This window comes from Anticarsia gemmatalis, chromosome Z (assembly GCF_050436995.1).
Source record: "Anticarsia gemmatalis isolate Benzon Research Colony breed Stoneville strain chromosome Z, ilAntGemm2 primary, whole genome shotgun sequence".
Lineage (NCBI taxonomy): Eukaryota > Metazoa > Arthropoda > Insecta > Lepidoptera > Erebidae > Anticarsia > Anticarsia gemmatalis.
The window spans coordinates 20,490,203-20,551,150 of NC_134776.1; the positions used below are offsets into that span (position 1 = coordinate 20,490,203).

A 60,948-nucleotide genomic window follows, 5' to 3' on the forward strand; every position below is an offset into this window, starting at 1 on the left:
GGAATTACAGGGTAAAATCCGTGAATTCATTGAAAGAGATTGGTCTTTATTCAATCAAATTTCATCACATTATGACGCAGTGAATTCTGAAAGTCATATTTCATTGACGGAGCAATGGGAAAAAAGACTTTTTTTAATTCTGGAGTCTTAGTGACAAATCGACAGGATCAAAACAAGACAAAACCGTTGAATTCATTGAGTAGTAATTGGTCTTTATTCAATCAATTATCATCACATTATGACGCAGTGAATTCTGAAAGTCATACTTCATTGACGGAGCAATGGGAAAATACCAATTGATGATGATTCTACAATTTTAGTTTTGTATAATATTGTCTGGAGTACAAAACAACTATCAATCAGAACGAATTAAGTGTTTTCATGATGTGGAAATTGGTCTTTATTTAATCAAATATCATCACAGTATGACGCAGTAAATTCTGAAAATCATATTTCATTGACGGAGCAATGGGAAAAAAGATTTTTTTATTCTAGAGTTCTGGTGACAAATCACCCGGATAACAAGACAAAATACTTGGATTAATTGAGTAGCAATTGGTCTTTATTCAATCAAATATCATCACATTATGACGCAGTGAATTCTGAAAGTCATATTTCATTGACGGAGCAATGGGAAAAAAGCAATGCTTTTATTCTGGAGTTGTGGTGACAAATCACCCAGACAACAAGATATCACCTCAGGAATAACAGGGTGAAATCCTTGAATTCATTGAGAAAATTGGTCTTTATTCAATCAAATTTCATCACATTATGACGCAGTGAATTCTGAAAGTCATATTTCATTGACGGAGCAATGGGAAAAAAGCAATATTTTTATTTTGAAGTTCGTTTTGCAAACCCGACCGTGTTATAAGGTAATATTATTGCATTCATTGAGTGAGATTGGTCTTTACTTAATCAAATATCATCACATTATGACGCAGTGAATTCTGAAAGTCATATTTCATTGACGGAGCAATGGGAAAAAAGCATTTTTTTTATTCTGGAGTTCTGGTGATAAAACACCGGGACTGCAAGAAATCATATCAGGAATAACAGGGTAAAATCCGTGAATTCATTGAAAGAGATTGGTCTTTATTCAATCAAATATCATCACGGTATGACGCAGTGAATTCTGAAAGTCATATTTCATTGACGGAGCAATGGGAAAAAAGCATATTTTTATTCTGGAGTTCCAACTACAATTGAGTGATCGAGATACCACAGTTAAAATCATTGCATTCATTGAGAGAGATCGGTCTTTATTCAATCAATTATCATGACATTATGACGCAGTGAATTCTGAAAGTCATATTTCATTGACGGAGCAATGGGAAAAAAGTTTTTTTTTTATTCTGGAGTTCTAGTGACAGATCACCCGGATCAAAACAAGACAAAACCGTTGAATTCATTGACTAGTAATTGGTCTTTATTCAATCAATTATCATCAAATTATGACGCAGTGAATTCTGAAAGTCATATTTCATTGACGGAGCAATGGGAAAAAAGATTTTTTTTAATTCTGGAGTTCTAGTGACTAACCACCCGGATCAAAACAAGACAAAACCGTTGAATTCATTGAGAAAATTGGTCTTTATTCAATCAAATTTCATCACATTATGACGCAGTGAATTCTGAAAGTCATATTTCATTGACGGAGCAATGGGAAAAAAGCAATATTTTTATTTTGAAGTTCGTTTTGCAAACCCGACCGTGTTATAAGGTAATATTATTGCATTCATTGAGTGAGATTGGTCTTTACTTAATCAAATATCATCACATTATGACGCAGTGAATTCTGAAAGTCATATTTCATTGACGGAGCAATGGGGAAAAAAGCAATATTTTTAGTTTGAAGTTCGTGTTGCAAACCCGACCGTACTATAAGGTAATATTATTGCATTCATTGAGAGAGATTGGTGTTTATTCAATCAAATATCAACACATTATGACGCAGTGAATTCTGAAAGTCATATTTCATTGACGGAGCAATGGGAAAAAAGCATTTTTTTTATTCTGGAGTTCTGGTGATAAAACACCGGGACTGCAAGAAATCATATCAGGAATAACAGGGTAAAATCCGTGAATTCATTGAAAGAGATTGGTCTTTATTCAATCAAATATCATCACGGTATGACGCAGTGAATTCTGAAAGTCATATTTCATTGACGGAGCAATGGGAAAAAAGCAATATTTTTATTCTGGAGTTCCAACTACAATTGAGTGATCGAGATACCACAGTTAAAATCATTGCATTCATTGAGAGAGATCGGTCTTTATTCAATCAATTATCATGACATTATGACGCAGTGAATTCTGAAAGTCATATTTCATTGACGGAGCAATGGGAAAAAAGTTTTTTTTTTATTCTGGAGTTCTAGTGACAGATCACCCGGATCAAAACAAGACAAAACCGTTGAATTCATTGACTAGTAATTGGTCTTTATTCAATCAATTATCATCACATTATGACGCAGTGAATTCTGAAAGTCATATTTCATTGACGGAGCAATGGGAAAAAAGATATTTTTTTATTCTGGAGTTCTGGTGATAAGACACCGGGACTGCAAGAAATCATATCAGGAATTACAGGGTAAAATCCGTGAATTCATTGAAAGAAATTGGTCTTTATTCAATTAAATTTCATCACATTATGACGCAGTGAATTCTGAAAGTCATATTTCATTGACGGAGCAATGGGAAAAAGCAATATTTTAATTCTGGGGTTCCAACTACAATTGAGTGGCAGGGATACCACAGTTAAAATCATTGCATTCATTGAGAGAAATTGGTCTTTATTCAATCAAATTTCATCACATTATGACGCAGTGAATTCTGAAAATCATATTTCATTGACGGAGCAATGGGAAAATACCAATTGATGATGATTCTACAATTTTATTTTGTATAATCTTGTCCGGAGTACAAAACAACTATCAATCAGAACGAATTAAGTGTTTTCGTGATGTGGAAATTGGTCTTTATTTAATCAAATATCATCACAGTATGACGCAATGAATTCTGAAAGTCATATTTCATTGACGGAGCAATGGGAAAAAAGATTTTTTTATTCTAGAGTTCTGGTGACAAATCACCCGGATAACAAGACAAAATACTTGGATTAATTGAGTAGCAATTGGTCTTTATTCAATCAAATATCATCACATTATGACGCAGTGAATTCTGAAAGTCATATTTCATTGACGGAGCAATGGGAAAAAAGCAATGCTTTTATTCTGGAGTTGTGGTGACAAATCACCCAGACAACAAGATATCACCTCAGGAATAACAGGGTGAAATCCTTGAATTCATTGAGAAAATTGGTCTTTATTCAATCAAATTTCATCACATTATGACGCAGTGAATTCTGAAAGTCATATTTCATTGACGGAGCAATGGGAAAAAAGCATTTTTTTTATTCTGGAGTTCTGGTGATAAAACACCGGGACTGCAAGAAATCATATCAGGAATAACAGGGTAAAATCCGTGAATTCATTGAAAGAGATTGGTCTTTATTCAATCAAATATCATCACATTATGACGCAGTGAATTCTGAAAGTCATATTTCATTGACGGAGCAATGGGAAAAAAGCATTTTTTTTATTCTGGAGTTCTGGTGATAAAACACCGGGACTGCAAGAAATCATATCAGGAATAACAGGGTAAAATCCTTGAATTCATTGAAAGAGATTGGTCTTTATTCAATCAAATATCATCACATTATGACGCAGTGAATTCTGAAAGTCATATTTCATTGACGGAGCAATGGGAAAAAAGCAATATTTTTATTCTGGAGTTCCAACTACAATTGAGTGATCGAGATACCACAGTTAAAATCATTGCATTCATTGAGAGAGATCGGTCTTTATTCAATCAATTATCATGACATTATGACGCAGTGAATTCTGAAAGTCATATTTCATTGACGGAGCAATGGGAAAAAAGTTTTTTTTTTTATTCTGGAGTTCTAGTGACAGATCACCCGGATCAAAACAAGACAAAACCGTTGAATTCATTGACTAGTAATTGGTCTTTATTCAATCAATTATCATCACATTATGACGCAGTGAATTCTGAAAGTCATATTTCATTGACGGAGCAATGGGAAAAAAGATATTTTTTTATTCTGGAGTTCTGGTGATAAAACACCGGGACTGCAAGAAATCATATCAGGAATAACAGGGTAAAATCCGTGAATTCATTGAAAGAAATTGGTCTTTATTCAATCAAATTTCATCACATTATGACGCAGTAAATTCTGAAAGTCATATTTCATTGACGGAGCAATGGGAAAAAAGCAATATTTTAATTCTGGGGTTCCAACTACAATTGAGTGGCAGGGATACCACAGTTAAAATCATTGCATTTATTGAGAGAAATTGGTCTTTATTCAATCAGATTTCATCACATTATGACGCAGTGAATTCTGAAAAAATCATATTTCATTGACGGAGCAATGGGAAAATATCAATTGATGATGATTCTACAATTTTATTTTGTATAATCTTGTCCGGAGTACAAAACAACTATCAATCAGAACGAATTAAGTGTTTTCATTATGTGAAAATTGGTCTTTATTCAATCAAATATCATCACATTATGACGCAGTGAATTCTGAAAGTCATATTTCATTGACGTAGCAATGGGAAAAAAGCATTTTTTTATTCTGGATTTCTGATGACAAATCACCTGGATAACTAGACAAAACCCTCGGATTAATTGAGTAGCAATTGGTCTTTATTCAATCAAATATCATAACATTATGACGCAGTGAATTCTGAAAGTCATATTTCGTTGACGGAGCAATGGGAAATAAGCAATATTTTTATTTTGAAGTTCTGGTTACAAATATGGCCGAGTTATAAGACAATATCATTGCATTCATTGAGAGAGATTGGTCTTTATTTAATCAAATATCATCACGTTATGACGCAGTGAATTCTGAAAGTCATATTTCATTGACGGAGCAATGGGAAAAAAGCATTTTTTTTTATTCTGGAGTTCTGGTGATAAAACACCGGGACTGCAAGAAATCATATCAGGAATTACAGGGTAAAATCCTTGAATTCATTGAAAGAGATTGGTCTTTATTCAATCAAATATCATCACAGTATGACGCAGTGAATTCTGAAAGTCATATTTCATTGACGGAGCAATGGGAAAAAATCAATATTTTTATTTTGAAGTTCTGGTTACAAATATGGCCGAGATATAAGACAATATCATTGCATTCGTTGAGAGAGATTGGTCTTTATTTAATCAAATATCATCACATTATGACGCAGTGAATTCTGAAAGTCATATTTCATTGACGGAGCAATGGGAAAAAAGCAATATTTTTATTTTGAAGTTCGTGTTGCAAACCCGACCGTATTATAAGGTAATATTATTGCATTCATTGAGAGAGATTGGTCTTTATTTAATCAAATATCATCACCTGTGTATGACGCAGTGAATTCTGAAAGTCATATTTAATTGACGGAGCAGTGGGAAAAAAGATTTTTTTTTTTATTCTGGAATTTTAGTGACAAATCACCCGGATAACAAGACAAAACCTTTGAATTCATTGAGTAGTAATTGGTCTTTATTCAATCAAATTTCATCACATTATGACGCAGTGAATTCTGAAAGTCAAATTTCATTGACGGAGCAATGGGAAATAAGCAATATTTTTATATTGAAGTTCTGGTTACAAATATGGCCGAGTTATAAGACAATATAATTGCATTCATTGAGAGAGATTGGTCTTTATTTAACCAAATATCATCACCTGAGTATGACGCAGTGAATTCTGAAAGTCATATTTCATTGACGAAGCAATGGGAAAAAGCAATATTTTTATTTTGAAGTTCTGGTTACAAATATGGCCGAGTTATAAGACAATATAATTGCATTCATTGAGAGAGATTGGTCTTTATTTAACCAAATATCATCAACTGAGTATGACGCAGTGAATTCTGAAAGTCATATTTCATTGACGGAGCAATGGGAAAAAAGCAATATTTTTATTTTGGAGTTCCAACTACAATTGAGTGGCAGGGATACCACAGTTAAAATCATTGCATTAATTGAGAGAAATTGGTCTTTATTCAATCAAATTTCATCACATTATGACGCAGTGAATTCTGAAAGTCATATTTCATTGACGGAGCAATGGGAAATAAGCAATATTTTTATATTGAAGTGCTGGTTACAAATATGGCCGAGTTATAAGACAATATAATTGCATTCATTGAGAGAGATTGGTCTTTATTTAACCAAATATCATCACCTGAGTATGACGCAGTGAATTCTGAAAGTAATATTTCATTGACGGAGCAATGAGAAAATACCAATTGATGATGATTCTAGAATTTAATTTTGTATAATCATGCCGGAGTACAAAACAACTATCAATCAGAACGAATTAAGTGTTTTCATGATGTGGAAATTGGTCTTTATTCAATCAAATATCATCACAGTATGACGCAGTGAATTCTGAAAGTCATATTTCATTGACGGAGCAATGGGAAAAAAGTTTTTTTTTATTCTGGAGTTCTGGTGACAATTCACCCGGATAACAAGACGAAATCCTTGAATTCATTGAGTAGTAATTGGTCTTTATTCAATCAAATTTCATCACATTATGACGCAGTGAATTCTGAAAGTCATATTTCATTGACGGAGCAATGGGAAAATAGCAATATTTTTATTTTGAAGTTCTGGTTACAAATATGGCCGGGTTATAAGGTAATATTATTGCATTCATTGAGAGCGATTGGTCTTTATTTTATCAAATATCATCACCGAGTATGACGCAGTGAATTCTGAAAGTCATATTTCATTGACGGAGCAATGGGAAAAAAGCATTTCTTTTTATTCTGGAGCTCTGGTGATAAAACACCGGGACTGCAAGATATCATCTCAGGAATTACAGGGTAAAATCATTGCATTCATTGAGAGAAATTGGTCTTTATTCAATCAAATATCATCACATTATGACGCAGTGAATTCTGAAAGTCATATTTCATTGACGGAGCAATGGGAAAAAAGCAATATTTTTATTTTTAAGTTCGTGTTGCAAACCCAAGCGTGTTATAAGGTAATATCATTGCATTCATTGCGAGAGATTGGTCTTTATTCAATCAAATATCATCACCGAGTAAGACGCAGTGAATTCTGAAAGTCATATTTCATTGACGGAGCAAAGGGAAAATAGTTTTTTTTTTATTCTTGAGTTCTAGTGACAAATCACCCCGATAACAAGACAAAACCCTTGAATTCATTGAGTAGTAATTGGTCTTTATTCAATCAAATTTCATCACATTATGACGCAGTGAATTCTGAAAGTCATATTTTATTGACGGAGCAATGGGAAAAAAGCATTTTTTTTATTCTGGAGTTCTGGTGATAAAACACCCGGACTGCAAGATATCATATCAGGAATTACAGGGTAAAATCCTTGAATTCATTGAAAGAAATTGGTCTTTATTTGATCAAATATCATCACCTGAGTATGACGCAGTGAATTCTGAAAGTCATATTTCACTGACGTAGCAATGGGAAAAAAGCATTTTTTTTATTCTGGAGTTCTGGTGATAAAACACCGGGACTGCAAGAAATCATATCAGGAATTACAGGGTAAAATCCTTGAATTCATTGAAAGAAATTGGTCTTTATTCAATCAAATATCATCACATTATGACGCAGTGAATTCTGAAAGTCATATTTTATTGACGGAGCAATGGGAAAAAATATTTTTTTTTTATTCTGGAGTTCTAGTGACAAAACACCCTGATAACAAGACAAAACCCTTGAATTCATTGAGTAGTAATTGGTCTTTATTCAATCAAATTTCATCACATTATGACGCAGTGAATTCTGAAAGTCATATTTCGTTGACGGAGCAATGGGAAAATAGAAATATTTTTATTTTGAAGTTCTGGTTACAAATATGGCCGAGTTATAAGACAATATCATTGCATTCATTGAGAGAGATTGGTCTTTATTTAATCAAATATCATCACATTATGACGCAGTGAATTCTGAAAGTCATATTTCATTGACGTAGCAATGAGAAAATACCAATTGATGATGATTCTAGAATTTTAGTTTTGTATAATCTTGTCTGGAGTACAAAACAACTATCAATCAGAACGAATTAAGTGTTTTCATGATGTGGAAATTGGTCTTTATTCAATCAAATATCATCACATTATGACGCAGTGAATTCTGAAAGTCATATTTCATTGACGGAGCAATGGGACAATAGCATTTTTTTTTCTGGAGTTCTGGTGATAAAACACCGGGACTGCAAGATATCATATCAGGAATTACAGGGTAAAATCCTTGAATTCATTGAAAGAAATTGGTCTTTATTCAATCAAATATCATCACATTATGACGCAGTGAATTCTGAAAGTCATATTTCATTGACGGAGCAATGGGAAAAAAGCATTTTTTTTATTCTGGAGTTCTGGTGATAAAACACCGGGACTGCAAGAAATCATATCAGGCAGGGTAAAATCCTTGAATTCATTGAAAGAAATTGGTCTTTATTCAATTAAATATCATCACATTATGACGCAGTGAATTCTGAAAGTCATATTTCATTGACGGAGCAATGGGAAAAAAGCATTTTTTTTATTCTGGAGTTCTGGTGATAAAACACCGGGACTGCAAGAAATCATATCAGGCAGGGTAAAATCCTTGAATTCATTGAAAGAAATTGGTCTTTATTCAATTAAATATCATCACATTATGACGCAGTGAATTCTGAAAGTCATATTTCATTGACGGAGCAATGGGAAAAAAGCATTTTTTTTATTCTGGAGTTCTGGTGATAAAACACCCGGATAACAAGACAAAACCCTTGAATTCATTGAGTAGTAATTGGTCTTTATTCAATCAAATTTCATCACATTATGACGCAGTGAATTCTGAAAGTCATATTTCATTGACGGAGCAATGGGAAAAAAGTTTTTTTTCATTCTGGATTTCTGGTGACAAATCACCTGGATAACAAGACAAAACCCTCGGATTAATTGAGTAGCAATTGGTCTTTATTCAATCAAATATCATCACCGAGTATGACGCAGTGAATTCTGAAAGTCATATTTCATTGACGGAGCAATGGGAAAAAAGCAATGTTTTTATTTTTAAGTTCGTGTTGCAAACCCAACCGTGTTATAAGGTAATATCATTGCATTCATTGAGAGAGATTGGTCTTTATTCAATCAAATATCATCACCGAGTATGACGCAGTGAATTCTGAAAGTCATATTTCATTGACGGAGCAATGGGAAAAAAGCAATGTTTTTATTTTTAAGTTCGTGTTGCAAACCCAACCGTGTTATAAGGTAATATCATTGCATTCATTGAGAGAGATTGGTCTTTATTTAATCAAATATCATCACATTATGATGCAGTGAATTCTGAAAGTCATATTTCATTGACGTAGCAATGAGAAAATACCAATTGATGATGATTCTAGAATTTTAGTTTTGTATAATCTTGTCTGGAGTACAAAACAACTATCAATCAGAACGAATTAAGTGTTTTCATGATGTGGAAATTGGTCTTTATTCAATCAAATATCATCACATTATGACGCAGTGAATTCTGAAAGTCATATTTCATTGACGGAGCAATGGGAAAATAGCATTTTTTTTTCTGGAGTTCTGGTGATAAAACACCGGGACTGCAAGATATCATATCAGGAATTACAGGGTAAAATCCTTGAATTCATTGAAAGAAATTGGTCTTTATTCAATCAAATATCATCACATTATGACGCAGTGAATTCTGAAAGTCATATTTCATTGACGGAGCAATGGGAAAAAAGCATTTTTTTTATTCTGGAGTTCTGGTGATAAAACACCGGGACTGCAAGAAATCATATCAGGCAGGGTAAAATCCTTGAATTCATTGAAAGAAATTGGTCTTTATTCAATTAAATATCATCACATTATGACGCAGTGAATTCTGAAAGTCATATTTCATTGACGGAGCAATGGGAAAAAAGCATTTTTTTTATTCTGGAGTTCTGGTGATAAAACACCGGGACTGCAAGAAATCATATCAGGCAGGGTAAAATCCTTGAATTCATTGAAAGAAATTGGTCTTTATTCAATTAAATATCATCACATTATGACGCAGTGAATTCTGAAAGTCATATTTCATTGACGGAGCAATGGGAAAAAAGCATTTTTTTTATTCTGGAGTTCTGGTGATAAAACACCGGGACTGCAAGAAATCATATCAGGCAGGGTAAAATCCTTGAATTCATTGAAAGAAATTGGTCTTTATTCAATTAAATATCATCACATTATGACGCAGTGAATTCTGAAAGTCATATTTCATTGACGGAGCAATGGGAAAAAAGCATTTTTTTTATTCTGGAGTTCTGGTGATAAAACACCGGGACTGCAAGAAATCATATCAGGCAGGGTAAAATCCTTGAATTCATTGAAAGAAATTGGTCTTTATTCAATTAAATATCATCACATTATGACGCAGTGAATTCTGAAAGTCATATTTCATTGACGGAGCAATGGGAAATAAGCAATATTTTTATTTTGAAGTTCTGGTTACAAATATGGCCGAGTTATAAGACAATATCATTGCATTCATTGAGAGAGATTGGTCTTTATTTAATCAAATATCATCACATTATGACGCAGTGAATTCTGAAAGTCATATTTTATTGACGGAGCAATGGGAAAAAAGATTTTTTTTTATTCTGGAGTTCTAGTGACAAAACACCCGGATAACAAGACAAAACCCTTGAATTCATTGAGTAGTAATTGGTCTTTATTCAATCAAATTTCATCACATTATGACGCAGTGAATTCTGAAAGTCATATTTCATTGACGGAGCAATGGGAAAATAGCAATATTTTTATTTTGAAGTTCATGTTACAAATATGGCCGGGTTATAAGGTAATATTATTGCATTCATTGAGAGCGATTGGTCTTTATTTAATCAAATATCATCACCGAGTATGACGCAGTGAATTCTGAAAGTCATATTTCATTGACGGAGCAATGGGAAAAAAGTTTTTTTTCATTCTGGATTTCTGGTGACAAATCACCTGGATAACAAGACAAAACCCTCGGATTAATTGAGTAGCAATTGGTCTTTATTCAATCAAATATCATCACATTATGACGCAGTGAATTCTGAAAGTCATATTTCATTGACGGAGCAATGGGAAAAAAGCAATATTTTTATTTTTAAGTTCGTGTTGCAAACCCAACCGTGTTATAAGGTAATATCATTGCATTCATTGAGAGAGATTGGTCTTTATTCAATCAAATATCATCACCGAGTATGACGCAGTGAATTCTGAAAGTCATATTTCATTGACGGAGCAATGGGAAAAAAGCAATGTTTTTATTTTTAAGTTCGTGTTGCAAACCCAACCGTGTTATAAGGTAATATCATTGCATTCATTGAGAGAGATTGGTCTTTGTTCAATCAAATATCATCACCGAGTATGACGCAGTGAATTCTGAAAGTCATATTTCATTGACGTAGCAATGAGAAAATACCAATTGATGATGATTCTAGAATTTTAGTTTTGTATAATCTTGTCTGGAGTACAAAACAACTATCAATCAGAACGAATTAAGTGTTTTCATGATGTGGAAATTGGTCTTTATTCAATCAAATATCATCACATTATGACGCAGTGAATTCTGAAAGTCATATTTCATTGACGGAGCAATGGGAAAATAGCATTTTTTTTTTCTGGAGTTCTGGTGATAAAACACCGGGACTGCAAGATATCATATCAGGAATTACAGGGTAAAATCCTTGAATTCATTGAAAGAAATTGGTCTTTATTCAATTAAATATCATCACATTATGACGCAGTGAATTCTGAAAGTCATATTTCATTGACGGAGCAATGGGAAAAAAGCATTTTTTTATTCTGGAGTTCTGGTGATAAAACACCGGGACTGCAAGAAATCATATCAGGCAGGGTAAAATCCTTGAATTCATTGAAAGAAATTGGTCTTTATTCAATTAAATATCATCACATTATGACGCAGTGAATTCTGAAAGTCATATTTCATTGACGGAGCAATGGGAAAAAAGCATTTTTTTTATTCTGGAGTTCTGGTGATAAAACACCCGGATAACAAGACAAAACCCTTGAATTCATTGAGTAGTAATTGGTCTTTATTCAATCAAATTTCATCACATTATGACGCAGTGAATTCTGAAAGTCATATTTCATTGACGGAGCAATGGGAAATAAGCAATATTTTTATTTTGAAGTTCTGGTTACAAATATGGCCGAGTTATAAGACAATATCATTGCATTCATTGAGAGAGATTGGTCTTTATTTAATCAAATATCATCACATTATGACGCAGTGAATTCTGAAAGTCATATTTCATTGACGTAGCAATGAGAAAATACCAATTGATGATGATTCTAGAATTTTAGTTTTGTATAATCTTGTCTGGAGTACAAAACAACTATCAATCAGAACGAATTAAGTGTTTTCATGATGTGGAAATTGGTCTTTATTCAATCAAATATCATCACATTATGACGCAGTGAATTCTGAAAGTCATATTTCATTGACGGAGCAATGGGAAAATAGCATTTTTTTTTTCTGGAGTTCTGGTGATAAAACACCGGGACTGCAAGATATCATATCAGGAATTACAGGGTAAAATCCTTGAATTCATTGAAAGAAATTGGTCTTTATTCAATTAAATATCATCACATTATGACGCAGTGAATTCTGAAAGTCATATTTCATTGACGGAGCAATGGGAAAAAAGCATTTTTTTTATTCTGGAGTTCTGGTGATAAAACACCGGGACTGCAAGAAATCATATCAGGCAGGGTAAAATCCTTGAATTCATTGAAAGAAATTGGTCTTTATTCAATCAAATATCATCACATTATGACGCAGTGAATTCTGAAAGTCATATTTTATTGACGGAGCAATGGGAAAATAGCAAATTTTTTTTCTGGAATTTTTGTTTTCTACTCTTCTACCGACTGGATGATGTCTCATGAGAGCTTTTATTTTAATAAATGATTAGAAATTGGTTTTTGTTCAATCAAAAATCATTACAGAAGCAAACCTCATCACTTCATAAGTTAATAAGCTAGTCTATTATAATAGAAATACGGGAATTAACGCGAACACGCGATTTACATTCAGTGCCTGACGTTTCGGCGCAAGTTACACTGGCCGTGGTGTTTGTAGTATCGTTACAATCTTCGCCTTTACACCCACACTCTATTGCATATATTGGAACAGTTGTATGGGGCTGAGTTTTATTAGAAAAATGTCACTGGTAGCTGTAGTTATATCGTTGCAGGGGCCTGAGTTTAAGCTTGTCCTTGCGCACCCTGAACTACACTCGTCTTAGGCAGTACATGAGAGTCTTGGCGGATAGTACAATAATCACATGGGGGCATAACAGAGCTTTAAATAATATTAAATAATAAATATTTTTGGGAAAACTCACACACGGTCATCTGATTCCAAACTGTTACTAAGCAGTACTTGGTAACCAGATAACTGATAGACATATTTAATACGTTATATAAATACCTACTTATATAGATAAATTGAGAACCAGACCCAGTACAAATACTCGTGCTCATCACACAAAGTCCCATTTGGCATTCGAACCCGCCACACGCGGCGCTACTAGGTGACCACTTTAACCAGTGCGCCAAACGTGCAGTTAATATAATGTCAATATCAATGACTTTATTTATAGTGTCCAAGTGTGCACAATACACAGGTACACTCTCTATTCTTTCACTCCCATAGTCCAGTGGATAACAGATACGGCAGGTGAGAGTTCACTACCTTACCGGGGAATTACCTAAAAATATCTTGACGAAAACTGTACAATACCTTTTATTACTAATCTAATGATTTTTTTTTTGGCCAGTCCCGGGATTTGAACCCGAGACCGCTGCAAGGCAGTCGCATTCACTGCCGACTGCGCCACAGAGCCATAATAAACCTCAAAGGGGTTTATCAAAATATTCGTAGTTTCACTCCTTTACTGTGAATTATGTAAAATGATCAGAAATTACTTTGGTGAGACTGTAGTGTAAAAATTAGGCAGTTTAGTATAACTTCGACTTTTTGGAAACAATTTTACATTCAATGAATTCAGGAGTAAATTTTTTAAAAGATAGTGTGAAGACCCCACCACCATATGGGACGAATAGCCCGGAAGAGAGAGAGGAGCTGATTTTTTACTGAAATATTTCTCTTTATCGTTTAGATGAAACGTTCTACGGTAAACTACATCACCAAGATTGAAATCACCTGGTTTTGGACGAGAATTATAAGATTGACAATTACGTTGATACGAGTCGTTGGTATAGCTGCTTGTATCTTCACAAATATGGAAGATAGGCAGCCTAACGACTCAGCGTAACTATCTCGCGTTTCGTGCACTATATTAGGATCGGTACCGCGATTCTCTACTATCGACTACCAACAAGCGGCTAGCTATCGAAAAGAAATATATGACAATCCGCTCAGCGCCTCTACCGGGCGTTGTACAAACTATTTTGGCAGTACATTTTAAGTTTCGGAAGGCACGTTAAATTGTGGGTCCCGGCTGCCATTTTCGAAGATCTTTGACAGTCGTTAACAGTAGTCAGAAGCTTGAAAGTCTGACAACCGGTCTTACTGAAGGGTATCGTGTTATAACCCAGATATTGTGTTGTGGAGGTCAGATAGGCAGTCGCTCCATGGAAAACAATGGTATCCAGCTGCATCCGGTGAGACTGGAAGCCGACTCCAACATAGTTTGGAACAAAGGCTAAGCCGATATATTTTAAATGTCAAGGTCTCTGTAGAGTAGAGCGAAGTGGAGGAGAAAGACCAGGAAGGCTGACCCCACTACCATATGGGACTCATAGCATGGAAGAGAGAGAGAGAGAGTCAAGGTCTCTGTACTCGGTGGTTCCAATTGTAGAGAATCGTGCTACAGCATCCTTATCAATATAGTGTGAATCACATTATACAATTCACGACTAAATACAAGAAAACTTAGAGAAAAAATAATAGTTTCATTAACTGCACTGTTAATTGCAATTTGATTTTTAGGTTATTAAGTCCCAGACTCGATGATTGGATGATATAAAAAAGTCAAATTGAGAACCACCTCCTTTTACTGAAGACGGTTAAAAAGTGCAAACTACATTATTATGGTTTTGTCATATCTTAAATATTGTTAAAACCATTTGGCGATTACAAAGAGTGGCCTAGAGTTTCTTACCAGCTCTTCTCATTGGCCCTACCTTCCGAACTGGCGGTCAATTCACTCTCTGTATCATTGACTACTATAAGTGTCATTGACCTAAATGAATAAATGATTAGATTTTGATTTTATGCTTAAATAGCGATTTGTCACCAAAAACTGCTGACCAAACCTCTTCCTAGCTATTCTGTGACTAATAGCTTCGTCCACGGATTTTGAGCGTCTTGAACCACTTTGACACCAGGTTAACCACTGACCACACTATAAGAAGAAGTGACTTTATACTTATATCATAACGACATCCATACGGAGGTGGCTGAACCACAATGTACAGAACTTTCATACTTATACAGATGCTTATCAACGTCTCCAATTACATTACTCATATTCCGATGGGAGGCCGATGCAATTGTTAGATAAGGCTTTATTTACTATCCAAGGCACTCAGATCTAGGACCTTAATTTTTGTAGGTCTATCTGAACATACATACAAAAAATCACGCCTTATCTCATAAGAGTAGCCACACACCAAAGAACGCCACTTGGTACGATCTTTACAAACTTCCCTTGCTGCATTCACATCCCTACATCAACATACATACATATGTACAGAATATCACGCCTCTTTCCCATAGGAGGAGACAGAGACCATAGAACGAAAAATAAATGAATTAGCTCCTCTCCCTCTCTTCCCGGCTATTCGTCCCATATGATGGTGGGGTAAGCCGTCCGTAAATTCTCTCTTGAATTCTCTCTCTTCGCCATATCGTTACAAACTTCCCTTGCTTCATTCATATTCATACATCTTTCATCAACCAAAGACAATTTTCCTGACCCGGGAGTCTAACCCGGGACCTCAGTGTAGTCGCATACATTACACATGCGTCACTGAGGCAGTCACAATGACAACGATTTTAAAAATATTTTAAAAGGCTTTTTTATAAAGGCTTTGCTTTATATTTATTTATAACATCAAGTGGGTATACCCAAAGGTACACGTAGTACATTTGTGTAATACGTACGTAACGAAACTCCGAGCTACTATAGAGCTCATTCTAACATAGTAATATATACAAACATACATTTATTCGCGTCCTTTCTCATGTCAGAGACTAAAAATCGCCACTTGGTACAATCCTTACATACCTCCCTTGCTTCGTTTATATCCTTACCAATACATACATTTCAAATGTGTTACAGTTTCAGTCACATTTAACGTAACAAAAACATTTTTTTCACATCTATTTATGTCATCACGCCTTCAGCTACTATTGGGAACATTCGAACCAACATACATTCATACATACATACATACATACATACATACATACATACACACATACGAACATAGTAAAATCACGCCTTTTCCCATAGGGGTAGGCACAGATCAAAGAACGCCACTTGGCACAATCCTTAAAAACTTCACACAAGGGAACACATATACATTTTCTTTCGCCATTGGCCATAGGGGCAGGCAAGGACGAAAAAATACTCGTGGCATAATCCTTACAAACTTCCCTTGCTTCATTCACATCGATACATCTTACATCAAAATTATTTTTCTCTACCCGGGAGTCTAACCCGGGACCTCAATATAGTCGCATACAACACATGCGTCACTGAGGCAGTCACAATGACAACGTTATATAAAGATATTACTTTATATATTTATAACATCACGCATTTAAGACACATAATATGCCGGGCACGTTATGAAACTCCGACTAATATTGAGAAGGTTCGAACATTTATACATACATTCATACATAGATACGAACATACATGAAATTACGCCTTTTTTCCCATAGGAGTCATCATCATTGGCCTGTGTCTATCTATTGCAGCTGATTCAGGTGGCGTCAGAACGAGGAATATTTGTAATGAGGGAACACATATACATTTTCTTTCGCCATTGGCCATAGGGGCAGGCAAGGACCAAAAAATACACTTGGCCCAATCCTCCAAATTTCCCTTGCTTCATTCACATCCATACATCTTACATCAATCAAAATAAATTTTCCGAACCCGGGAGTCTAACCCAGGACCTCAGTGTAGTCGCATGCAACACATGCGTCACTGAGGCAGTCACATTGACAACGTTATATAAAGATATTACTTTATATATTTATAACATCACGCATGTAAGACACATAATATGCCGGGCACGTTATGAAACCCCGACTAATATTGAGAAGGTTCGAACATTTATACATACATTCATACACACATACGAACATACATGAAATTACGCCTTTTTTCCCATAGGGGTCATCATCATTGGCCTGTGTCTATCTTTTGCAGATGATTCAGGTGGCGTCAGAACGAGGGATATTTGTAATGAGGGAACACATATACATTTTCTTTCGCCATTGGCCATAGGGGCAGGCAAGGACCAAAAAATACACTTGGCCCAATCCTCCAAATTTCCCTTGCTTCATTCATATTCATACATCTTACATCAACTAAAATCAATTTTCCCTACCCGGGAGTCTAACCCGGGGCCTCGGTGTAGTCGCATACATAACACATGCGTCACTGAGGCAGTCACATTGACAACGTTATATAAAGATTTTACTTTATATATATTTATAACATCACGCCTCTAGTACCCATATGCAGGACACGTTATAACACTCTGGCTACTATTGAGAAGGTTCGAACATTTATACAAACATACATACATACGAACATATGACATTACGCCTTTTTTCCTATAGGAGTCATCATCATTGGCCTGTGTCTATCTATTGCAGCTGATTCAGGTGGCGTCAGAACGAGGGATATTTGTAATGAGGGAACACATATATATTTTCTTTCGCCATTGGGCATAGGGGTAGGCAAGGACCAAAAAACACACTTGGCACAACCCTTACAAACTTCTTGCTTCATTCACATCCATACATCTTGCATCAAAATTAATTTTCCCTACCCGGGAGTCTAATCCGGGACCTCAGTGTAGTCGCATACATAACATATGCATCACTGAGGCAGTCACATTGACAACGTTATATAAAGATATTACTTTATATTGATTTATAACATAACGTCTGTAGTACCCAAACGTGTGGGCTGAAGTGTATGTTATACACTTGCGAATGTTGGGTACATTTATGTACTTTGTCCGAACCGGGAATTTAACCCGACTCGTCAAAATGCCATTTTAATAACCAACATGCATTCATACATACAGACATACGTACATACATACATTCGTGAAATCATGTCTTTTCCCGGAAGGGTTCCTTGACCCTTTCAGCTATCGACCGCTTAGTCTGGCCTATGTAGGAACTACCGCAGCTGCAGTTGATCTTGTAGACACCTGGTGTCTGTAACGGTAGTACATTCTTTGGTGTGCCCACTATGCTGCTGATTTTAGCCCCGGCGTGAAATAGGTCCTTACAAAGTTCCCTTGCTTCATTCACATCCATACATCTTACATCAGCCAGAATCAACTTTCCTGACCCAGGACCTCGGTGTTGTCGCATACATTACACATGCGTCACTGAGGCAGTCACGTTGACTACGTTATACAAAGATTTTACTTTACATCATGCCTGTATATGTCCCAATAGGCAGGACACGTTACGAAACTCCGGCTTTTATTGAGAACATTCGAACCTTCATACGTACATACATACATACATACATTCATATAAACATACATACATAATGGACACAGAGTAAAATCCGCTAATTGGTACGATCCTTACAAACTTCCATTGCTTCACATTCATACATCAACCAAAATCAATTTTCCCTGAGCGGAAATTAAGTAACATCACGCACGTTGTACCCAAAGGTGTGGGCTGAGGTGTAGGTAATAACACTGGCACTTTGCCATATACCCTGATACGTAATGAAATGGTAGGCTACTTATTGATTAAATTATAGCATTTCCATATAATAGGGGGCAAGTCTATTGCTATAAACCGGACATATTACAAAAATCCGGACTACTATTGAACATATTCCCTAACATACGTACATACACACATACATATGTATGTTGATACATACATAAAATGGCGCCTTTTCCCACAAAGGTAGGCCAGAGACCAAAGAACTTCTCCAGATATGATCTTCACAAACTTCCCTTGCCTCATTCACATCCATACATCTTATATCAAACTAAAATCAATTTTCCCGACCGGGATTTAGTAACATTACACTTGTAGTATCCAAAGGTGAGCTGAGGTGTATGTAGTAACCACTATTTTTGCCATATACCGAAACTCCGTGCTATCATTGAGTACATTCTAGCACTTTCTCCAAGCCGGGAATTTAACCTGACCCGTTAAAATGTCATTCCATGTTATGGAAGTCCGAGCTATTACTGAGAACATACATCCACACATACATACATACATAAATACATCTGTATGTACATGCGTACATAATATCACGCCTTTCCCACAGGGGGAAGCAGAGATCTATAAATTTGGTACAATCTTTACAAACTTCCCTTGCTTCATTCACATCCATACATCTTACTTCAACCAAAATCAATTTTCCCCGACCCGGAATTCAGTAACATTACACTTGTAGTATCAAAAGATGAGCTGAGGTGTATGTAGTGACCCCTGGTTTTACCATATACCGAAACTCCGTGCTTCCATTGAGTACTTTTTAGTACTTTCTCCGAGCCGGGAATTTAACCCTACCCGTTAAAATTACACTCCCATGTAATAGGAGACAAGCCTTTTACCTTATACTGAACATGTTACAAAAGTCCGTGCTACTATTGAGCTCTTTCTGACATACTTACATACACATATACATACATACACACATACACACATACATAAAATAACGCCTTTTCCCAAAAAGGTAGGCACAGACCAAGGACGCCACTTGGTACGATCCTCACAAATTTCTCTTGCTTTATTCACATCCATACATCTTATATCAACCAAAATCAGTTTTTCCTGACCGGGATAGTAACATCACGCTTGTAGTATCCAAAGGTGTGGACTGAGGTGTATGTAATATCCCTTATTTTGCCATATACCGAAACTTTGTCCGAGCCGGGAATTTAACCCGACTCGTCAAAATGACATTTCCATATAATAGGGGGCAAGTCTATTGCCATAAACCGGACATATTACAAAAATCCGGACTACTATTGAGCACATTCTGACGTACATACATACATACATATGTTCATACATACAAAAACAAGACGCTTTTCCCACAGAGGTAGGCAGAGACCAAAGAACTTCCCTTGCTTCATTAAAATCTTACATCAATCAAAATCAATTTTCCCTGACCGGCAATTTATTAACATCACGCATGTTATACCCAAAGGTGTGGGCTGAGGTATATGTAATACACTGGCACTTTGCCATATACCGGATATGAAACGAAACTCCTTGCTTCCTCTGAGTTCTTTGTAGCACTTTCCTCGGGCCGGGAATTTAATTTAACCCAACCCGGCAAAATGTCGTTCCCAACGGAAGGCGAGACTATTGTAATATACCAGACATGTTATAAAAGCCCAGACTACTGTTGAGTGTGAATGTGATCATACATACATATGTACATACATACATGAAATCATGCCTTTTTCCCATGAGGGTGGGCAGAGACTAAAGAACCCCACTTGGTATGTTCCTGACAAACTTCGCTTGCTTCTTTTACATCCATACATCCACATCCATACATATAATATCACGCCTTTTTCCCATAGGGGTAGGCAGAGACCAAAGCACGCTACTTGGTTCGTTGCTAACAAACTTCGATTGCTTCATTTACATCCATACATCCACATCCATACATAATATCACGCGTTTTTCCCAAAGGGGTAGGCAGAGACTAATAAAGGCTACTAGTATGATGCTTACTAACTTTGCTTGCTTTATTTACATCCATACATCCACATACATACATAATATCACGCCTTTTTCCTATAGGGGTAGGCAGAGACCAAAGAACGCTACTTGCTGCGATCCTTACAAATTTCACTTGCTTCATTCACATCCATACATCTACATACATAAATATCACGCCTTTTTCCCATAGAGATAGGTAGAGACCTAAGAACGTCACTTGGGACGTTCCTCACAAACTTTGCTTGCTTCATTCACATTCATACATCCACATACAAACTTGTAGGTATTACATCACGCCTTTTTCCCATAGGCCAGGCGTAAGCAGAGACCAAAGAACGCCACTTGAGACGATCCTTACAAACTTTACTTGTTTCATTCACATCCATACATACATGATATCACGCTTTTTTCCCATAGAAGTAGGCAGAGACCAAAGAACGCTACTTGGTACTATCCATACAAACTTCGCTTGCTTCATTCACTTTCATACATCCACATCCATACATAATATCACGCCTTTTCCCATAGAGATAGGTAGAGACCAAAGAACGCCACTTGGTGGGATCTTTACAAGCTTTGCTTGTTTCATTCACATTCATACATCCACATTCATACATCCATATACATACATCTGCATACATACATAAAATCACGCCTTTTTCCATAGGGATAGGCAGGGACCAAAGTTTACCACTTGGTGCGATCCTTACTAACTTTATTTGCTTCATTCATATCCATACATTTACATACACATCTAATGTCACGGCTTTTTACCATAGTTAGTTAACCAAAGAGCTTTTTGGTACGATCCGGACAAACTATGCTTGCTTTATTCACATCCATACATCTACATACATATGTACATAATATTACGCCCTTTTCCCATAGGGGTAGGCAGAGACCAAAGTACGCCACTTGGTACGATTTTTACAAACTTCACTTGCTTCATTCACATTCATACATCCACATCCATACATCTACATACATACATCCACGTACATGCATAACATCACGCCTTTTTCCCATAGGGGTAGGCAGAGACCAAAGTACATCACTTGGTGCGATCCTTACTAACTTTATTTGCTTCATTCATATCCATACATTTACATACATACATAATATCACGACTTTTTACATTGCCATAGTTGTATTCAAGCAATTTTTGGTGACAAACATCGCATATGAGATTTTGACATGAGAGGATAAGAAAGTGAACATTTGCACTGTTTTTACTTGTACTATCGTACTATCTAAGGCACACAATTTTCAGACCTTAATTTCCTAACTCTGGGCAATGTAAGTATTTCTTGACTGAAAACCTTTTTAGCCCGATCCGGGAGTCTAACCCGGGACCTCAGTGTAGTCGCATACGTTACATATGCGTCATAGAGGCAATCACATCGTCAAAATGACGCAATTTTTATAACATCACGCTTTTAATACCAAAAGGTGTGAACTGTGGTGTATGTAATACACCCGCGTTTTATATATATTGTATATATTGTAACACTTTGTCCGTGCCGGGAATTGAACCCGACACGGTCAAATGTCATTCCCATGTTTACGACGACGACGTTACGATGAAAACGTTTCACGAGCTCTTTAAAGCATTGAAGTACTCTCAACTTCCTAACTGATATTGTTAAATAGAAAACTTAAGGCACGGGATTTGATCCCAAGACATTCGAGAGTGCAGCGGCAGTTATCCATATTATTGCTGATGATGAAATTGTAAGAGATAGAAAACCATTCATATTTGAACTACGACGGTTTTATTTCATCATGGCCAGTTTTACCACCTAAGAGTCAGACAGTCCTGAGATTGTTTTATCGAAAACCTAAGGCACGGGATTTGATCCCAAGACATTATCGATCGAGTACAGCGGCAGTTATCCATTATTAATACCCATATTATTGCTGATGATGAAATTGTAAGACATAGAAAACCGTTCATATATTTCAACTTCGAGGGTTTTATACGGGGTTCAAACCCAAGACATTATCGATCGAGTACAGCGGCAGTTATCCATTATTAATACCCATATTATTGCTGATGATGAAATTGTAAGACATAGAAAACCGTTCATATATTTCAACTTCGAGGGTTTTATACGGGGTTTAAACCCAAGACATTATCGATCGAGTACAGCGGCAGTTATCCATTATTAATACCCATATTGTTGCTGATGATGAAATTGTAAGAGATAGAAAACCGTCCATATTTGAACTAAGAGGGTTTTATTTCACCAGGGCCAGTTTTACCACCTAAGAATTATGCAGTCCTGAGATTGTTTTATCGAAAACCTAAGGCACGGGATTTGATCTCAAGACATTAGAGAGTGCAGCGGCAGTTATCCATTATTAATACCCATATTGTTGCTGATGATGAAATTGTAAGAGATAGAAAACCGTCCATATTTGAACTAAGAGGGTTTTATTTCACCAGGGCCAGTTTTACCACCTAAGAATTATGCAGTCCTGAGATTGTTTTATCGAAAACCTAAGGCACGGGATTTGATCTCAAGACATTAGAGAGTGCAGCGGCAGTGATCCATTATTAATACCCATATTATTGCTGATGATGAAATTGTAAGACATAGAAAACCGTCCATATTTGAACTACGACGGTTTTATTTCATCATGGCCAGTTTTACCACCTAAGAGTTAGGCAGTCCAAGATAACAATGCGTGTTCGCGGTATTTTCCGTATTTTATGATAATATAACTAGCTGACCCACCCAACTTCGCTTCCGTCAAAGAATGGGTCATAATTTTCCCCGAAGGTTCCATGAAGGTATTTTTTTATACAAATACAATGCTGATATTATTTGGTATATTGTATTTGTCCGTGCCGGGAATTGAACCCGACACGATCAAATGTCATTCCCATATTTATGACGACGTTACGATGAAGACGTTTCACGTGCTCTTTAAAGCATTGAAGTACTCTCAATTTCCTAACTGATATTGTTTAATCGAAAACCTAAGGCACGGGATTTGATCCCAAGACATTAGAGAGTGCAGCGGCAGTTATCCATTATTAATACCCATATTATTGCTGATGATGAAATTGTAAGACATAGAAAACCGTCCATATTTGAACTACGACGGTTTTATTTCATCAGGGCCAATTTTACCACCTAAGAGTTAGGCAGTCCTGAGATTGTTTTATCGAAAACCTAAGGCACGAGATTTGAACCCAAGACATTAGAGAGTGCAGCGGCAGTTATCCATTATTAATACCCATATTGTTGCTGATGATGAAATTGTAAGAGATAGAAAACCGTTCATATATTTCAACTTCGAGGGTTTTATACGGGGTTTGAACCCAAGACATTATCGATCGAGTACAGCGGCAGTTATCCATTATTAATACCCATATTATTGCTGATGATTAAATTGTTAGAGATAGAAAATCGTTCATATTTGAACTAAGAGGGTTTTATTTCATCAGGTCCAGTTTTACCACCTAAGAGTCAGACAGTCCAAGGTAATATGCGTGTTCGCGGTAATTCCCATATTTTATTATATTATAATATAACTAGCTGACCCACGCAACTTCGCTTCCGTCAAAGAATGGGTCATAATTTTCCCCGAAGGTTCCCTGAAGGTATTGTTTTCATTACTCTCATAGCCCAGTGGGTGGATAACCGACCAGTGAGATATCAAACGATCTGTGTTGTCGGTAGGTGCGGTCATTCCATAGATGGGTGACCGCATGGTATTTGAACTGCGCGTCTCCGTGCTTCTGAGGGCACGTTAAAAGTCGGTCCCGGTTGTTGTCTATTAAGATAACAATCATTAAGCCATTTCAAAGGTTTTCGGGCGGCTTGAGCGACTTTGACAATGACTACCCATCCGACAAGAAGAAGAAGATGTATGATTAGACCAGGAAACCTCAGGAATTGATGGTAGTCTTTCTTTTGATATGGGATTCGTACCCATGACATCAGAACGGCATTCATCAGCAGATGGCTTCTCCATATTAACTCATTGACGGTAGCTTTTCAATATCTTCGTGGCTCATATTTTGTTTTGATTGTATTAATAAAAAATAATAATGACAATTCACTTGGTTTTTTTCCCTACTTTTTTGTATCCTTATTAATTTCTCACATGCCTAAGTAGTACAATTTATAGACTTGAAATTTATTTTTACTTGTATGATGAAGAGTTGCAATTTTTTTAGTTATGAGGAAATTATATAACTTAATTTTTTAATCATTTTAGGACCAGTGTACTTGGTCGCAATCGGCAATATAATTCAAAGCTCCTTCCGTCATATTTTAAGACTTTTACAGATAATAGTTAAACCTGAAACTACAATTTCAAAGTAAAAGAAAAAACTGGCAAGTCCACAAAACCAGGAATCTCAAAAATATTTACAAGCATTGAAAATTAATAAAAATAAGGCTTTTCTCCAACAATATGAAATAAAAGCCTCGGAAGGCAAAATATGATTTTTACACTGAAAAAGAACCATTTATTGACTAAAAAAGAGTGGCCAAGATTCTCTTGCCAGCTCTTCTCACTTCCTCCACCTTATATTTTCAGTAAGTAGTATAAGTTTCAATAATTTACATTTTTATAACCCATTTCATCCCACTGCGAGGTGCTCCTCCCAAGCAAGAAAAGGTTTAAAATAAATATTGAATGAATTTAACAAATTGTAACGAACCAAGTGAATTGTCATTATTTTATACTTACCTTCTTCTCATACTCTCTTTGTCCAGTAAAACAGCACACGCCACACCGTCGGAGTCACCACAAAAGTCTTTTATTTTTATTATAAAGAGTTGAAGCTAATTTTTGTTTAAAATTTTGTTTTAAAAAGGGACAAAAAGGTTTCATAAATCTATTTAAAATCACTTAAAAGCCAAGCGCGCGCGATCTTGGTGCAAAAAACGTAAGATTTTTTTATTGGACAACCATTAGGTTAAAATAGTAGCCATTGCTACCAATCAGGGCGTTTGAATTGATATCGGGAACTAAAATTCGATGGTTAGAGCCAAAACTGGCGAATTAACTCCATAATGGAAAGCAACAAAGAAATTGCAGCAAAACCTTTGGAAAAGGTTTGAAAATGATGAGAAATAGGCGTTTCCCCAGCAATGGGGTATAAGCCTTAGAAAAAAAATGAATTTGGCAGCGAAACGTGCCGCGCGGTGCGGAGTTCGCCGAAAAACTGAGGGCTGGGAATTAGCGGCGGGTTCTTATAGTCCCGTGTCCCCTCACCCCGCACCTACCCCCTCGACCCGCCCATTATTATTATTACCATGTCCCATGATAATCCTCTGCAATGCACCAAATCAAATCCTTTGTTATAACTATACAGAGTGTTCTCAAATTCATAAAATAATTATTTTTAACAGAAAATTGTTTTTTTTCTGACTCACGTTAATAGTGTCTTTATCATATAGAAAATACGCTTTTGAACAACATGGTGTTGTGTATGAAATACTACAAGTATATAAATACAGTAAATCTATTATTAGTCGTGTTATTAACTATTCATACATTTAGATAAAGGCATAATAAAAAGTACATTTTACAAAATAATTTCTGAACAAATATGATACTGAAAACGTGTGTATTCACGACTGTACTGAAATCCTTTAGGGCGGGGCTAAAGAGGTACCCGCCCCTTTAAAGGACATAGGAAAAGGATATAAGCGACTCTCAGTACATAGAAAATATTTTAATAAAAACAAAAATTAAAAATATTCTTGTACATTAGAAAACAAGCAAAAAATTAAGGAGTATTTTATGTCGTCAACAACTCTCAACTAATTATATAATTAATAATTATTTACAACAAAACAATTAATTTCTTACTTGAAATAAAATTGGATAAATATTTTTTAAACAGGATATCCCCTAATAATAAAACAACCATATTTAAAGCCAGGGTTGCAAGCAAAATTACAACAAATGTAAGAAAACAAAGTGTAAAATTTCATCTAATAAGCTATTTAATACATATCTAGAAAGAACAGTATAGTGCCTATGTATCCTAGAAGAATAAATAAATATTTACGTTATATAAGCATCGGCTTCCGACGGCGGCGAACGGCTTTTATAATTGTGACGTTGTTCTCCCCACTAACCATATGAAAAATGCCTATTATCCCAGATCCGGATAAGTACTGAATAACTTTGCAAGCAGATAATAAGATATTTTTGCATTTGCTTACATTTTATCTCACAGTTAGGTTATCCGTCGCTTATCCATAAGTCGTTAATCTACTAGTTTTTTAACAGTAAGAATAATTATCTTGCTTTGTATGTATAGCAGTCCCTCAAAGATGACTGACTGGCATAGTGATCTACTAACGCACAGCCCAAACCACTGGACGGATCGGGCTGAAAGTTTGTATGAAAATTCTATCATAAGTCGCAAACCATGCGGACGAAGTCACGGGCAAAAGCTAGTTTAAATTAAAGTTAAAAAGGAGAATGGGCACTCCTGGGCGGTCGGCGGCCATTAATGAAAGTAGTGTCAAATTAAAGTAATGATAACTAGGAACAACTTTTACTAAGAACGTTTCGCTGCAATCCTTTCAGGAAACAATATATTGACATGTAAATATAATGGAATTTCATAGAACAAATACAATTATTTCGTGTCTGTAATTCATTTAATGTTGTGTAATAACGTTACATCTTCTTATAACGATTGCAATGCCATCAAAATGAACAATAATCGTAACTCGTATCTATCTATCATATGGTTCACCTAGTTTCAAAGTTGTTCAAGCCGCCCGAATGTTATCTTAGTTGACAACAACCGGGACCGACTTTTTACGTGCCCTCGGAAGCACGGAGAAGCTCAGTTCAAATACCACAATGCGGTCACCCATCTATAGAATGACCGCGCCAACGGTTGCTTAACCAACAGATCGTTTACCGACCAGTGAGCGCAACTGGCTATGAACGCCTCGTTTTTAAGCTGAGCATTCAAGACAGATAAGTCGTCTCAGTGAATATATTATAGAAGAGCAAGATGTTTACTTGTTACGATATTTATATATTTACATGTTATGATTGTTCGAATATTAATAATGTCTACATTTGTATGCAATAATATAAATAGTACTTTTTATTTAATCTCCGAAAATAAGCCAAAAATATGTTTTTATACTATTAAAAGTGCTCAAAAACAAAAATGTATTTTGTTCGTCATATAAGTGCGTCGCGGCAATAAAACTTCTACACGGTAATTATAGGACTAAACTACATTAAAAAAACAAAAAATCAAGTTTGGCCGCGGATCGCCCAGGCTCCATACTATTTTGCCCATTCTCCTTTGTATGTTTGTTTTTAAGCGTCAGGAACTACAGGACCGATTTACAAAATCTTTAGATTATGTAAAACTTATCGCTTCGAAAACGTTTTTGATAGTTTCAAAGGTTTTTAAATTATACTAGGTGGGTCAAAATTTTCCCTGTTTTTGTAACATTTTTTACTGGTAATCTGCTCCTATTAGTCGTAGCGTGATGATATATAGCTTATAGCCTTCCTCGATAAATGGGCTATCTAACACTAAAATATTTTTTCAAATCGGACCAGTAGTTTCTGAGATTAGCGCGTTCAAACAAACAAACAAACTCTACAGCTTTATAATATCAGTATAGATTGCTCTTCATATTATATTACATTGTTATAAATATAATTTTACAAAACAATAATTCGAATTGATTTCGTTGTTTTTCAGTTTTGCGCTTAGCAACATCTCAAATTTATTTTTATATTTTGTCTAGATATCATACATATTTTACATTGCATTTTACGATTTAATATTATTATTTTATACAACACATTTAGTATAGGTTTTACAAAATTTGCATGCTTGCATAATTTTACAAAGAAATCTTTTAAAATTATAATGTTCAGCTCGTAGACTAAGTTTTGTAAGTTGTAGCGACATCTGTCGTGCAGTAGCTGAATTAATATGCTACGGCCACATTTAAACGCGAGGATTCGTGTTTACGTAGTGGCGATAAAAGTTCCAATTCGTTCCGTCAACAAATGCGTGACCTAATCAAAAGATTACTTGACTACGACGCGATAATCAAGAACATGGCGAAAATTTATATCAGTAGCTCGATTCTCTACTACTATCGACTACCGACAACCGGCTAGTCATCGAGAAATTTTGTATGAAAACCTGATCAGCGCCTCTGGCGGGCGTCGTAGGAACTATTTTGGCAGTACATGGTGGAGAACGTGCTTATTTTTGTACATATTCAAATAATTACGGCGCTTCATTGAATTGAAAACTTAGAATTAAATATAAGCCCTTACTCAGTAATTTTAATACTATATTTTTCTATTATCTGACTGAAGGACTAATTAGAATTTTTGCTATGTTACTTTGCAAACATTATTATTGTGATCATTTACACTAACTGACAGAGTACAATCTTCTTGAAAGATCTAACTCTAGGCTTTCAGCAAAATCGGTACTAGGGTTACGGCGTAAAAGCAGCACAGATGGACAGACTTTCACATTCATCTCAATAGGTGCCTTTACACATATTGACCGATCTTGTTATTAAGTGCCTGTACACACACGCTCTTTCGCGCGTGAAACAACAAAGGAAAGAGCGCGCGCCGCGCTCATCTGTCAAGCCAGCAAAGAAAACGTGAGCGAAGAGCGCGCCTTCTGAAAGATGAGCGGCGCGTGCTCTTTCCTTTGTTCTTTCACGCGCGAAAGAGCGTGTGTGTAAAAGCACCTAATATCAAGTACAGTCCATAATGAATCAATCGAATTTCTTAGTGACCCTGATCTCAGGTATTTTAAAACCGTACACATATTGATTATGTCTCATATCTACATATTGAGACAAATCACTTTTATCTTCCAAATTGTCAACTCCAGGCTCCTGATCGGTCGATGCTCTTCTGTTAAAGGTCACACTATTATCCTTCTGTAGTTTAACAGTGTTCATGTATTCAGGTTCTCCATTTAAATGATCTACTTCATCGTATATAAGCTCAGACTGTTTTTTCATTGCACTAATACCAGCCAGTTTATTAGATTCTACATAAGTATATTCTTCTTCGGCATGATTCGTTGTTTGTTCATAGCCAGGGTTTGAAAGTGCAGTTATAGGAGAAGGGTGGCTGATCTCGATTCTCGGTCTGGTCTCGTTCACTAACACACTGTCTAATCTTTCCACACACTCGTAGTGGTCTTGTGCGTCATTATCTAAGTGCACGTTGGATTCAGTTACTTCCTTTGCTGAATATTTCTGCAACAATACAATTTTATTGTTAATTTCTATGCTTATAATTGTTCGCATTTATAATAATATTGTATCGACCTAGACTTTCATCCAAACTATGTTGGCGTCGGCTTCCTGTCTCACCGGATGCAGCTGAATATTAGTATTTTACATGGGAGATGCCTATCTGGCCTCCATAACCCAGTTACCCAGGTTATAACACGATACCCTTCGGTAATACTGGTTGTCAGACTTTCAAGCTTCTGACTAGTGTAAAAAATCTTTGAAAATGACAGCCGGGACCCACAAATTTAACGTGCCTTCCGAAACACGGAGGAACTCGATATGTATAAGATGGTCACCCATATACAAAATAACCTCGGCAAACGTAACTTAACCTCAGAGATCGATCCGCGCGGCTGTTGTTAACTAAGCCACGAGCTCCTCATTTATAATATTATTGTAAGATGTAAAAACATACTACTACTAACAAACTACTATAACAAACATTTACCTTGTTTCGTAGTTTTAGTTTTCTGGTGAGGATAATACCAGCGATGACGACGACCAACATCGCGATACACAATCCGAGAGTCACGACATAGTTCTGCTCCGTCATGGCTTCAACTGAACCTAGCAAAGAGTCACTGTTTACAACATCTCTTTACTAGCGTAATTCTGCACAGACGGCACTATCGAGTGTCGAGAAGTTGACATTTAAAATTGACTACAAAAAATAGTTCTTGCGGGGCCCACTAGAGGCGCTCATCAGATTTTCTTACAAAATTTCTCGGTGACTATCCGGTTGTCGGTAGTCGATGGTGGTAGAGGATCGTGCTACTGTTAACGAATTTAAACTCTCGTCATGTAACATCGTACACAATGTTACACTGGTTCTTATATGCGATTGAAAATTAAAGGTTACTATACCTTCACGGGCTGTTTGTCAGACGAATAAGGTATCATAACCGAATTATACCCGAAGGTATAAAAGTTTGTATTAGAAGAGTAGAACATATACTTATATTATACCAGCCGACCCGCGCAACTTCGCTTGCGTCACATAAGAGAGAATGAGTCAAAATTTTCCCCGTTTTTGTAACATTTTTTACTGGTACTCTGCTCCTATCAGTCGTAGCGTGATGATATATAGCCTATAACCTTCCTCGATAAATGGAATATCTAACACTGAAAGATTTTTTAAATCGGACCAGTACTTCCTGAGATTAGCGCGTTCAAACAAACAAACTCTTCAGCTTTATAATATTAGTATAGATTATATATTATATTAAATGTTTAATTACTAGGCATTTAACTACGCGCGTGTCTTGTATGCGTTTTTAAAGATTACAATACTTTTTCTCCGTGAGAACACGACTTCAACTGACACCGACTTTTAACGTGCCCTCTGAAACACGGAGACGCCCAGCTCAAATACCACTATGCGGTCTCCCATCTATGGAATGACCGCGCAAAGGTTTGCTTAACCCACAGATCGTTTACTGGTGAGCGCAACTAGCTATGGGCGCCAGTTTTCAACTATAGGTGGCGAAATTGCGTTAATTGGGTACGAGTTTATTAATTTTTGATTTACCGAACTACATTATCATGTCACCTTAATGTACTAACCTGGTTCATTTCCATCAGAATCAAACCTCATCAAGAACAATATAATGATTTGTTCTATAACCGTGTCATGTGGGCCGGGACTCGAGCGTACTCGATTTTTCAATACACATTTCATCGTAGTGTTATCATATTCTTTAGTTAACTGCAAGGGTTTCCTTATGTAGAAGTCATTTTGTTTACTTTTTACTGAAAGAAAAATCTTGGTTTATAAAAAAGCTTATAAAAACGACAACTCCAGCACTATGAATTGCAGCTATTTATACTTTGCTAACTGACGGCCCCCGTGACACAGTGGTTAAGGTGGTCGCCATGCCACTACGGGGGTCGTGGGTTCGATTCCCACACGGAGCAACTATTTGTGCGATCCACAAATAGTTGTTTCGTTTGTTTGTCGTAAAAATTGCTTTTTAATAGCAATTTTTAGTGCGGGAGTAGTAGAGTACCGAATGCCTATCGGACTTCCGCAACCCAGTTCACTGGGCTATAAAACAATAACCTACGGTAAGACTGGTTGTCAGACTTTCAAGCTTCAGACTACAGTCAACGACTATCAAAGATCTTTGAAAATGACAGCCGGGAACTACTATTTAACGTGCCTTCCGAAACACGGAGCACCTCGACATCTATAAGATGGTTTCCCATCGACAAAAATACCTCGGCAAGCGTAGCTTAACATCAGATATCAGCGATTTAAGTACAGTTAAAACTTACTTGTATCCTGAAACACGATATAGACGTTAGAAAAACTGAAATCTCTTCGACATTTCAGCGTTATATATTCATCTCTTTGATATTCATGTAAATACGACTTATGTTGTATTTGTCAGACGCTTCTGAATTATACATATTATTATATAACTCGATTGTATTCTCCTCTGGTAGGTCTATGTATAATTTTTGCGGTTTCGGTTCTGTAATACAGTAGAAATAATATAATAGAGTTAATTATATAAGGGGAAAATTCAAGGATAAATTAAATGACGCTGGCTTGTCAATATATTATTATGAATTTATGAAAAATCTTATGTATGTATGTATTCTTATTTATGTATAATGCAAGGTTGCATCACGATGTTTTCCTTCACCGTTGGAACAAGTGATAAAATTATTTCTAACTGACCACGCAAACTTCGTATCACCTGGCAGCCGATATTTAATAAATAAATAAATAATTCTTTATTTTTTCTCGCTAAGAACCATTCCCGTACTACAAGGAATATTTTAAAAAAATATAAGTGAAATCGGTCCAGCCATTCACGCGTGATGGCGAGACCAAGGGAAATAGGGATTTATTTTTATATAAACTTGTGGTCGCCCAGCAGTCGAAATTCGACTATAATGTACTTTATAAGCATTATTACTTCGTCCGCCACCTGAATTTTCAAATAGGAATGCGTCATTTTCCTGGGGTAGAAAGTAGCATATGTCCTTTCTCGGGTATCAAAATATCTCCATACCAAATTTCATGCAAATTGGTTCAGTAGTTAAGGCGTGATTAAGTAACAGACAGATAGACAGACAGAGTTACTTTCGCATTTATAATATTAGTATGGAGTATGGTTTAGCGTTCTGCTCTCCTCCTGCACATAAACTGGTCTTGCTTCACGTAGTAATATATAGATTTCTAAAACACACATATCTTCGAAAAGTCATCTGTGTGTTGCCTCGGGTACGAATCGACCACTTGCGTGGGTACAACTTAAACCACTGGTCTACCGCTGCTCTTAAAAAGTCATAATAATATGAATGAATGTAATACTCACTTGATTTCTTCGGTAACTCTGAGAAATAAATAATGACTGTTTCACTCGCTTTTGCCCGCAGTTCTGATTTACTACGTGTATGGTAAACCAACAGTCTTTCAAAATACGTTTGCATTTGTACCACAAACCCACTATCCATCCGTGTTTCTGAAACTATAAATGTAAATTAACTTATCAGCCTGGATATAATTATTATGTTATATTAGGTCGGGGAAAAAGTCTTTTCGCATTATAGTAGGTATGTATGAACTTGTAATAAAATCTTTTCTCTACACAAAAAGCTCGATATTTGGTTACCTCACGAGCTCTCTGAAAGAAACCTAATGTTCCGTGTACTCATTTGTGATTCTTGAAGCCAAAGAGATTTTATTACAAGTTCATACATACTATAATGCGAAAAGACTTTTCCCCGACCTAATAAGTAGCTTTTGACTTAGGACAGAATTTTTATACAAATTTTCATCCCCTGTTTTATCCCCTTGGGGGTAGAATTGATCAAAATCCTTCTTAGTAGATGCTTATAACATCTGTCATAACATCTACCTGCATGCCAAATTTTAGCTCAATCCGTTCAGTGGATTGGGCTGTGCGTTGATAGATCACAATGTCAGTCAGTCACCTTTGAGTTATATATATTTAGACGATATGTTATAAGTAATAAGGTAGGTAGAGGAATATATGTTTGATCAGCCTAGCCTTTCTTCCAATTATGTTGGAGTCAGCTTTCAGTCTCACCATATGACCTCCACAGCCTAGTTACTTGGTGAGACCGGTTGTCACACTTCCAAGCTTCTGACTACTAATAACAACTATCAAAGATATTTGAAAATTACAGCCGGGATCCACATTTAATGTGCCTTCCGAAACACGGAGGAGCTCGATATATTTAAGATGGTCACCTATCCGCAGAACAACGTCGGCATGCGTAGCTTGACCTCAGAGATCGAGCCGCGCGGCTGTTGTTACTAAGCCATAAGCTCCTCTATATATATATATTATTATTAACTCTATTAGGAAATAGGAATAAGTCTTACACATGTATTTGTAGTGTCCGTTATTGGAAACAATGAAAAACTTCTCATCGGCCGGCAAGCATTTGATGTAAAACATATTATTATTGCCCTCGAAATATCCATAATTGATAACCGTTATAGAACTGTTGTGGCCAAGTCTTTCACCTCTCAGCATTTCATTTTCATTTATTATTACATTTATTGCGTCTGAAATTAAAAAATATTGTTGAATAACTAACCTAACCCACCCGCACTTGGCCAGCGTGGTGGACTCAAGGCCTAACCCCTCCCTCATTACTGGAGGAGACCTTTGCCCAGCAGTGGGACATTAATGAGTTTTTATTTATTTATTGTTGAATTGAAAACCTCCTCCTTTTTTAAGTCGGTTAAGTAGGGCCTGTTGTCCAGGGGTCGATTATTATCTTGATATACCAAACAACATATTGGGGGTACGGACGTGAGATTTTCTAGTGTATTGGAAGTGGTCAGATATAATTAGAATATTTTAGTTTTAGATTTACCTACATTACATTATGTTTAATGTATGCCTAATATTTGCATGTCGGCTTAACAACAAAATATGTGGTAAGTTATGATTTTTGTTAACCACCTTGTGTACCGCCATATTTTCTTTGAGTAAAATTAAATTTAAAATTTAAAAAAACCTCCGATACAAGAACTTAATTTCCCTTTAAAAAGTAAAAAACCATTTGAGTTCCCATGCCAGTATATTTTCACATATTCGGTTAATCTCTGCACTTTCACCCCCTACAACTAATAAACGGGTCAACCGATTTTCATCAAACATGTCTAAGAATACTCGCCCATAACTCACCTTTAATACAAAAAACTAAATTGAAATCACTGAATGCATTCGGGAGTTATGATGCACAGACAGGCAGACAAGTCAAACTTATAACACTCTTTTTGCATCGGGGATTAAAAAATAAGTTATTTCAATTTGTATCCTGACATTCCAATAAACTTACCCGCTGTGTGTTTATATCGAAACTTCAATGATATTTGTACTATTCTTGTAGGGGACATGCACCGGCAGATCACTTCAGTATTGTGATGCTTGGCTCTAAGCTTAGCGCGGAAGCCTCCTATTGAAGACGAGAGGTTTCCAAATCGTCCTGAAAATAGACTTATTTTATTTATATTTTTATGACAACTCCCGCGCTAAGAATGGCTCTCGTGTCGCGGGGACTTTTACAAACGTACAAGCAACGGACACAAAGTACAACCAGGCCCGAAACAATTATTTGTGGATCGCACAAATAATTGTTCCTGTGTGTGGGAATCGAACCCGAAACGACCTCCCGACGCAATGGTAGCGGCGTGGCGACATAAACAATACAATGCGTCTTTTAAATGGCGTTAAATGATAAAACACAATGTCCTGATTTTTAGCCCGCTCCCGCGCTTTTGCCTCAGCTAGTACCATTTGTGAGAATTTAGATTTAGAAAATTTATGACCACTTGAAAGGGATTATCCTCAAAGCTCGAAACTGACTTCCAGTTTCACAAAAAAAACTAAATGACTTTCCGAACAACCTTAAAAAATGAACATGCAACACGAAAATGTAAATGTAATGATAAAAGATACCTTCCAATAAGGTAGAGAAGTCGTTTTCTAAGTGCACGGAACATGCTTGTGTAGTGACACACAACACGTGGACATTGTCGCCGTTGTGATAGTCGTATGTAGCTGTGTAGTGGTTGATTAAATGCGGGTGATGATGAGTAGTTGCTATCAGTCCGTTCACTAGCATCGTCTGCGGAGGTTCTGATAAATAACAAATTATATGAAGCACCAGCAGTTTGCAGCGATCGCAGCCCATGGGCGTGATATGTGTAGTACTTATATAATAAATAATAATATTGTTGGACAACTCACACACGGTCATTTGATTCCAAACCAAGCAGAGCTTGTAATATAGTAACCAAATAACTGATAAACATGCTTTATACTTCTAAATTCATACTTATACATATATGTATAAGTATGAATTATATATGTATAAGATACATTAACAACCAGGCTCAAAATAAATACTCGTGCTCATCACACAAAGATTTGTCCTGGGTGGGATTCGAATCCACCACGTTAACCACTGCGCTAAACGTCCGGTTAATAAATAAATATGGTTTAACAAATCTCGTTCTGGCCGACTTCAGTTAAGGCGGCCAGTTTTATTGAAACCAGCCAACTGTGCATAACCTTGTTTACGAGTATAATGTCCTAGTGTGTACACAATACACTCTCTTTTCTTTTACTCTCATAGTCCGGTGCGACGACAAGACAGGGTTTACGTGGTCTCCGAGGTACGGAGGTCTACGACCTCAACTTAAAGCAATAACTCAGGGCAATCGCTAACAATTTTTTTTTCCAGAAAACTTTTTTGCCGTACCCAGGATTCGAACCCGAGAACTCTTGCGCGGCAGTCGCATGTACAACCGCGCCACAGAGGCAGTTAATCAGTTATGTTTGTAGAAAATATGTGTGTCTTACTCACTGAGGTCTTTGACGATCAAACTGAAATAATAGAGCCTAGTTGTAATAGATTCTCTACCACCTTCTGCTACGTTGCACTTCCATCGATTGCTCATATTTTCCGTCACTTTCGCAATCTGCAATAGTATTTAATATTAACTTATATGCTGCACGAATATTAAGCGTGTTCAATCTATGGGTCAACGTTCACATACGAGAGACATTATATAACTAGAACTATAGGCCGTTTCTTGACTACTATCGAGTATCGTAAACCGGCTAGCTATCGATTTTTTTTTGTATGAAGGGCACTCCACATTCACGCGAGATTCTCCGGAGATTCTCGGATGAAACGTCGGGTGAACAAATAAGGTATTGTTACCTTTAATTTTCAATCGCGTTAAAGACCTTTCATTATAATATTAATATATGAAATAGTAACCGTAAGCTACTTACTTTGATCGTGCAGAAATTAAGGTGGGTGTCGTTTTTGTTGGTGTCGTAGCGCCATGTTAGTTTGCTAGTGGCAGGGAAAGATTCACAGCTAAAACAATTATACAGTTTAATCATTCATTATGACAGTAGAGCCTTGCTTATCGAATCTATACTAATATTATAAAGCTGAAGAGTTCGTGTGGTTGTTCTATCTCAGGAAGTAAAAAATATTTTTGTGTTGAAAAGACCATTTATCCAGGAAGGCTATATATCATCACGCTGCGACCAAAAGGCGCAGAGTACGAGTAAAAAATGTTGCAAAAACGAGGAAAAATTTCGTCCATTCTCTAATGTGACGCAAGCGAAGTTGCGCGGGTCAGCTGGTATAATACTAACCTACCGCTAAATGTACTTAGAAACCGGGGGAAAGTAGCTAAGAATATGTTACTTACTCAAGCAAGACGGCGGTGCAGTGCATAAACACAATGTCCAAAGATTTGCCAGATAACACGTAGAACGGCTGGATTGTTTTGTAAAATCGAGTCTCGTTTTTTATAAGCCTGTAATCTATTGTAATTCGTTGAGTGGTGTCATCTGAAACATAAATAACGTGTACTTACTTATTTTTTTACTATTTTTTCGGACGATTAGTGCCTAAGTGGTCAACCTAATGTTTAATTTGTTCAAGCCGAATGAAAGACTGTTATCTAAATTAACAACAACCGGGACCGACTTCTTACTCGCCCTTATACAATTCCGCTTAGCGGTCACCCAACTATGGAATGACCGCGCCAAATGTTACTTAGCCCCTAAATCGTTTACCGTCAGGTACTGACGTAGATACTAGAAAACATATAATATAGCGGCTTCAGACTTATGAAGGTATTTTATTGAACAATAAAGGCTCCTATACACAGTGCTGGTGGCATGGCCGCCGGGATGTGCCGGGGCGTACCGTCAGGTTATGCGGCTTACAGCGTCAGTTTGTTTGGTACGTTATTAGCGGGCACATACGGAACCCTACCCATAGGGCACATACGGAACCCTATTACTAAGCCTCCGCTGTCTATCTGTCCGTCTGTTACCAAGCTGAATCCCATAAACCGTAATAGCTAGGAAGCTGAAATTTTCACAAATTATGTGTTTCCGTTTCCGCTATAACAACAAATACTAAAAATTTTAAAATAATAAAAATAAACTGTATGTAAACTGTGTGGCCCCATAAAACGGATCCCTTTTTATATAATTTCAGAACTATTCAATGCTGTGTTGAAGTTATTGTATTCGCTGAGCAAGGGTCCTGTCATACTAGCTAATTCGTTTCTATCTCAGTATAAGTACGGTGCGATTGTGAGTGTTTTTCTACCTATACTAATATTATAAAGCTGCAGAGTTTGTTTGTTTGATTGTTTGTTTGTTTGAACGCGCTAATCTCAAGAACTACTGTTCCGATTTGAAAAATTATTTCAGTGTTAGATAGTCCATTTATCGAGGAAGGTTATAGGCTATATATCATTACGCTACTACCAATAGGAGCAGAGAAACAGTGAAAAATGTTACAAAAACGGGGAAAATTTTGACCCATCCTCTCTTATGTGACGCAAGCGAAGTTGCGCGGGCAGTAATTTATATTAGTCTAAATCTTCAAATTGCAGAAACACTATACATAGGTATGTTTCGTATGTTTATATAAAGAAGCACAATGAAACTAGCTAAGCATTGCACAGAAAACATATGTTTCAATCGCTTGGGCTCATATTTTTATGCTATAGTACTTATATAAAGCTATAGTAGAGATCCTTGCGACAGCCAGATTTGCGGCTGTCGGTGGTGTAACAAAATTGTGAATTTGACTATTGGTGACATGCAAGCGTATGAAGCTGTCAGTAGTCTGTTTGATACAGCTACTTTATATTAAATAAAATTACTCGTATATGCTTAATAAAGTGCACCAGTGTTCTTGGCATCAACTCCATATATTATTAACGTGTTCGCCATAAAAATAACGCTTATCAATACATAAAAATCTTCTGTTACTGACTGACTGACGGGCAACGCCCAGCCAAAACTACTGGGTGTAGAAACTTGATGGTATACAGATTCCTTAGGAAGTGTAGAGGAGCACTGACGAAGAACGAACGAACGAAGGGGCGGGCATCAGCTAGTCTATAAGAACTTCAATACTTACTAATATTATAAAGAGGAAAAATTTGTATGAATGTTTGTAATGAATTAGGTCATAAGTGATGGGCTGGTGTAAAAATTATTTCCTTATTTAAATGCTGATTAGAAGGCAATTTTAATTGTAAGAAAAAAAATAATGTCTTCCTGAGCGGAGCCGGGATGGGTAGTAAAATATAAAGGTAAAAAATTAATACATACTATGGCGGAATCCTAGAAAAAACAATCCATTTTCCAACCATGCCCAAGCTGCAAACATTAAAATCAAATCTCGATTAGTGTTCGAAACTAAACTTTTCACGTTTTATATTCTGAAAATCTTTATATTAGGTATAAATCATTTAACAATAATAGTAAATTTAACCCACGAATGTCCCACAACTGGGCAAGGGTCTCCTCCCGTAATGAGAGAGGTGTTAGGCCTTGAATCCACCACGCTAGCCAACTGTGGGACTTAAAAAGAACATATAAATATAAACATATGTATATTATTGTATATATAAATGAATAAATCACTTGAAAAAAGTGGCCGTAACTTTCTTGCTAGTTATTTTCTACCTCCTTTTCCGAGCTAGTGATAGATTCAATAATTTTGACCTAAATGAATAAATGATTTAATTTTGATCCCGTTCCTTCTTGATTTAAGTTATTTGGTACATAGGTACTATGACTGATTTTCGAAAGGGCAGAATGGCAGGGGGAAAAATGGCACGGTTCAAGCAAAATTTTAATGAGTCCAAGTCTAGTTAGGTACTATAACTACATGTATTTAATATATACTGACAAACAGACCACAGAAGCCTTAGAAAAGAATATGGTACAAATATAACTCACGTGCGACGGCCCCAGTATAGCAAATAGCTAAAAATAAAACAATTAACGTTGTCATTACTGTTTCAAATCACTGAAACTTCGAATTCTATGATTATATTTTATAACTTCTCAATTATAAAATTAATAAACGATGTTTTTATTTGTCGACGGACAGAAATACACTAATCATAACTTTATAATATGTTACAATTACGAGGATGATAAATATTAAAATAATTATTTAGTGATAAACAGGTAAATGTAAGCAAAACAAAGAATAAAATAAATCTCCTTATTTGTCCGTTTGTGTATCGTTTTCTGCGGTCTATTTTGTGGTGTTGCACGCACATAAGCTGTGTGGGATAAACCCGGAGGATGAAAAAGCGCCTGCACTGGGCTTCTTTCCTGGAGGGCTATCACGTATCTCGGTTGACAACTATTTGAAAGCCACTATACTATACATTGTGATCTCCCTAAGATTGCAGTGATTAACACGTTTCAAAACGGCAATGTACTGAATAGTGACCATAATTTCATAGAGCGCTTTTAAACGTCTTAAATAAAACAAAACTTCATTAACAGGGTGCCTACTAAGTATAATTCAAAGAAAACGAAACTTCGACCAAATACTTACCACGATTACAATAATTCTAAGCTTCATTTGAATTATATTGAAATCTTGTAAACATGTTATACTTAAATAGCGAGAGTATGAAACCAAAGGAAATCGGTGGAAACGTTTAAAGATCGCAGTATTACCTACCAAGCTTTAAACATTTCCACCGAGGATGAAAAAGGGTGTATAATATTAGTCCGTCAAAGTAGTTAGTCAAGTAGTCTGAGTAAGAATGTAACTATAATCTTTAAGTGACGGTGCAATGGAGCTCAACTCAATGGACAAACGCTCTTACGTTCGCAATTAAGTGCAAGAAAATTGGTGCCTATAGCTTTTTTTGTTAAAAATAGTTCAACGCAAGAACAACAGCAAAAGCAACAGACTAGTATTAATAATAATTAATTAAAATAAATATTACAATTAAACGAGCCGTTCTTCCCTATCATTAACTGATTTTAAATAACATTGACGTATTTTTATTCCACGAATCTACAGGATACATTTTATTTTCCAATGTTGATATAATTAGGAAACTTGAATCACAGACATCCTTATATAGGCACTAGCTGACCAGGCAAACGTTGTTTTGCCATAAAAAAAAGTGTTACTTAGGGGCATGAAAAATAGATGTTTGCCGATTCTCAGTCCTACTCAATATGCTCAAAATTTCGTGAGAATCGGTCAAGCCGTTTCGGAGGAGTACGGTAACTGTGACGCGAGAATTTTATATCTATACTTAATATTATAAAGCTGAAGAGTTTGTTTGTTTGTTTGATTGTTTGTTTGTTTGTTTGTTTGTTTGTTTGTTTGAACGCGCTAATCTCAGGAACTACTGGTCCGATTTGAAAAATTCTTTCAGTCTTAGATAGACCATTTATCGAGGAAGGCTTTAGGCTATATAACATCACGCTACGGCCATTAGGAGCGGAGTAGCAACGAAAAATGTTACAAAAAAGGGGAAAATGATGACCCATTCTCTTTTATGTGACGCAAGCGAAGTTGCGCGGGTCAGCTAGTAATAAAATAAAAACACATTAGTATCCCAACAATTTTATTAAGTTAATTAACAAATTATAAACACTGTTATTCACAATCTATTATAATACTATGATAGAATTTCATCACATTGCCTGAAGCTTACATTACGAGGTAGACGTTAAGAAGGCGATAACGGTAACTAGTACCACAGCGCTAGTTTACCCTCTGGATAAGTTCCGGTTAGTCTATAGATAGTGAATTAATAAGTACAAATAAATTTCTGTAGTTATGTTTATAGGATTACATATGAAATCGAATAGTTGCAATTATTGAGCGCAAAAGCAGCCTAACCTCAATTTCTCATATTATTATGCTGACTTAATTACTACAAATTATAGAACTCTTACCAAAATTTACAGCGAAATTGACGTACGTAATTATTTTCACAATTGTTACAGAGGCCATTGCAAAGGGTCTCCTTGTATTATGAATATAATCAAAAATATTGTTTGACGCCATCTATGAATGTGTAAAGAAAGCTGGAACAAACTAGGTACGTTAACAATGTTAGTTCCATGCGATAGGGAGCGAACCTAATGCCATCTATCGGGGACATTACAAATCTCCAGGTTACTGTTGAGTACATATCAGCTTAACCTTTCCCAAACTATGTTGGAGTCGGTCTTGTGGATGCAACTGAATACCAGTGTTTTACATGGAGCGACTGCCTATCTGACCTCCACAACCCAGTTACCTGGGTTATAACACGATAGTTGAGTAATATTCTTATATAAATTAGAAAATACCAATAGTAATTTACTTTCGGCCGATAACGTTAAATATATAAGCAATGTTAAAAAAATGCATCATTTAATAAAAAAGTAATTGTTTATTCCATTAAATATTATTGTGATGAATGACTAAAGCATTGTTTAATCTAATCTAGTTGCCACTCAAAAGTATTTTAATCACTGGTCTATCAATATATGATTAACAAAAGATTTAAATCTGACATACAACTCATTAGGACATTACATTATATTAGGACCATTTCCTTAAAGCGCTTCAAACTCCTTCTACTACAAATAACATAAAGCTGAAGAGTTTGTTTGTTTTAATGCGTAAATCTCAGGATCAACTGCTTCAACTTGAAAAAATAATTTTATATTGATTAGTCCATTTATTGATGAAGGCTATATAACATCACGCTTCATCTTATGGTAATGGAGCTGAAAACTAAATTCCACGTGGACGAAATCGCGGGCCTTTTTCTAAAGATTTGTGCAAACGCAAACATTTTGTGCTCAAAATTGACAAAAACGTACATATTTGTTCTTTCTCGACTTTACTTACTAAAACATTAAATTGTGATATAGAAAATAAGTTAATAGAGCGACTGTACATTGGAGCAACTGATCACGGCACCAAAACGAAATGTCAATGCGATCTTAGACCGTGGCTAGAAGAAGTAATTTCGCCGCGAATTAATTCGTGCGTTACTGAAATACTACGCGCCTATACATCGAGTCTACATGCTTCGCGCGAGTTTATATTACGCGCGAAGTTTACACTCCTTGTGGCTAGAACGTTCGCGAAACACGCGCGAAAGATTATCTGCGAATTCGCTTCTTCTGGACAAGGTTTTAATTGCAACAATATTTTTAAGTAGGTAACTATAGTTTAAAATATATATAGTGAATGACATCAACAATATTATATCTTTGTAGTACATATAAAAAAGCTCATAGTGTAAAAATATGTACATACATTGAAAATAAAATCAAGAACAACTAAAAAGCTCATTTAATTGCCATTTTAGGTCAGTTTTTGCGACTTGACAAGTGGCTGATAACCTATCTGAATGTTAAAATGACAGCAAATATATGAATACAATTCTTAAAATTCCACCTGTTACGCTAATTGACACTTATTCAGTAGTGTGAAAGTGCTTATTAATTCTTATTATACCTTACCATACCTTTTTAATTTATCCAGAATCTATAAGTAAAAAGGGATATTGTATCCTATTGAAAAGGTAGGCCTATGTTAGAGGAGATGAACACGGGCCAAGCATGGACCAAGCATGGGCCGAGCATGGGCCGAGCATGGGCCGACCACGGGCCAAGCACGAGCCTAAGAAACCTAAGGAACTTACAACAAGTGTAGTAATTGCTTCAAGTCGGTTCTGTTGTTCGATATATACTGCCGAACCGAATGTGAGTGTAGCAAGTCATTGCAATTTACGTTAGAGCAGTCTGTACCCGGCTTAGCACGGTCCACACTATATCCGGCCTATATATGTATCCGGCCCATCTACCATAGACCCACTTTAATAAATGCGACAATTATTATGTTTGTACCAACGTTTTCTGTAAAGTTACACTGTTTAAGGCTTCCACTACGACAACACAGCTGAAATACTTTCCTACCAAACATCGTTCGACTTAATTTAAAACACGATTTGCATAAGTAATAGATAAAAATGATGAATTCAATAACTGCTTGATTTTTCGATATTTTTCTTTTACGAAAATTAAACATTTGTCTTGTAAAAGGGTTTTTTTTTAACAAAATATAAGCAAATGCATTGCAGTAGAGTATTTTTTTAATCCATTACAGTCCCACTGCTGGGCAAGGGTTCCCTCTCAAACGTAGGAAGGTTTAGCCCTTGAGTCCACCACGCAGGCCAAGTGCGGGTTGGGGGCAATAGGTATGTTGACTAATTTTCATTTTTAACCCCAACTGGTTGTTGGTAATAAAATATCATACGCGTATTTTTCTTTTTAGCCGACCATAAAAAAGGACGAGGTTCTCAATTCGACTGTATTTTCTTTTTGTAATAAAGTATGTAATAACGGCAATACATTAAAGAAAACACGTGAACTCCACTTTTGCACTTATTTACTGTGAGCACAGATTATATTGTGCAATATTTTGGACAGTACGACATCAAATTAGGATCAATAGTGTGATAAAATAGAACCGTAGAACTGTTACTGTAGCACGATTCTCTACAGTCGGTACTGTCGAGACTAGAAAGTTTAACATACAAAATAGTTCCCACGGCGCCCGTTAGAGGCGCTGATCAGATTTTCATACAAAATTACTAGTTACTAGCCTTTTGTCGCTGGTCGATAGTATTATAAAATCGAGCTACTGAATACAAGAAAATTTCATTGAATACCATGAATTCACTAACGTCAATCTGGGTAACTTTGAGTCATTTGGGTAACATTGACAGTGGGAATATGAACTAGTTTCGATTATTTTTTCATATGAAACCAACACAATTGATAAAAGTTTATTTTAGTTTTGCAAACTTTGTCAATGTTACCAAAATGATTCAAAGTTACCCAGATTTACTGTACTATATTTATCTATTACTCAAATCGAATAAACAGACACACAATCTATTACCTCGCATTAGCTTTGTACTGGTCGTAGATTTCTTGGAACATTGTCCTACAGTTCATTTTGACTTTAAGTTTTGAACATAATAGGAACACTCCGGAGAGTTTTCTATGTAAAGAGTATATTTCTTCTGGAGGGGGGCAGAGTCTGTGGGTCAAAATGGTGGGGACGAGAGCCTGGATCCTCCTGGTCGTCTGCTGGGTACCGAAGTCGAATTCCCCGGAGCCGCTGGTGAAGACTTCGCCCATGATCATCACTGTGTCCACGTGAGTCTCTTCCATTATCTGAAGAATTAATAATTTTTAGTTATATATGTGATGTGATTGAAAATACATAAAGCAAATAAAAAAAATTGTAGATCTCATTTTTGTTTCAGAATTCGAACCCAAGGCAATAGTGCAGTGATGAACTAGTGTATTGCGCTAATTTGTAATTTTATGGGCTATAATGTTCCTATTTTAGAATATATTTTTTACAGAGCGAAAGGTACATTGAACAAAGAAGAATTGAATATAGATGAAGGTACATTATATAGAATATAGATGGATATAAAAATACGTCAATATTAATTAATAATATATTAATTCATTATTATGATAGTCTTTAAATGGTGGCAGTTGATTTAAATAAGCAGTACCTTAGACTCGTATCCGGTGAGGAACTTCATGTCGCGCGACATGTGCAGTATGGTGTCTCTGTCGCCGCGCGAAGCCGCGTGGATGATCTCGATGTACTGGTCCATGAACTCCTTGGAGTACTCCCGAGTCGCGCCGAAGTCTAGCAGGATCACCTGTAAAATTACAAATGAAGTCAAATAGTAAAAAAGGAAATGGTCTATAGTCTAACTTGAAGCCTTTGTCCATCAAAGACTTTTCGAAGTTATTATGTTAAAAACTTGTTCTATGGCCAAACCTTTCCTCATGCCGAGAAGAGAGATATATTCCATTTTACAAGTAACATCCAACTCATATTTTGTGGGACACCATCGTTAAACTATTACGCAAGTAGTAGTTTCTGTAATCTAATTGCATCAAATTCAGATCCAAAATTTCATTTATGTTGTAAACTTCGCACAAATTATTTAAAGTAGTTGTTAACAACAGCCGCGCGGATCAATCCCTGAGGTAAAACTACACTTACTTGGGTTGTTCTGTGGACGGGTGACCATCTTATACATATCGAGCTCCCCCGTTTTTCGCAAGGAACGTTAAATTATGGATCTCGGCTGTTATTTTCAAAGATCTTTGACAGAGTCTTAGTAAAGGGTATCGTGTTATTACCCAGGTAACTGGGTTGTGGAGGTCCGATAGGCAGACGCTCCATGTAAAATACTGGTATCCTAATCAGCTGCATCTGATGAGACTGGAAGCCGACTCCAACATAGTTGGCTAGGCTTATATTTTTTCTACCGTTTTGACATAGAGCTTGTTCCTTATAGGAAGAAACGGGATCTATATATATTAATATATCTCACTTGTTTAGTGTTGGGGTTGTAGAAGAAGTTGGCCCAGTTGGGGTCAGTCTGCATGCAGCGCAGCACGAACATCTCTCTCAGACATAGCTGCATGATTTTATGTGCGATGTCTGACTTGATCTCGTAAGGGGCGTCGAAGAACTTGTCTAGAGGCACGCCGTCTATCAGTTCGGTTGTTATCACCTCCTGAGCGCAGAGTTCGTCTGGAAAATATAATTTGTTATATTATTATCTGAAGTTAGATTAACGTAGTTCTGTGGTCTAGACAGAAGTGTATATTGGTTAAAAACTAAATTGAAATCACTGCATCCGTTCGAAAGTTATGATGCCAGAGACCGAAAGACACACAGACAGACACGTCAAACTTATAGCACCACTTTTTACCACGTCGTGGGTTAAAAATTTGCAAGGGAAAGTTTAATTATAGGGCGGCGTGCGGTACGTAGCTAAGCTGGAATGTTAAAACCGCATTTCATAGGAGTTAACTCTCATTCATTCAATTTAAATTGATTTATTGTCAGCTTCATCGCCGCGTCTCCACAGGTTGGGAATAAAAGAGGTAAAACTGTATTTTTCTCACTATACATATGTCTGTAATTCATTGTTGAAGTGATTCAGTTGTATGTGTAAAGAGCTTGTTCATTTGTTAAAGATTGTGACTTATGCCGGCTCCACATTATTGCCGTGAAGCTCCGTGAACAGACGCGAACGTGAATGTGGACGGTTTTCACGGGGTCCACGCGCGTTCACGCCTGTTCCCCGATCAGAGTCGGTATTAAGTCCCGTGACAAAGGGTTCGCGCGGCGTTCACGCATACACATACACATTCACGGCGCCGGCGCAGTTTACTCTGGACTATTTCTTTAATTTATCCGGTTACGATGTATTTCTGTCATCCACCATCTTCTTTTCAAACGTTTTCTGAGTAACTTTCTTGTTTTTGACATCTATATAGTGGTATAGGGACACAGCAAATAAAGTTATCGTAGCAGCAGCTTCTACGTCCATTTCGCGGAGGGCTTCGAACTATTGTGAGCATTCCGTGAATGTGGAGGGCATGGAGTCGGTCCGTGAATTCACGGCGAGAATACGCGCGTGAATTCACGGCAATAATGTGGAGCCGGCATAATATTAATATACTAGCTTTTGCTCGCGATTTCGCCCGCGTGGTTTGTGACTTAAGACAGAATTTTCATACAGACTTTCATCCCCTATTTTATACCTTTAGGGGTAGAATTTATCAAAATCCTTTCTTAGCGGATGCCTGCATGCCGAATTTCAGCTCGATCCGTCCAGTGGTTTGGGCTGTGCGTTGATAGATCACTATGTCAGTCAATCAGTCAATCAGTCACTCAGTCAGACACCTTTGAGTTTTATATATATAGATTCCTATGTATAAATTTTATTATTTGCTTCCATTTCTAATATTCCTAAACATATATACTTGTAGCCATTGTGACTGACCTACGACATCCGGCACGAAATACTCGGGGAAGGGTTGGAGCATCGTCTTGAACTTCTTAGTGCACTCGGCCTCGCGCAGGTAGTCCACCTCCCACGCCAGCTCCTTCTTAGCCACCTCCACCACGTTGTCTATGAACATACCCTTGGGGAATATGTTCCATACCTGCAAAGAAATATATATTTCGTAAACTTCGTACAAAGTATTTGAAATCATAAATAAATATCATTGGACATCTCACACGATCATTTGATTCCAAACTAAGAAGAGCTTGTACTATGTTAGTCAAATATCTGATAAACGTACTTATATATTTCTAAATACTTAATTTATACTTAAAATAGTCATATCATATTGGCATTTTTTTTTAAATTACTATTATTCTTTTATTAGAAATCTAATCCACGACAATATAAAAAATAGATGTACAATTGTACATAGTAGAAATAATTGAGTTTTTCTTAAGTTTCGTATTCAAACAGAAATTATTATTATTATTAAGAGAAAACTATACGTGTGTCTGCCTGTCACCGCGCGGTTCAAAAACCAATACTACAAACAGAATAAAATTAATATTTAGATGGCTTCCATGCAAACACTGCTTGCGCGAGTTCGGCCAATAATATATTGCCCAACCCAGGAATCGAACCCGAGACCTCAAGACCAGCAGTCAGATACGCTTCCGACTGAGCCACAGAGGCAGTCATAATCCTTACACAAAAGAATTATTCATAACAAGTGTCACTAGCTTACCTTCATAACGCCTACAAGATTGTCAATGTCACTGTTGATGCCTTTAGCCACGCCCGGGTACTGAACCTTGACCGCCACTTCCTGACCGTTGTGTAGTGTCGCCAAGTGCACTTGTCCTGTTTACAAACATACAAATTTTATGTTACTGTACCAAGCTACAACTAAAGGTCAGTTTCTCAATCAAAAGAAACAGCCTAAGTAAAAATCACTGTAAAATTTATCGAACAAATTTGATTGTATATTTCACTTACTTATAGTCCGACAACTTAGAAGAGATCCTTGTATGCAAGGTTCACGGGTGGCGGGGATATACACAATTTAAAATAGAGTAGTTAACTACCATTTAAATTACCTATAGTGTAAGAGCGCGTGGACCCCAGATCTACGTTATTTTATAAGGCTATACGGCGTTATTGGTAACGGTACTTAAGATGCGTAAAATACCGATCTAAACAGCAATAACTTTTTTATTTTGTAATAAATTTAACCCATTAATGTCCCACTGCTGGGCAAGGGTCTCCACCCGTAATGTGGGAGGGGTTAGGCCTTGAGTCCACCACTCTGGCCAAGTGCGGGTTGGGGACTTAGCATGCCCTCAATAAATGTATTAAACAAATTTTAAAGCATGCAAGGTTTCCTCACTATATTTTCCTTAACCGTTGGAGCATGATGTATGGATATTTAGAAGCTCCTTTTAAATCTAACAGGATTTTCGTAACACACACCATTCACATCTCGCTAGCTTACAAAAAATCAGTTCCATACCTATAGAAGCAGCTGCAAAAGGCTTCTCCTCAAAGCTGGCGACCCTGGTCCTCCAGTCGGGGCCGAGCTGTGCCGTCATCACTTGCTCCACCTGCCATGAAGGCATGAAGTCGGCCGACTGCCTCACGCGCTCAAATATACGCTGCAACTCCGGCGATATCAGCGCGTCGTCTTGTATACTTAGCAGCTGGCCCAGTTTTAATGCAGCTCCTGGAAGTAGCAAATAAACATATTGATTTTAATGGAATGAAATAGAAGAGTGAGGTTTGCGAAGACTATGTCTAGGATAGAGCGAAGTGGAGGAGAAAAATAAGAAAAGCTGACATCGCTACCATGTGAAATTCATAGCATGGATGACAGAGAAGAATAAAAACCGACTAAATTGTACTTTTATATATTTATTATTATTTTTATGGCGATATTTGTTATAGCGTAACATTGATCATATCGTCATGTTTGTAGAGACAATTTGCTTTCAAGAATAACTGTCAAGATTATAATAATAATATATCATAATACTCGTTCCCAGTAGAATTAAACTATTCCGATAGTCACTATGTAATACATTGTTTTATTCGTAACATTATGGTGAATAATGTGAATATAAGTTACGTCAAAGCAGCAATGTATCGCATAGTTCTGCAGGCACCTTATTGAAAACCTTGTATTCCTCTGCCACACCAACTTGCATTCAAGACACACTACTATTCTTGAATTATAGAACAATATAATTACCTCTGACTTTACAAAGCGTATCCACAATCCGTTCAGCGTTCGCCGGCGACATGAAAGCATTGGCAGACTCGTCCACTTTCCCAGTGACGGACGATATGGTGTTCCTCGCGTACTGGGCGACGGTGCCCACGCCCAGCCCGGCTGCCAGCGAGCCAAAGGAGATCATCCGACCGATGCGAGATGAAGGAACCACGCGCGCCTTGGAATTTTCGCTAAGCTGGAATATTAAGAATGAAATTTAGCACTCGTAACCGGTAGTGTATGATAAGATGTATGGATGTGAATGAGGCATGGGAAGTTTGTAAAGATCGTACCAAGTGACGCGTGGCGTTCTCTGCCTATTCCTATGGGTGGAAGGTGTTATTTTATGTATGTAGCTGTGTCATATTTCTGGATAGCATTTATTATGAAGAAGATAGCATTGCAATTTTATAGGCGTTTTTTGCCTTAAGAGCAATTGATTTTCATATTAATGGCTACGAATGAAAGTAAGCACTAATTTAATACATATATACGTATATAAAATCACGTCAAGAGAGAATCTTAAAATCTTAAGAATCTTTTGCGTTAAAAATATTATAGTACGTCATTTAATTTATTACACTTCGTTAGGTTCACAAACCAGACATAACACATTTACTACTCTCTTAAGCATTGTTATAATGTCCTTCACTATTTATTCTTATTATTTCCTCAAATATTATATTTCTCGGAAAAAAATACTTCAAAGATGGATCTCATTTCATGGATTCTGATATGGAGCAATGACGTCAATTCGCACAAGCTTTAAAGTAAGCAATGAGTAATAATTCATGGACAGGTTTTGAATGCAATTCATATGACATCATAAGTTAGTCATGATTTGACCATATGCTGTCTCTATTTAATTTAAACAATTGCTTGAATGCACAGCTTTTAAAAACGCTCAGATATACGCAACTACACCAAACATCATTTAACATTCATACAGTAAAAAAATACTTACAGCCACACGAATCTTTTTCTTAGCAACAGGTTTCGGAACAGGCGGCGCGCTAGGCATCGCACTAGGCTCCGGCTGTCTCACAACGACTGGAGGCTCTTCCCTCACTTGAGGAACTGGCTGCACTTTGACAACACTCTCTTTCACTTTCTCTCTCAAATCTTCAAGAGGCGCTACTACTTGAGGGTCAGCCTGCACTTTGTTCAAGGTCTCGAACGTTCTATTAAACTCCCGGTTCAACTCTTCGATCTCGTCCTGCAGTTCTTGATCCATCTCAGGCCTTGCTGCATCAGTGTTATAGTTAGGAACTTGCATTATTGCGTACTGTCTAAAGCCGTGGGCCACGACTAGTGCTCTCTCCATGAATTCCTTAGCCAATGTAGGGTTGGGATTGAAAGCGATGGGATTAGTAGGGCAGCTTTGTAATAGAGGTTTGAAGCTTGAGTTATTCCATATTATGCTAGTTGCTTCCTGCTGTGTTTTGACGCCCGCCTCCACCACAAGTCGCAGGCCCCTCAACACGCCTATCAAGTCGTTAATGTGTGACATTCCCTGAAAGTTTTAGTTCAGTTATACACATACATATACATAGATATTTTTATTATTTGTTATGATTGAAATCAGTAAGTTATATTTTATGAACAAGAAGATTGAATAGTAGAATATGAATTATAAATTAGGTAAAAGTCATGTGAGAAAGTAAACATATTCTGTTGGAAATAAGGTTATGGATGTGCTAAATGAATTGCAAATTTTCATGTTTCAAACTCACTATATTTGCTCTTTACAGCACTTGCAAGGAGTAAAATGTGCCTCCTGGCACAGGATTTATAATGATTGTTTAATCAGTATGGTCAGAATACACATAAAAATATGATGCCTAGGTATTTGCTAATTAATTTTTGAATTTGAAATTGATAAATTTCAACAGATTCATCTTAAAGTACATGTTTTTAAAGTGACACAAAAGTGTACAATCATTGAACCAGAACTGACCAGAAGTCCTCGTACTTACTCACATATACTTATTAAAATAATGATTCATGCTTAGATGTAAAAAAATTCTAATTAGTTACTTCATTTCAATGCAAGACAGCAAAACACAAATTAGCAGTGTGGGTTTAGGTGTTTATAATCCACCCATTACTATCTATCTATGTATCCCGTTTTCACCCGCTGTTGAGAATAGGGCTTCTCCTAAGTAAGCCACTTTATATGGTCCTGCACTTATCTCATCTATTGCAGGCATACATATTTAACAATGTCGTCTGACCATAGTGATAGCGATATTTCTTTTATAAGAACTAAGAATAATACTGACAGTTTTGTTATCAGATTTATACACTAAGAATTAGACTAACAATATTGGCTTATACAGTTTTCATGTCAATTATGTATTTAAAATACTACTATCAATAACTGAGTTTAACAACTTTCGGAGTATTAAAGTGTTATATTTTGTTATATTTTTAAAAAAGCCTTTATTTTAAGCAGTAACTGTTTATTGATCTGAGATATCATATTTAGTCATATTCAACAATTCAAACATTTAAGACATACGCATTTTATAAACTTTCTCATAACTAAATTGATTGATTTGATGAATGTTTATCAGTTATCTGGTTACCATAGTACAAGCTCTGCTTAGTTTGGAATTAGAGGACCATATGTGGGTTGTCCCAAATATTTGTAATTCACAGATTTACAGATCTATACAAAGAACATTAACCCCCGGTTTCTGAGTACATTTTTGACACTATTGAATAGATAAACTACCGCTAAATGTACCTCAGAAACTGAGGGTAAGTTCATTGCAGGGAGTTAGACAGTTATTATTATTAAAGACTCTGCTCCATCAATTTCAATAATCAAGATAATATGTAGCTTCATTTGCAGAATGCAAGACTAATGTCTAGTTTGAGTGCATCAAGCCTTCAATCTGAAGTAATTTGATAAAATACTTTTTTTGAGTATGATATTAGTATGTTATGTTAACAAATGTGTATCTATAGAGCCCATTATGTAATAGAATGTGCCCTAATTATCCACTCAAACGTCCGTGGAGACTAAAGTATCCATAATTATATTACAATACCCTCCACGGACGTTTGAGGGGTTATATTCAATGCATTGTCTGTTTTTTATCTACAACCGAACAATGCCTACCAGCTATAGTTCAGTCTATTTCATAAAAATAATAGTAGAAAAATAATGTCATCAAATATATTATGCAACTTCCTTAAAATATTCTTAGTAGAGCACGAATTTACTTCAATTCAATTGATAGTTAGATATTGAGGTGCAACTAGTGTGACTTTTTTGTACCATGTATGTTACGTATACGGTAGTTATGCTTGACTGAGAGAAAAGAAAGCTTTAGACCACAAACAAAATTGTTGCACAATATTTTTGACTATTATATTACTGACCTACTATTTTTTATACTAGAACGTATTAGAACCAGATTGGAGGTTATTCTGAAGGGAATATTATTATCTTTGTCTCACCAAGATGTCTATAAAATTGAGTCATTTACTATTAGCACTTTTGAGTGTAGGCGCCGGTACTCTCGCAATTCAAGGTTATACAACCATTGCATAACATAAATAACATCTGTCATGTTATTATCTAAGCGTTAGTATATTACTAGCCAATCGTAACAACCCCTTAGTGGCATAGTACATTATTTTTGTAAAAATTTACAGCAGTCACGTGCATCTACGCTTTTATTCAACATTAAAAATACTTACGATAGTTTAATGCCCTCTCGTAAAATATATAACACAGTCACTGAAATTTCGTTTCGGAATAGTTATTCGAATTTATTACTATTAATGTATTTAATTTGGTTTACATAAATTTTCGAATTTTTCACATCAATCCAAGTTTTGCAAACCAAACGTCACTGTCAATTATCAGTCACGTCTTGTGTCAACTGCTAATTGCAAAACCGCCGTTGTCAAAACTACGTTTAGTTATGCACTTGGCTTTAATTGATCATTTGAGTTTATAATAATAGAATCAAAGAAACCTTGTCTTGGTACGTTTATTGGTAGGTAGATTGCTATGTTAATCTCTATTTTCTCATTTTTAATAAACAGATGGCTAAATTAGTGATTTAAACGTTCTTACTAGTTCAAAGTTGGTAATGCCTGTGGTATATTATTTCAAAGGAATTAAGACTTTCTTATTGTACTTGAAAACCTAGTTAAATTATAAACTTGATTTTATCCTAAATTACCAAATTACCGAAATGCCTGTGTGACCACGATTTTTCAGTTTTGTTCCTTTTTTAAGATTGTTTATGGGAACAATTCTTTGATAAGGAACTCAACGACAGATGGAGCTACTAGAACCTAAAATGGGTTTTTAACCAAAAATATATTTAAAACTTTATATGCGCGATCTCATAATGTACGTGTGGTACATATATCAAAGTCATATTAAGCACTGTTGTAGAGGTTTTCGTTTTTCTTGCATAAGCTCCTTAAGAATATCTCAAGAGCATATAACCGGAAAATTAATACAGATGGCAGCACCAATATGTAAAACACAAGATCTGATCTTATGATCCTGAAGTTATATTTCACTATTTTTATCCCAATAACTTAGCGAAATTATCAGTTAATACTATGAATATAATTATTTTAAAGTACTTAAGCTCCATTTTATTTACATGAAGATCAACAGTAATTGATTGATGTAGTTTCATTTGTTTCTGAAGTTACTGACGATTTTACTGATGCATACTTCTTCTTCTACTTTTCTGAGTTGCGAAAATTTTAAAACGTCATGTTTTCAATCCTGAAAATAGAAAGTTTGACTACATTTCATTTATATCAAAATACCTAAAAGAATTAATCAATTCTTATGATATTATTTTATCGCACTGTTCATAATATTTCAGGAGGTCTAACAAACTGAAAGGTCACGAAAGTTTTTTTTGTTAAACTTAAATATATTTTATTGTTTGATATAGTTCGATATGAATCCAGCCAAAATAAAAAGTCACGATTCCTTCTATGTGTATAATTTAGGTAGAAACTCGAAGTTCGGACTGAAAATTCAAAATTTAACGTAATACAAAGTCTTCTTAATAATATATTAAAAGTATTGTTTTATTAAAAAATAAAAAGGACACCATTTTTGCAACTTATATATAAAATAACAAAGTTTTAAACTTAGAAGGATAGTTACGATAAGGAGGGTGTTCAAACTATATCCGTCTCGTTTCCGCACAGGGACTCGCGCCGAGGGGATGCATTTGTTGACGAGGGAGATCAGAGGTATAAAATTAAATAGTTAGTACCATGGGTCGCTTCACGATAGCGCAACGCCTTTTCTGCGTTCGTGTGTTCATCACGAACCAACGTGACCATAAAAAAACCCGCCGAATGTTTCTTCAGCGTTATAAGTCCCAGGGGTTCAGGAAAGGCCCGGCTAACTCCACTATCTCTCGCTGGCACCGATGGTACCGGTACACGAAGCCGCGTCGCCAATCTAAGCGAATAAGAGCATTGAAGAAGAGGACCGAGGCTGCTCTTGCCGCGGCACAAGCCGCCAGTTTGAAAAAATAAAAACTATACTTTATATTATAAGTATCTTATGTTCTCGGTGACAGGGCCGCGTAAAAGTCGCGATAAAAAATTATAAAGTGTTAAGTTACAAAGTTGACGAGATTTTTATTTGTGCCAAAATTATTATATTAAGTGTTTAAATTCGTGCAGTAGGTTTAAATCCGTCGTTCGAAGAAATCGCTATGAAACGGCAATCTAAAGGTGAGCCACGAGACAACAGGAGTAATCCAGTTGGTGATGAAGGTGCAAGGGTCCGGGGACATGCTGGTGTCCGGCCTGAATACCTGCCACTCCTAGGAGATCCCCCACCGATCCCGATGGCTAGCCTCTTGCGCCTCATGGGCTACAACGAAGGCGCCGAAATTTCGCTGGTGAGTATATTCATATTGACAAAGGCCTTTCAGCGAAAACAGAACGGTGGTTTACGAGATAATAAATAGTTAGTACAATATCTCTTAATTTAATTTTGGACGCTGATGGACAACGTTGCATTGTTTTTTTCATAACAACTTTCTTGTTATAGTTAACTTAACACCTACAGAGACACTCTTAGTGCAAACGTGTTAGCAATCTTATTTTCTACAAACTACTTAGTACCTATACAAATTACTATTTGGTTCTTCTAATGAAATAAATATCTATGACATGAAGAGATCCAAGCTTTCGAATCGCGGGTCGAGCTGTTTTTTATAATGAGATCATATCACACTTTAAAAGTGTAATTCCTTCTTTCTTAAAAGGTGGTACTATGTGTTATTATAACAGTTGTTTTTTTGTTTATAGCCTCAGCAACGTGTTATATGACGTCGAGGTGGCAGCGACGGCCCGCGCTCGGCCTGACGAAGGAACCCCAATATGAAGGCCCACATCACATCGCCACCTTCAAAATTTAACATTTCTGAAGAAAGGTTCATATCTGACGGAACATACGTCGCGTATTATCGGTCGCGCAACGCCAGAACAGACAAATGTATAGAAAAACACTTGACCGTTCACACTCAACCGATGATGTCGGTGCGAAGACCACACAAATTAAGATACGCCCGACGCATCTTCCGTCAGATATGAACGTTTCCTATGGCATAATTGTCTTATCTACGAACGACGGCGCATTTTAATTTACCTGCTATATTAATTATAACTTTTTAAAGTACCTGTGTCTTGGACAATTACTCAAAATTCGTTTTTAAAACAAAAAAGAAATGTTTATTATGATCAAATCATTTAGGTATTATGATATTTTTATTAGAGGTACTTTTGAGTGACCCTGTATTGCATTATCTTGCTTGTAACTGTGTGTTGTGTACTTGTCTAGTCTTAGGTATGAGGGTTAGACTTCAAATCGAGTCACGCGGGACATTCTCAACTTGAAAAAATTCAATTCAATTAAAAATTCCAAAAAAATATTACATCATTAACACTCGCATCATTTTGTTTTTCATAATGTTGTCACAGAATTAAGTATAATTCGGTAAGTGTGGGTGACTAGAGTCTAACCCTCAGCGGGCAACTGGAAGCTAAGCGACGCTGGTGAAACGCGCTTGTATGCCGATGTTCTGGCGCTCAGCGACTCATTTAAACTTTATTTTATTGTGTACTTTTAGATGTTTTTCGTCAATAGAAAAACTAAATTTTAAATTATATTTCAAATAAATAACATTCAAAATGTTTAACTTTAATGTTCACCAAAATTAATGCTTGCGTTGTTTTAAAGATTTTGTTAAAGTAAGTTTGTTTATTTTTAATACAAAATCTATTGACACTTTATTTTGTGTGAACCGCTCGCTGGCGTTGCTCATATTTACATTTATATAATAATCTCATTGTACTCGAGTCAAATTATAATTCAAAAAAGGTAAATACTTTGGTTACAAAATTGTTAAAATTCTTCAAAATTATAATTACTTTTATGATGTACCTTTTTATAAAATTAAGTTACTAATGTTACGTTCATAGATAAAAAAAATACGTTGTTTTGTCAGAAAAATTTCGATAAATATAAGTTGTACTTTTACATTAGTTTAAACAATGACATCGAGTATAATGTATGTGTGTGTATCTTTAATCGAACATTTAGCAACGTAGTTACTACGGTACAATGTCGATACTCTTATTCATAAAGAGTAACTTTCAAAATTAAATTTTTCTCTCTCATTTGCTTGGTTTTATTTAACAACCCACAACTAAACATACCTTAGCACATCATAATCAAATAATTTATTCATTTAGGTCCAATGTTGACACTTGTGATAGTCGTTACAATTACTGAATCTATCACTAGCTCGGAAAGGGATCAGTACCTATACCTAGTTATTTACACAAAATTAATATTTACAAGCTGTTAAGTTGGATTCAGATGAATAGTGACGCAAATAACTCTGGCTAATATTGACTTTAATTTTGATCGCACATAGTCAAAGTTACATGATATTTAATATAATAAATAGGTATTAAATAGATATCTCAGAATGAAGTGCGACTATTAAGCTATGAGGTGGATCGATTCTTTCAGCTAAGGTTCAAATATAAAGGCAATCTAAAATGCTTAGGTAGTTACTTTTTAAAAGCGAAATTGCATAGACTTTAAAGCACTCGGTAACTTATTTTGCATTTTATTGGACAGACACGCTTTCTTATTTTCGTACACTCACGGGGCATTTATCCGATGTGCATAAATTCTATTTGAAAATTCTCTTTAAAAGCATTTAATAAAATATTAGTGAGAAGCACTCAATGTTTCTATCGAATATTCTGTCTGAATTTTCGGAATAGACTTGAAGGAGATGTACCGAACGTTCTTAAGGGATTAGCGATTATTGCAAGTGTAGAACCGCATATATTTTTAAACTTATTGACGCCTTTTGAAGTAGGTACTTCACCTTTAAAGATTATAATAAGTAAATATGTATACGGATAAGTAAAATACGCAATCTTGATCATTATAATGAGTGAAGTTACTACTATTAGTACTACTATTAGTTAAGTTTCTGACTCACGTGGAGATGTAGTTGTTATAATATTTACTAAATGAGGCTTGAAGAGAACACCTGAAGCAGACTGAGGAGCAGCTAACTTAACCCCGAGGTCTTAGACTTCGTGGTGAACGAGTGCCCGCTACGGTGTTATACCGACGGGATGAGTGAGCTGCTCTGATAGACAACGGAAGAGTCTGGCTGGTTGAAGAAATGGTGCTTTCTGAGCACATTCAGCGGTAGGTATTCTATTCAATAGCGTTAAAACTCGAGTCCGGCTGGTTGAAGAACTGACCCCCGGTTTCTGAGCAAATTTAGCGGTAGTTTATCTATTCAATAGCGTTTTTTTATATGAGTTAAAACGCTATTGCGTAGATAAACTACCGCTTTATGTACCTCAGAAACCGGGGGTTAGACATGCACATGTAATGCACACATGACATGCAATGTTATGATTTTCATAATAACTTGATTACTACATCTGACGCCCGCCCCTGCTTCGCCCGGTTTATAAAGTTATTTTAAAAAATAATCCTTTACAACTTTTACACCTAAATCTTCGTGTTGATTCACCTATATCTCTATATCTATGTAGTGATTAGATTAGGGCCCACGTAAAGACAAGAATTAACTAATCAAGTTATTTGTTAAGTCTGAATATTATGTGATGACACTCGTTCAGGGAGAGTCTTTTAAGGGGGTTATATTATAAGTTATTTCATAAATGCTGAATACTGAATCTTTGACTAGTGAAGAAAGCAGTCAGCAGAAAGAAGAATATAGACTGCTTTCTTCACTCGAATTACAGCATTTACAGGCAGGCTTAAGCGCTACTGAAAGGTAAGTATATATATCAGCCTAGCCTTTCTTCCAAGCTATGTTGGAGTCGGCTTCCAGTCTCAACGGATGCAGCTGAATACCAGTGTTTTACATGGAGCGACTGCCTATCTGACCTTCGCAACCCAGTTACCTGGGATAACACGATACCCTTCGGCTTCAAGCTTTTCAAGCTTCTGACTACTGTTAACGACTGTCAAAGATCTTCGAAAAAGGACCCACAATTTAAAGTGCCTTCCGAAACACGGGGAAAATCGATAAGTATAAGATGGTCACCCATCCACAAATCAACCTCGGCAGGCATGGCTTAACCTCATAGAGCGATCCGCGCGGCAGATGTTAACTAAGCCACGAGCTCCTCCTAACGCAACTTAAAGGTAAGTAACATTTCAAATACGATATATCTGATTTATTAATATGAAAAATAAAAAGGGTTAAATAAGTTGTGCGAAATGATTTAAACTTGAAAGGGATTGAGAAAAATCGGCGACTGATAGAGATGTGTGGAAGAAGAAAACAAGTTACTGTGATATTTTACGTTAAGATAAACTTAAGGCTATAAGCTAGTACTTAGATCCAACATTACTTAAGGGCCACCGTGACACAGTGGATAAGGTTGTCACCTCGCCACTACCAGTGTATCGAGAGGTTCGATTCCTACCTGGAACAAATATTTGTGCGATCCACAAATAATATAATTGATTCAGATCTGGTTGTTCTGTCTGTCCGTTGTTTGTATATTTGTAAGAAAATCCG

The 60,948-nt window shown here is 36.2% G+C and overlaps 3 protein-coding genes across 5 annotated transcripts; all 3 read right to left on the minus strand.

Moving 5' to 3' along the window:
- Positions 1–28,733: 28,733 nt before the first annotated feature.
- LOC142986446 (uncharacterized) lies at positions 28,734–30,883 on the minus strand. Its single transcript, XM_076134958.1, has 2 exons — positions 30,814–30,883; positions 28,734–30,326 (listed from the first exon to the last, which is right to left on the minus strand). The coding sequence occupies exons 1-2, from the start codon at positions 30,871–30,873 to the stop codon at positions 29,835–29,837; spliced, it is 552 nt and encodes a 183-aa protein (XP_075991073.1). The 5' UTR covers positions 30,874–30,883; the 3' UTR covers positions 28,734–29,834.
- A 1,752-nt stretch (positions 30,884–32,635) lies between these two features.
- On the minus strand, positions 32,636–38,736 carry LOC142986747 (uncharacterized). Its single transcript, XM_076135365.1, has 10 exons — positions 38,661–38,736; positions 38,089–38,230; positions 37,658–37,745; positions 37,224–37,338; positions 36,314–36,493; positions 35,694–35,840; positions 34,726–34,911; positions 33,692–33,844; positions 32,735–32,839; positions 32,636–32,646 (listed from the first exon to the last, which is right to left on the minus strand). The coding sequence occupies exons 1-10, from the start codon at positions 38,734–38,736 to the stop codon at positions 32,636–32,638; spliced, it is 1,203 nt and encodes a 400-aa protein (XP_075991480.1).
- A 3,548-nt stretch (positions 38,737–42,284) lies between these two features.
- Positions 42,285–54,717, minus strand: Coq8 (ubiquinone biosynthesis protein COQ8, mitochondrial). Of its 3 annotated transcripts, none has more exons than XM_076134666.1 (9): positions 54,557–54,717; positions 51,810–52,086; positions 50,825–51,041; positions 50,090–50,299; positions 49,325–49,440; positions 48,574–48,736; positions 47,110–47,312; positions 46,273–46,425; positions 42,285–45,919 (listed from the first exon to the last, which is right to left on the minus strand). In XM_076134666.1, the coding sequence occupies exons 2-9, from the start codon at positions 52,077–52,079 to the stop codon at positions 45,638–45,640; spliced, it is 1,614 nt and encodes a 537-aa protein (XP_075990781.1). In that variant the 5' UTR covers positions 52,080–52,086; positions 54,557–54,717; the 3' UTR covers positions 42,285–45,637. The 3 variants fall into 3 exon arrangements, with proteins under 3 accessions (XP_075990781.1, XP_075990780.1, XP_075990779.1); XM_076134665.1 differs by having other exon boundaries at positions 51,810–52,090; XM_076134664.1 differs by having other exon boundaries at positions 51,810–52,358.
- Positions 54,718–60,948: the final 6,231 nt, after the last annotated feature.

What these genes read in the sequence shown, in the direction of transcription:
- Coq8 (XM_076134664.1), bottom strand. Translation starts at nt 52,355, where the DNA reads ATGTCACACATTAACGACTTGATAGGCGTGTTGAGGGGCCTGCGACTT. An exon ending in ATCTTGTAGGCGTTATGAAG is followed by an intron (nt 48,737 to 49,324) that starts GTAAGCTAGTGA and finishes ATTTCTTTGCAG; the next exon opens with GTATGGAACATATTCCCCAA. An exon ending in TTTCGTGCCGGATGTCGTAG is followed by an intron (nt 47,313 to 48,573) that starts GTCAGTCACAAT and finishes TATATTTTCCAG; the next exon opens with ACGAACTCTGCGCTCAGGAG.
- LOC142986446 (XM_076134958.1), bottom strand. Translation starts at nt 30,873, where the DNA reads ATGTTGGTCGTCGTCATCGCTGGTATTATCCTCACCAGAAAACTAAAA. An exon ending in AACTAAAACTACGAAACAAG is followed by an intron (nt 30,327 to 30,813) that starts GTAAATGTTTGT and finishes GTATTGTTGCAG; the next exon opens with AAATATTCAGCAAAGGAAGT.
- LOC142986747 (XM_076135365.1), bottom strand. Translation starts at nt 38,736, where the DNA reads ATGGGATTCAGCTTGGTAACAGACGGACAGATAGACAGCGGAGGCTTA. An exon ending in TCGATATAAACACACAGCGG is followed by an intron (nt 34,912 to 35,693) that starts GTAAGTTTATTG and finishes TTTTAATTTCAG; the next exon opens with ACGCAATAAATGTAATAATA. An exon ending in AGAGTTACCGAAGAAATCAA is followed by an intron (nt 32,840 to 33,691) that starts GTGAGTATTACA and finishes ACTGTATTACAG; the next exon opens with AACCGAAACCGCAAAAATTA.